This window comes from Miscanthus floridulus, chromosome 4 (genome assembly GCF_019320115.1).
Source record: "Miscanthus floridulus cultivar M001 chromosome 4, ASM1932011v1, whole genome shotgun sequence".
NCBI lineage: Eukaryota > Viridiplantae > Streptophyta > Magnoliopsida > Poales > Poaceae > Miscanthus > Miscanthus floridulus.
In genome coordinates, this window is record NC_089583.1 from 116,129,244 (window position 1) to 116,198,979 (window position 69,736).

At 44.3% G+C, this 69,736-nt stretch overlaps 7 protein-coding genes, 1 long non-coding RNA gene and 1 pseudogene across 10 annotated transcripts; 5 read left to right on the forward strand and 4 right to left on the reverse strand.

Annotated features, from left to right (window-relative positions):
• Positions 1-9,714: 9,714 nt before the first annotated feature.
• Positions 9,715-13,088, reverse strand: LOC136550447 (uncharacterized). 2 transcript variants are annotated; one of them, XM_066542024.1, is made up of 6 exons: positions 12,646-13,088; positions 12,238-12,392; positions 11,360-11,499; positions 10,720-10,857; positions 10,317-10,534; positions 9,715-9,920 (listed from the first exon to the last, which is right to left on the reverse strand). In XM_066542024.1, exons 1-6 carry the CDS (start codon positions 13,041-13,043, stop codon positions 9,917-9,919), a joined length of 1,053 nt encoding a protein of 350 aa, XP_066398121.1. In that variant the 5' UTR covers positions 13,044-13,088; the 3' UTR covers positions 9,715-9,916. The 2 variants fall into 2 exon arrangements, with proteins under 2 accessions (XP_066398121.1, XP_066398122.1); XM_066542025.1 differs by lacking the exon at positions 9,715-9,920 and having other exon boundaries at positions 9,945-10,534; positions 12,238-12,312; positions 12,646-13,027.
• Positions 13,089-13,175: 87 nt separating this feature from the next.
• LOC136550446 (uncharacterized) lies at positions 13,176-17,596 on the reverse strand. Of its 2 annotated transcripts, none has more exons than XM_066542022.1 (12): positions 17,359-17,594; positions 17,161-17,248; positions 16,805-16,904; positions 16,577-16,650; positions 16,426-16,494; positions 16,196-16,273; positions 15,291-15,415; positions 14,813-14,885; positions 14,416-14,474; positions 13,946-14,323; positions 13,755-13,857; positions 13,176-13,679 (listed from the first exon to the last, which is right to left on the reverse strand). In XM_066542022.1, exons 1-12 carry the CDS (start codon positions 17,442-17,444, stop codon positions 13,476-13,478), a joined length of 1,437 nt encoding a protein of 478 aa, XP_066398119.1. In that variant the 5' UTR covers positions 17,445-17,594; the 3' UTR covers positions 13,176-13,475. The 2 variants fall into 2 exon arrangements, with proteins under 2 accessions (XP_066398119.1, XP_066398120.1); XM_066542023.1 differs by having other exon boundaries at positions 13,472-13,674; positions 17,359-17,596.
• An 801-nt stretch (positions 17,597-18,397) lies between these two features.
• On the forward strand, positions 18,398-20,385 carry LOC136552782 (uncharacterized). Its single transcript, XR_010782879.1, has 3 exons — positions 18,398-18,893; positions 19,288-19,499; positions 19,595-20,385. It is a non-coding gene; the product is annotated as an uncharacterized lncRNA (long non-coding RNA).
• Positions 20,386-21,960: 1,575 nt separating this feature from the next.
• Positions 21,961-27,755, reverse strand: LOC136550448 (uncharacterized). Its single transcript, XM_066542026.1, has 6 exons — positions 27,414-27,755; positions 27,259-27,323; positions 24,664-26,490; positions 24,071-24,268; positions 23,847-23,998; positions 21,961-23,063 (listed from the first exon to the last, which is right to left on the reverse strand). The coding sequence occupies exons 3-6, from the start codon at positions 26,483-26,485 to the stop codon at positions 22,587-22,589; spliced, it is 2,649 nt and encodes an 882-aa protein (XP_066398123.1). The 5' UTR covers positions 26,486-26,490; positions 27,259-27,323; positions 27,414-27,755; the 3' UTR covers positions 21,961-22,586.
• A 182-nt stretch (positions 27,756-27,937) lies between these two features.
• LOC136550449 (uncharacterized) lies at positions 27,938-28,685 on the forward strand. The gene has a single exon (XM_066542027.1). The coding sequence runs from the start codon at positions 27,998-28,000 to the stop codon at positions 28,478-28,480; it is 483 nt and encodes a 160-aa protein (XP_066398124.1). The 5' UTR covers positions 27,938-27,997; the 3' UTR covers positions 28,481-28,685.
• Positions 28,686-46,379: 17,694 nt separating this feature from the next.
• Positions 46,380-52,562, forward strand: LOC136552783 (mitochondrial import inner membrane translocase subunit TIM44-2-like; annotated as a pseudogene).
• Positions 52,563-56,107: 3,545 nt separating this feature from the next.
• LOC136552784 (heavy metal-associated isoprenylated plant protein 23-like) lies at positions 56,108-57,848 on the forward strand. The gene is made up of 2 exons (XM_066544348.1): positions 56,108-56,538; positions 57,268-57,848. The coding sequence occupies exons 1-2, from the start codon at positions 56,364-56,366 to the stop codon at positions 57,591-57,593; spliced, it is 501 nt and encodes a 166-aa protein (XP_066400445.1). The 5' UTR covers positions 56,108-56,363; the 3' UTR covers positions 57,594-57,848.
• Positions 57,849-61,844: 3,996 nt separating this feature from the next.
• LOC136549161 (vicilin-like seed storage protein At2g18540) lies at positions 61,845-62,264 on the reverse strand. Its single transcript, XM_066540441.1, has one exon. It carries the CDS (start codon positions 62,262-62,264, stop codon positions 61,845-61,847), a length of 420 nt encoding a protein of 139 aa, XP_066396538.1.
• Positions 62,265-64,042: 1,778 nt separating this feature from the next.
• LOC136552785 (non-specific lipid transfer protein-like 1) lies at positions 64,043-67,276 on the forward strand. Its single transcript, XM_066544350.1, has 3 exons — positions 64,043-64,572; positions 64,696-64,722; positions 67,017-67,276. The coding sequence occupies exons 1-3, from the start codon at positions 64,212-64,214 to the stop codon at positions 67,151-67,153; spliced, it is 525 nt and encodes a 174-aa protein (XP_066400447.1). The 5' UTR covers positions 64,043-64,211; the 3' UTR covers positions 67,154-67,276.
• The last annotated feature ends 2,460 nt before the right edge of the window (positions 67,277-69,736 follow it).

Consider the following 69,736-nt stretch of genomic DNA (forward strand, 5'->3'; position numbering starts at 1 on the left):
CTATGACCGGTGAAATAAAATGTCCTAGGTTATACCTTTGCCTTGCGCGTTCCATTCCATCTCCTCCAATATTGATGCAACACATGTACCAACATGATCAATAATGATATGATCCACTTCATATCATCACGTGATCATATTGGTTCATCGATCTTGACTTTACTTACTCTTCACCATTGCCATCATCCATCGGCGCCAAGTCTTGCTCAAGCTTCACCGCCACACGGTCCATCACTCCAAAGCCTTCAACTTGCCCTTCACACTTGCAACCGGTCCATCAAGCCAAATCTTGTCTTGATCTTCTCCACCTTGATCATATGACTCAATGTCATGTCTCATGTGCATTTAAGCTCCTTCATCATCACATGTGTGAGTTTTGCAACATCTCCAAGCCATTTTCACCTTCATGGCATATGTTGCTCACACACATATACCTATGGACTAATCACCTATGTATCTCACATAAACACAATTAGTCCAACTAAGTTGTCACCCAATTACTAAAACCAAACAAGGACATTTCAATCTCCTCCTTTTTGGTAATTGATGACAACTCTACAAAGATATGGAAATTAAGCTCTTTTGGATTCATGTTGCTTGCCCAAGTAATTTTACCATGTGAAAATAATTTTGGACAAGTACCACAAACCCGAAATGGTAGTATTAGCTCCCCCTACATATGTGCTAGAGTGTTTGATTTGAAGCTTGCACATATGCATAGATTAAAAGTGTGGGAGAGTAAATACTACAAAATAATGCTAAGGTATATAGAATAAACCTTTGAACCGTGTACCAATTGGAGTTGCACTTTTAAGTTCATCCTTAGCACCATGGTTAGCTAGATATCACTTGAAAATAAAAGCACTAGATACCTTGTGAGATCAACATTAAAAGCAAGGTACTAGCATTGCTTGCAAAGCATACCAAGTGTCTAGCTATAATCCTATGCATGCTAGTTATCAAATCATCATTCAAGTTCTACAACTAGCATACATCACACAAGCATGCATATTGAATTTGAAAGTTTATGCAATGCAAGCAAGCACATGAATATGCACATATCAAATGCAATCAATCAAAGTTCATGAGCTTGCTCTCCCTACTTGTGTGCTCCTCTTGTCTAAGAATTTTGATCATTCTCTTTTCTCCAATGTTGCTCCCTCTTTGTCCATGTCCATGTCCAACCTCCTAAGCTTTCATATCTTATCTCTCCCCTTACACAATTTATCTCTCCCCCTTACAAAAGCTTTCATATCTTTGTACAATCTCTCCCCCTTTGTCATCAATTTTCATAAAAGGTGAGCTTCTTATTGATGCAAGGGTATGCATTTTGGGGTAGATGGTTGAGGCTTGAGTCTTGTATTTTGATGGACATCACTTGATTGTTGAAATGACACCATTTGTAGATACCACTTGTAACTTGTGTAGGGCTTCTTGAGATACCACACTTAGATTCTTTGATCTTGTTATCAATTTGTGTGACAACTCCCCTTTGTGATAGCATGGGTCATTCAATTGATACATTTGAGCTCTTATAGGTGAGGGATGCATTCTTCATTTGATGATCACTTAAAGTTGAGGATCACTTGTGGAACCATCGTCTTGCATTATTAATACTATGTATAGATACCACTTGTAGGAAGTGAATATCATTTGAGAGAATCTTCTAGTATGGAACCACTTGTTTGATTTATCAATAAAGACCATTTCTTGAACATTTGCTATCTTCATGAGTGTCACTTATAGGATATCACTTGTGAGTCGATCTAGACATCACTTGTAGATACTTGAGTCTAGATACTATTTGAAATAAACAAACTAGATATCCATTTGTATTGTTGTTTTATGCTTGTACTCTTATCACTATTATGAGCTTCTAATGTTGACTTGAACTAAATTGATTTGCCTAAGCTTTCAAGTCCGGTTTGAACCAATGACAAGCTTCTTCACACCTCTTGCAAGGGTTATCTTGCCAATGTTGTACTTGTCACTTGTTAGCAATTCAAATTAAGTCAAGTACTTGGGTTTACTAGCTCATGAACAAATTTATGTACTAACCACTAGATCAAGTAATCATTCAAACAATAGTGGTAGGCTATGAATTTAAACATTTCATTTGTTATGCATGATCCTATGAAGCATGTACTATATGCACCAACCGTATACTAGTAAGGTATGAAATGATAATGCACATTACAATGATACCTTTGCTATGTTGGAGTAGAGGATAGTCACATAGATTCTAATTCATTACTCCAATAGCAATGTGAAGTCTAATTATAAGCTTGGTGAAGACCAATAGATACCATATTGAATTTCATTCTTCACCCATATGAAATAAATACCACTTATGATCAAGTGCACTTTCTTGTTGTAGTTGACTTGCTTTATCTTTTGATCTTTGCTTGCATGAGAGCATCAATTTGAGAATACCATTTGAAATATCATGACTAGCTCTCTTTTGAGTGTTGCTTGCTTTTCTTGATCAACCCTTTTAATTACTTCAACTAAGCATCTCAAATGTTCCTCGGATCACCACTTCCATATTAGCCTTCCAAGTACTACACTTGGTTTACCTACACATAGGCGACAAGCTCCTACACTAGAGAGACATGACCTCTCTCTAAGAATTATTCTTGATACTCACTTGAAATGACTTGATTGATTGATCCTAGTGATGGACTTAACTTGGTGAGTAACCTTAATTCCTTCTTTAAGTCCTTTTCTTTCTTTTTGTTTAAGTTCTTTTCTTTCTACCAAATGATTTCCAATAGTCACTAGAACTTAACATTCAACTTCATCTTGAGTTTGATCTTGATCTTCCAAATTGAGTACCAAATATGTGCAAAATACACTTCCACAATCAAATGGCCTTGTACTCTTTTCTTGTCATGCTTCTAGATTATCTCAAAACCAAACTTAGGTACCTCAAACACTTGTAAACATGTTTTCAACTTGAGGACCTTTCAATCAAAGTGACTCTAAATCAATCCAACATTTGTCACTTTTTTCTGATAGATTTTGTACCCTTCAACGAAATAATCATATCTCCCAAAGTACAAATCCAAATACTACTAAATTTGGTGGAGATATTCTTTACTAAGTTATTTAATAGCTGTAAAAATTTGAGCTTCATTTGACTTCTAGATTGCTGCCATATTTCAATTCTTCCACCACTGCTACATGCTAAAAACTGCTGCACTATAGCTGACAAGATCCACTCCAAAACCGAAGCATTTCTTATCCAATTTTCATGAAATTTCTGCAGCATCTTATACCATAAGTCTAGAGCATGTACACCAATTTTCATATCAATCCAATAAGTTTTGATCACTCAAACATGGCTAAGATCACAGCTAGCTCAGATTTTATAATTATAGGATATATTTCAATAATTGAGCTTTACTTCATCAAATGTGAATCAAGCTTGATACTAACTTGTTTGAATACTTCCATAAGACATATATCCATTCAAATCACTTACTAAATGTCATCTCATGAATTTATCCAACACAAATCAATCCAAACTTGATTACTAAGCAATTATCCATTCAATCATCTTATAGCAAGCAACATTGCATATTTATCCAATTCAATCAACTCATATGCACCCAAATAAAATGATCAACAAGAGATATACCTTGGTTAGCTCATGATCATACAATTAGCAAGCTTCAACTCAAATATTTGCAAGTCATCAAATATATCCAATGAATCACCAACAACTTGAAATTTGCACTTGTATGTTGTAGCATATTTGGACTTCATTCAATTTGTCATGGCATTGGGATAATGATCATCACTTAGCAATACTTGGCTCAACTACATGATCAACACGATGAATATTATTTGAACCACGCCTCCAATGCCAATGGTACCTATAATTAATTATCCACTTTTTGATGGTACCCAAATAAGTTTGGGTCCTCTCAAGTTAGGAGCAACATACTTAGGCGATGCCTTAGTATGAGTAGCAGGATGTTTTATAATAGCAACCATAGAGGTACCATCACCATCCTTTCTAAGCATATCATGATCATCAATTGAAATAGGCTTAGAAATTTTACCTAGGGGATATGAATGTGCCATGTGTCCCCTTTCCCGGCATGAGTAGCACTTTTTCTTTGAATGAGCCTTTTCTTCCTTGCTCATGTGGTGCTTCTCATTGCCTTGCCTCTCATGAATTGCTTGAGCCTTCTTCTCAAGCTTGGTAGGACACTTAGAGGCAAAGTGTCCCGTACTTCCACACTTGAAGCATTTGATGTGAGCATAATCTTTCTTCTCATCTTCATTCTTGCTTATCATCTTGGCATCTTGAGTTTGTATTAGATGCCTTGCCTTCCCACCCCTTCTTATTTTCTTCTTCTTTATCATCAAAGCATCACCATCTTTATGGTTGATCTTGATTTGCTCTTAGGGTGTCTTCTCTTGCTCAACTTGTGACTTTGGTTGAGGCTCTTTTAGTTGCTTCACCAATTGCTTGGTTGGGCATATTGAGGTAAGGTGACCCCAAGTGCGGCACTTGAAGCACTTGACATGCTTTAGCCTCTCTTCTTCTTTCTTCAACTTGAGCTTTTCTTCATTGGGGCAACCATTTGCAAGATGTCCCACTTCATGACACTTGAAGCACATGAAATGAGAGAGCTTCTCTTATTCTTGCTTCTTCATCTCTCTTTCATATCTTCTCTTGCCCCATCTTTTGTCCTTGATCTTGCTCTTATTGAAGCCAATGCCACTTGTGTCATTGCGGCTTTCTTGATGATTGACTTTGCTAGTCTTGAAGCCGACTCCACTCTTATCACCAAAGTTTCTTTGAGTCTTCAACATATGCTTAAAGGTGACTTGAGAGTTGTAGCACCTCTCTAACTTGTTGCTCAATTTCTTCACTTCATTTTTGAGCTCATTGTTCTCCTTCAAAAGGTTAGTCTCATAAGACATAGAGGTAGAACAAGCATCTATATGTGAAGAGCATGGCATATCTAATAAATCATCACAAGAGATGGATACATGCTTCTTACCTATATCACAAGGGTTAGCAACAATTTGTGATTTATCATTTGACCCATGTGATGAGCTCTCATTATTTTTAAGTTTCTTTGTAAATACTTTAATGAGAGAGGCATGCTTTTCTAATAAATCATCATGAGATGCAAGTAGTGTCTCATGATTCTCATTTAGCTCATCAAGTGAAGATTTATAAGCATTAAGTAGTTTCTTATGTTCTTCACAAGAGTTCTTTAGAAATGAGTTTTCATTTTCTAATATCAATGTTTTAGCTTTCTTATTTTCTAAAGATATGGTCATGCTAACAAGTCTACTAACAAGCTCATCATATGAATCAACATGATCAATCACATCATCATTTGATATCTTGGTGTCACCTTGTGACATGAGACAATGTGGTGATGGAGAAGAGCTTGTAGTAGCATCATCATCGTGGCTTGAGCATGAACCATCATCTTCATCAAGTGTGCATGGGATAGCATCATTACTTGCAACACTTGTGGCATCATCATTAACCTTATTAAGTGAACTTGTAGTTGATCGATCATCATCTTCACTTGACAATGAGGTGGAGCAATCTTCCACAATCATCGAATTGTGGTCATACTCAACACACTCATGTGCCTCCTTCTTGGGCTCATCCTCCTTGAATTTTCCATCATCCCATGTGGAGGAATCACCGAAGGTGTGCTTGATGGACTCCCATATCTCATGAGCGATCCCCTTGTAGTTTACTTACTTCATCAAATCAAAATTTAAAGCATCCAATAGAAAACAACAAGCATGTACATCAAATTCATAGAGGACTCTTTGAGCTTTGGTGAGAGTTCTATGATCCAAGACATGGGTGAGACCACTAGTGACAACCCACCAAAATTTAGGTCCCTTTGCACGAAAATGATCAAGCATATGATTTTTTCAAAGTGCAAAGTTAGTGCCATAAAAAATGTGATTCTCACAAACATCTAGCCCATTAGACGCCATCCTCTCGGGTCGGAAAAGACCACAAATGAGAGACTGGGCTCTGATACCAATTGAAAGGGTCGAGATGATGACTAGAGGGGGGGTGAATAGTCCTTTTTAAAACTTAATCACGCTGGCTAACTAAAACAAGTACGGAATTAAAACTATCGGTCTAGCCAAGACTACACCCCTCTATCTATGTTTACTAGCACCTTGCAAAGATACTAATCAAGCAACAAGGGTGCCAAGCTAGTTAGAGCTCACCTAACTAATTCTAGGAGCAAGGTCACACAAACCTATACCACTAGTACTTTAAGCAACAAGAAAGCTCCTACACATGCTAGTAAGCAAAAGCACAAAGCCAACTAAGCTCACTAGCAATGCTCAATAACAAGGCAACCAATGCTAAATTAGAGAGTGCAATTACTTAGCTATACAAACTAAGCAATGTGATTAACAAGGTTACACAAACCAAATTAGCCACGTAAGGGAGCTACTTCTATGCTACACAAGCAAAAAGATAATTAGCAAGCTATGTAAGCTAACTAATTATTAAAGCAACAACACAAGCTCAATGTATATAAAAGTAATTGCAAGCTTGTGTAACAGGAATGCAAACTAACGGGAAGAACAAGGTTGACACGATGATTTTTCTCTCGAGGTTCACGTGTTTGCCAACACGCTAGTCCCCGTTGTGTCGACCGCTCACTTGGTGGTTCGGCGGCTAATTGGCATCACCCGCCAAGCCTACACGTCGGGCGCCGCAAGAACCTACCTCAGAAGTGAGGGTTAGCTCAATGACACGTTTTACTAAAGTTGCTCTTCGCGGCTCCCGCGGGGCGAGCACAATGCCCCTCACAAGCTCTTCTTCGGAGCGCCGCACAAGCTTCTTACGGGCTTCCACGGAGACCACCACCAAGCCGTCTAGGAGGTGGGAACCTCCAAGAGTAAAAAGCACCATCAGCTTGCAACTCGATCACCTAGTGCCACTCGATGCAACCTCATGATGCAATCGCACTAGAATCGCTCACTCACACAATCGGATGATCGCTATCAAGTATGTGTGAGATGGAGGGCTCCCAAGCACTCATAAGCATGGACACTAAGTCCCCTGAGGTGCTCAGCACAAGCCATGGCCGAAGGCCATTTCTATTTATAGCCCCAAGGGCTAAACTAGCCGTTACCCCTTCACTGGGCAACTGTCGGGTCGACCGAACGCTCTGGTCGTGTTTACCGGACGCTGGACCTCAGCGTCCGGTCGTCCGATGATAGCCACGTGCCACCTGCATTCAACTGCATTCTTTCAATCTCAACGGTCATCTTCTGACCGGACGCAGCAGCTTCAACTGACCGGACGCAACAACCCCAGCGTCCGGTCGTTTCTAGTAAGGTACCAGACATGACCGGACGCGTCCGATCGCACATAATCGGACACAGCCCAGCGTCCGGTCACACTCCAGCTTCTGCGTCATCGTACGTCAGCCTGACCGGACACACCCTGCCAGTGTTCGGTCACTTCTAGTGCCAACGTCCGGTCAAAGACCGACGCTACATGCTCTCGGCCATCACTAATCGGACGCAGGACCCCAGTGTCCGGTCACCATGTGACCAGCGTCCAGTGCACTATGTGAGACCTGGTCTTTTCTATCTAGGGTGCCGGTGGCACCGTCGGACTGTCCACACTCTACGGACGGACACTCCGTCAGTGGAGTTTCTTCACCAAGTTGATCCACATCAACTCCAACTATATCTCCTTTGAAAATGTGCCAACACCACCAAGTGTACACCACCATGTGTATGTGTGTTAGCTTTTCATAATCATTTCCCAAATGATGTTAGCCACTCAACTTGCCACGCCACTCGATCCTAGCGACGATGCAAAGTTTGATCACTCAAGTGACACTAGATGACCGATATGCAAACAAGTTTGCCCCTCTTGATAGTACGGCCATCTATCCTAAACCCGGTCATAAACTTCTCTACACACCTATGACCGGTGAAGTGAAATGCCCCAGGTTATACCTTTGCCTTGCGCGTTCCATTCTATCTCCTTCAATATTGATACAACACATGCACCAACATGATCAACAATGATATGATCCACTTCATATCATCATGTGATTATATTAGTTTATCGATCTTGACTTTACTTACTCTTCACCGTTGCCATCGTCCATCGGCACTAAGTCTTGCTCAAGCTTCACCGCCACACGGTCCATCACTCCAAAGCCTTCGACTTGCCCTTCACGCTTGCAACCGGTCCATCAAGCCAAGTCTTGTCTTGATCTTCTCCACCTTGATCACATGACTCAATGTCATGTCTCATATGCATTTAAGCTCCTTCATCATCACATGTGTGAGTTTTGCAACATCTCCAAGCTATTTTCACCTTCATGACATATGTTGCTCACACACATATACCTATGGACTAATCACCTATGTATCTCATATAAACACAATTAGTCCAACTAAGTTGTCACTCAATTACCAAAACCAAACAAGGACCTTTCAGGTGCCACCGCTTGTGTGCACCCACATCGCCTTCCGGTGGGAACAACTCACGAAGTGCCTGCATGTTACCGGCGCTGTAGATTTCTTCATACGCCTTTATGCTGATATGGACGGAGACGACATCCTACTGGTTAGTCCCAGGCGCTTCAAGACAATATGCTCACCTCGCTTGGACACTGAGATACGTGACAGGTTCTGCGCCGCTATCCGCTTGCTCCTCTTAGGGAGCATGAGCGGTGCACATCCACCATGGGCCATATCATCTTCGGGCAGCTCTAGGAGTGGTGGTTGCCGTGCCTTTGTGACTCGCTCGGTGAAGCGCTTGAGTCGTCTACCGGTAGAGGTCATCTAAGGGGCTGGAGTGCGGTTGACGGCGTCCGTGGTAGCCAAGGACTAGCCCGATTCCTGGGGTGGCAGCCCCGACCAGTGGTGGGTCAAGGCGCACCTCGGCATCCACGACGTAGGGCTATCCCTCACGTGGCATCATGACCTATGGTGGCCCCTGCAAATGCGACGATGAAGGCGAGTCCATCATCCACTGTGTAGTCTCCGCCAGAAAACGGGTGTCCACCAGCGATGCGTCCACTTCCTAAGAAGCGGCCTCTGGAGTAGTCATGCACCCAGACGCTGGTGCTCCTATTGGGGGCACGCGGCAAGCAAGGCAGCGATCTCCTCCAACATTGGGTTGACCAACGCGGAAGACCCCGAGCAGGCGCACAACTCAAACGCCAGCAGATCTGGCTCGATGGCTGTGACTCATCGTACAGAAGCCACAATGGCAACGGTGTTGTTGTCATAGTCGGCCGACTCGCCCAAGCTCTCCGGCTACTTGGTGTCACCACTGTCGTCGTCGGGATCCGTTGGTGCCCCCCTTGGCACCCTACATGACCCCATCCGAGCTCTGTGGAATGCCGCGGGGGGCGTACTAAAATATGATTTTTCTAAGATATATTAATCATATCAAATCATATTTTTTTATAAAATTAAATGAAGATAATTTTTATATGAAAATTATAGATCTCGACGAGATCTACAATTTTCTAGTTTTGAGTTTTTTTTATTTGAAGTCGTAAGATGCTCAAAAAAATTAATGACATATTTAGACTTAAGGGTATTTTTGACTTTTCACACCTGCAGTTTGACGGCATTAGAGCCCAAACTGACGGCAGTGGTATGGAGGGCAAAAAAAAAGTTAGAGGCATTGCGATCTTTTTTTAATGACACACGTGGAATTCAACACGGAGCCTTGCAGCTCGCGGCGGCAGCTGAAGCCCAAGAAATCCGCGGTGGGCGGGCGGCAGCTGAAGCCCACGAAATCGAACGGCCCATTTCGACTATTTGCTTTACTAATTGCTAGGCAGGTTCTCTCTCCGTGCCGCGTCGCGATGCCCCTCACCGTCGCCACACCGCGCCCAGGCAATCTAGGCTGAGTCCCCGCCTACCTGCATATAGGATACGAGCATACGTCGCAAATCTGTATATTTTTTATTCATTTACATTCAGAGCCCAAGCATCACTTGATCACTGTTACGTTCAAAAACAATAAAAGATAATATCTCAAGCGTATCTCTTGCTTGCAAGAAATTTTTCATTGAATCATATTACAACCCTACTACAGCCCTTACGCATCCATCATTTGCCTTTTCTTTCTGCTCTCCGGTAAAATGCTAAGCTCTGCCCCCGAGAGATTATATTTGAATCCTTGGCGCACATCTCTAGGCACCAGGGTTTCCGACGAGTTCAACTATTTCGCCTTGTGTACTCGTTGTCACTGGATCTTCAACTATTGCTGGAATGGAGGAGGAGAATAAATCAGGGGTAAGTATCAAAAGCATTACCCCAAAAAAGTCTTGTTTTCATCTTCATCTGTATCCAGCTCAAGCCCTTCCGCCGCTAGAAGTCTACTGATCTCATTATCCCTCTCCTCCTCTGCCTTCTTGCGCATAATATCCCTCTTCCGTAACACAAGGGTATGTCTCTTCAGAGTTGTGCTGTAGAATTCCATAGATGCCTTCTTTTCCTTGGCAAATAGCTTCCTTTCTTCCTCAGGATCAACCTGGATCCAGTATTTTGAAAGTCAGATTCAGATAAAAGTACAGAGCATGCAGATAACTGACATAGCAAGATGTTGGACGGCATTGAGGATCAGTGTAGTGCTTTTGTTTCTGAAAGGGAAGTGTCAGGGTCTCTGCCTTTCATTAGAGAAAGGAGAAGCGGAACAGTGTAATGCTTTGGCGTCACCTTTGAGCGTGAGAGACGCCGTGCCCGTAGTGTCATTTTGCGTTGCTGCTGCTCAGCCCAAGCAGCCACAGCCATGTCACCACGTTGGTCAAAAGCTTTCCGCTTCTTCATTACCCACTCCATCCATGCTTGAGAAGCCTAGTTCAAAGAAAATAAGATTTTCAGAACAGCAACAATACTGCTTTTAAGCAGACATTGCTCTGGAAGTCACCACTATAATCTCAACTAAAATTACCATAACTCTCTAACAATTTAAATGTTGCCTCACATTCTAGTAGCTGCAGTTGCAGATAATAAAGTCGAGTGCTCAACAATTTCAAGACATACGAATGGTTGGACCCATATGTAATTGTTATTACCAGTTCTTAGTTGCCTAGTCCAGTTTTGCAGCAAGATAAACAAAGCAAGACACACAACTGCTTTGTAAGTTAGTAGCACAAGGATGGAATGATGCTTCCCTTTTCTTGGTTTCAGAATCATAAAGCTAAATCAGGATTGAAAAACTAATATTGTGACTAAAATGGGTAATCCCAAAAAAGGTGGCAACAGAACAGTAATTAACAAACAAATACAAACATGGAGTGGAGCAGCATCCTGCACATAATGAAATGATAACCTAAGTGGCCAAGAAAATTCAGACCTTCATCGGATTCACATGATGCTCTCTATCATATGCCCTTCTCCTTTCATCATCAATCAACAGCTCGTACGCTGCTTGGATCTTGATGAAACGGGCTTCAGCAGTTTCCCCTTCCTCAAGGGTTCCCTTACCATCATAAACTGTGAGATGACACATAATCAGATGGAATAAAAGGAGAATGACAGCTGCACCTGTATTACTATGGCACCAATTTCTTCCTTGATTCATTTTTCTACCAGTAAATTACAGGTAGCCACAGGCTTTACTTGCTCGATTCATTGTGGTTAGTTTTGACTTTAGTTATTAGTGCATACTCCCCAGCCAAGAAGACTTAAGACAATACATAAGAGATAATTACCTAAATTCAATAATTATGAATGGAGGAACCCGCAAATTATTTCACCATAAAGTCTAGAACTCTAATACCCTAGCAGCACAGCTCCAGATACAGAAACATCAACTGCAACGACACATATCTATAGAAGGAGAAATAGCTTGATGCCGTGTAAAACATGCTACTGGACACAACTTCTCAATTAAAAGTTGATATTGATTTGTGGACCTGCCATTCTAAATGCATTTGATGTTTATCACTGAATCCACAGGAGGATGAGTAACATGAAAATGAGGGTCAAATAGTCACTGCACACTAGTTTGTACCATTGACACTGATGCATTGTCTTCAATTGTGTTGTGGGCTTGCGGCAAACCAAAAACTCAGTGATAAGAAAAACATGAAGTAACTAAGAGTTATTAATCTGTTCATAGGAGCGTGCGAACTGTATGTCTAGAAACACAAGAAAAATCAAATAGTGCCTCAAACACAGTAGGGAGAATTGCTGAATATTAGGAAAATTCAGAAAGGTGAATAAACCAACCATCAGGGTGATAGAACTTGGCCAATCTTCTGTAGGCAGTCTTTATGGTCTCCTCGTCTGCATCCCTACCCAGCTCTTTGAAGCGCATGAGATACAAAGAACACACATTAGCTTCACCTTCAATTCCAAGTCCGGAACACACAGTACATCTGAAACTACAAAGTAGGGGCGCAACAGATCGTTACTATTACTAAGGTAGCCCAATTTAGAACTGAATCGTTTTTTTAGACGATAGAACTGAATCATAGAAGCATGGCAACAGCAAATGATCAGAATCAGGCGAAGCCACAACGGATCAAAGACTTTTTGATACATAGTAAACTGATCAGCATCATACGAGTAAGTAGATCATCAGGATTGACAAACGAAAAAAACAGATGCTACCGACCCGTGAGCACAGGATCGTACCAAGCGTCTCGTACGGCGACTTCTCCGAGTCCCAACTCGCCGCGCGCGTGGACGCCCTCCTCCGAACCCCGCCGGCCGCCCTCGCGACCTCGTCGAGCACGAACGCGGGCGAACTGGAATTCGACGGTACCCTGAAGCTCCCGCCGAGGGCCGGCGTGAACCCCAGCCGCCCGGCGCCTCGTCTCACGGCGGCGGACGAGTAGTAGATATGGAGGAGGGAGGAGATGGCTCGAAGGCTGCTCATCGCCGGCAACGCGGGCAGGCTTTAGGGTTAGTGCGTGGTGGAGCCGTGGAGGAAGAGGCGGAGCCGCGGAGGCGAAGCTGGAGGTCCGCTGGTTTGTGGTGGAATGGAGGGAACGCCTCCTGATGGTGACACGTCGTTTGCACGTCGGTTGCATACGTGGACCGCTGCTCTTCTCAAATAAGGCCTCTTTTTCTGGCCGTCACAAGGTGTTACTGAATCACCTCTTTTCTGGTTAAGTGCTGGTTGCTTTCTTGCTGAATGTAAAAGAATTTCTTTTCAGTTGTACTCATAGGAAGGAATATCAGTATTCCAGGCATTTTACCTTCCTTTCTAAACGGTACAGGAGTTATATTTACAAATTTACAGGGCTGCACTCATGTACATGTACTGATGTACATATTGCAGCAAATCAACCCTACACTACAATTCTCCTCTCTGCATAATTGCAGTGTAGATGACTCACAGGTCACAGCCACAGGGTGAGGTTAGTTCTGTACTGTTACTGTACATGAACCAGAACCTGATGATACATATCTAAACTGAAGCTCTTGCGGTGTTCTAACAGTTGAGGGCATGTAAATAGATGTCATTTCTTTTTTGTGCCAGCATACATGGCTCTTTCCCACTGCGCGACATCTTCAACCTGTGAGGGCGGTGGTGGTAGGACCTCACGCTCTACCAGATCCCAGCCATCGAATATGCTATCTGGCACGCCACCATGCTTCACCAGCTTACCGGTGTACAAGAAGCTCTCGTTTGAGTTCAGGAGGAGGTTGTCCAGAGTGCTGGGCTGACAAGAACAGAGATTCCATCAAAATGGAAATTGAAGTTTTACATGCAATGTAAGAGCGAAATAGGAATTTACCATGATGGCTGTGTGCATGCTGTCCATAAAACTACTGTCCGATGATATGGCCGAACTTGCCTTCCAAATCGATCTGTTTAGCTGCTGCGCTTGCTTTTCTGACCTGGAAGCAGCAGACAGGATCAGTTTTTTTAAAACCCTTTCGATATTGGATCACAGATATGCATGTTATACTATGAAACAGCAGGTACCTTGAGGCAATGTTCGATTCAAATGCAGTTCGAAGGGCCTTTGATGACGATAGCATATGGAGCAACTTAGCAAACGCCTCAAAAGTAGAAAGATTGGATGGCACATCCAAGCCCAGTGAGTTATAATAGTAGGTAGTAATGGCTGTAACACTTGTCTTCAATAGTGATATTCCTCTCTGCAAATATTGATGCCTCTCCATGGAGTTGGAAGATGCACCAGAAAAGCTAAAGCTATTGCTTCTCTTGGAATCAAAAGACGGTTTCTTGACAGAATCCACAGAGTCAACTCCAAAGTTACTTGAACCACTTTCTGTCAGTGAAGTTTCTTCACCACCTGTGCAAACATTTTTCCTAGGTATAAAAAGTGGGTAAACCTTGCTGAAAAAGAAGAAAAATAGAGCACGTCAGTCTATGTCTTATATGTCCATCTTCATACGATAGAGAGCTCTTGTTTTTCTAATATACAGTACCTCTGGGACTGTCGTGTGCTCCAGTAGGAACTCCGCTGCCATATATTTGAGCATGAACCCTAATACATTTAAAATAAGTTAGCCAATGAATCAACCAGGCAGCCAATTGAAAGTTCATGCTGCTACTCATGCGCATCACAAATCCAAACGAGTATAACTTGCAGAATACCCTTGCACATCATTTGTGTATAAAGCATGTGGATGTGCCACAGACAGATCCCCATTAAACGAAGTGCTTAATGAGTCAAACAAATACCCTTGATCAATCAAAATAACTAAATTCACAAGACAGACTATTATAATTCCAGGACTAACCAATCAAAGCTGATAATGTGGCACTGCATTCATACTTCTTATTACTCCAATGCATGATTCGAACAGTAAATTTTTATCTTACCTTAAAGCCTGATACATGAAGAGAAGGCGCGGATAGGATACGGACTGCAATATTGATGAAATGTAGCATGTACCTGTAACAAGAACAAACTTAAGTTTCACCAATTCAGAACCAAATTGACAAAGTATTATTGCAATCTGTGCTAGAGAACAATTTACACAACCCAAGAACATAATAATATATAAACTTCTCAGGTGGTTGTAGATAACAAGGAATGCTACTGGTCTCCATATAACATTTCTCTATGGTCTAGACAGCGATTATTAATGTTTAGAAGCAAGCAACTCTATGAAATATTTTTATAAATAATTTGACAGTGTGCATTAGATTGATGTTCAGAAGATAGATAAGTCATAGACCATAGAGAAATGTTAAAAATATTGCAATTAAGACTATAGAATTCCAATTAAGCAAATAACTGAATGAGAGAATGTAACCATTAGAACAATAATTTGTAATAGTTAGAGGAAAGTATAACCCCAAAGATGCCGACAGTTCTTCTGATGGAATAGAATGTGGATCGAGACCACGAGGAAGACGAGCCCCGCATATCGAATCATACGGACCACTGTAGTCGTCTTTCTTTTCTCCCTCTTTAATAACCTACATATTAAGAAGTGTATGATATAAATCCTTATGTAAACATGAATGAACACTTGGATGATCCATATAATATTATTACAGAATACCAAAAAGTAATTAAAGACACCCTCATTTTAGGCACTCCCACTGTTTGTATTTAGTAGGTGTATTAGGATTTGAGAAAGTATTTAGAGGGATACTTTGACCACTAAAATATCCTCAACCCTAGCAGCCACATAACAGTGTGAAATACAAATCTATTCATATAACTTTTATACATTAAGCGCCCATAAGTTTTTTTTGGTGAACACGTAGGAAACCTGCATATCATTTCATTAAAGAAGAAGAAAAGGGGTGTTCGTATATATGCCCTAAGGCCTAACTGCCTCACAGTTACAATTCACACACCAGGAAAAACAATCAATCCCAAGAGAAAAAAAAGAACTCTCAGGAAGAAAGAGCATATGAAGATGATTCGCCCCTGCTGCACACCACAAAGAACCATTATTAAACACAGACTGCAGCACTAATCAGCAAAGAGTTAAGATCTTCATTAAGCGTCCCTATGATTTGACTAATTATTGGTCAAAGTTTGACCTTTTAAATCCTGTTAGGCCTGCTAAAAACGACGAGAGGTGGTTGTGATATAAGTATATAACACAATTAACTTATGATGTTAACATGGAAGATGTTGAGCAAACTATCCTAAACAACATTCTCCAAATATGATCAAAATCGAATCTTGACAGGTGAGGTTGCCAACCAAGGATCACAAGAGTATATATGCATGTAGAAACTTACTCGTCGCATTGGAAACAATCTGCAAAGTTGCTTTACAGATTTTGATTGCATTTTCATACAATCTGAGGTGGTTGCCATCTGCCAACAAAGAACAAATATTTTCAATTGCAAGAGAATAAGCACAAACACACAGCTGATGGATGATTCAGTTTACACTACTATTATGTGTACTAAACAAGTAATGAAGGGGGGGGGGGGGGGGGGGGGGGGGGGGTGATATTAAGACTTACGAGATTCATCTGCGCAATTTTCATGGCATTGGTGTGCATGGCCACTGCATCAGCTCGCCTCTTTTTCAGCTGACAACAACAAACAAAGCATATACAGGGTTAGCAAGATATCCAATGACTTTGTTCTAGATGAACACTGAGATACGCATACCGTGACAAAAGCCAAATTCAATGACGCAGTTTTTGCCTTAAGATCACTCGATGCCTGCTCGACCTTGGTCTTGTCTGCAAAAACAGCAATAAGCAGATATCAGCATCACTAACCCCACCAACAACAACCAACAAAATTTATCAGTGTGGAAGACGTTGACCTATGACATCACCATCACACTAACCCACCCGCAACCACAGACAATCAGTGTGAAACTGAGTGACCTACCTATGGCAGTTTTTCTCTTCAATTCAGTGAGCCGATCCCTCAACTCCATGATATCATGTGCTTTGCTCGCTCTCCAGATCCTCTGCTCATCTGTTTTGCTCTGTCAAAAAAATACACGAGGGACACAACTAAATCGTTTCAGCATGAATTCCCTAACGACAACCTAAATGTACAGCAATTCAAGGTTCGGCATAGTTATTCCCGCCACCATCATGCCTGGTTCTGGTATATTCATCTTGTATTTGCCCCCATGCTAAATTTTAACCCGGTAATTATAACCCATTAATATAGGCTCAGTTGGCTGTCGAATTGATAGAGGTGTGTCAGAGGGGGGAGAAGGGGCGAGGAAGATCAACCTTGGCTTCGTGGCGTGCGGCGATTCGGGAGTGGAGGGAGTCGCGGAGGCTCCTCATCATGCGCAGCCTCGTGTGGTACTCGATCAGCCTGCGGAAGACCCAACCCAAATCCAAACCGGCAGGCGCATGAGAAATTTCACCAGGAAGATTAAAACTTTCGCCGAATTTCGGGACGCGAGGGGTGGATGCTGCTCCTACCTCGCGTTGACGCACACGGCGCAACAGGACGGCAGGTTGGATCCCTCGCAGAGCGCGCAACTGCTGCTGCCCCGCCGGGACGCCATCCCTCTCCGCGCCGATTCGGCGGGAAGGGAGGGGCTGGGGATGATTATCTGATGCCCGGACTCGAAGAGGCAGCGAGCCGCGGTGGGGTCTTTGCTGTGCTAGTCGTTTGCGTGCGACTGCGAGACGAGAGATAACAGCGTGGGGAAGAAAACCCAGAGGCACAGAGGCAACGACGACTCTTCGTCTCATTACACGATTCGGATCGGGCCAAGGCAATAAACGAATACTTGGGCCGTGTATGAGCTCTTTTCAGGGCCCATAACAAGTCCGAGCAGAGTATTATTCAATTTTTTACCAGTAATTTTATTACAAAAGATATAAAGAATTATTCAATTTTTCCAAGGACCAGTAACGAATCACTAGGGCACTGGGAACGCAGAAGCTGCTGTGCATGAGCTAGATCAAATGGAAGCAGTGACGACGTAGACTCCAGAGTAACTACTAGCACTATTGAATCAAACAGGCCTTCAGTAGCATCCGCAGGTGTTGCAAGTTCAAATTCCAACATCCCAAATCCATGATCGAAAATATAACACTAAGGCCTGGTTTAGATTGGGGTTAGGAATCGGTATTTGGCACCGTAGCACTTTCGTTTGTATTTGACAATTATTGTCCAATCATGGCCTAACTAGGCTCAAAAGATTCATCTCGTAATTTACAATTAAACTGTGTAATTAGTTATTTTTTATCTATATTTAATACTCCATGCATATGTCCAAAGATTTAATATGACAAAGAGAGTGAAAAAACTTGCAATCTAAACCAGGCCTAACTGAACGCACCCATTGTAAAGCACAATCCAGAAGAAAGGGCTACATCTCTATAAGACGAAATGAGGGCCAAGCTCGGGCATCTCATTGGGCCACGTCGCCTGTTTTTCCTCCTCCGTCGGATGTTGATCGAACGTTGAGTGTGCCACTGCAGCTAGCATTCCAGGTCGCCCGTCCCCGAGCACCGGCCTCTCGGCCTTGTCCCCGGCACGAGCTGCCTCCGCTGCAAGATCTGGTCTGGCCGGTGGCCGGTGGCCGCATGCGCTAATCAGACGCGCGCTGAGGTCCCGCAGCACCACGATGGCGCCGCGTCCACCATGCTGCGAGGTCCCTTCCCCGCCTGCCCCTCCTCGTGCCGGTGTTCGCTGCTTCCTCCGTGGCCATGCTCCACTCCTCCGCCCCGTGCCCAAGCCAAAGGCACCGGCGTCCCTCTGCTCCTACCTCTTCTCGTCCCCGATGCCTGCCTGCCGCCACCCGTCGCCCGTGCAGAACCCCGGGTCCGCGCCAGCGCCGCGTAAGATGAACACGATGAAAAAAAGGCCAGCGAGCAGTGTCGTGCCGCTCACGCGCCCCTATGCGGCTTCCTGCGGCACAGAGCACGCCGGTAAGCGTCCTAGCATACAGAGTGGTCGACCACATGGACGACGGCCAACAGCTGCTCGAGGAAATGCCAGCAAGGTAAGGTACTCTCTGAATAGTTAATGTTTCAAGCAGTTGTAGCCGAGTAGCACTTTACAGAGATAATTTTGGATGAAACATAGAAATGCGACTTAGATTCAAGGGAGCATGATGCAAGCTTGCTGAAGATATTGATCATTGTACAAGCAAAGAAGTGTATTCATATTACCTGGCTATACAATTTAATTGACTTAAACTCATTGAATGCATAATTGCATATACAACCAACCATTCTTTTCTCTGAAGGTCGTAATCTTATTTTGGTGTGGCAAATTTTCTGAAACATGATCGTCCATGTGAATTAAGTGTTATGATCTTGTCACAAAGTTATTCCATGAGTAGCAAGATTACTGTCCAAAATTCGCAGAATTCTTACTTACTATTGATCATCCAGCGACGACGGGAATAGCTAAGAGGCTCCGCAATGTACGCGATGAGAGACAAGCTCAGGAGCCAAGGAAGCTGGATGGTACTTGCCCTGTCTCCTTCCTCTCCTCTGCCTACCTTTGCCTGCCCTACTCCCAGTTGTTTGAACGAATAAATGTCCATGTGCTATCTTCTGCAGATTCGTTTTTTTTGTGTGTAGGCTAACGTCAGCTACAATTGGTAAGTTTATCTAAATATGTTTTTTGTCAAAAAATCAAATCTAAAATGAAGGAACCTTATTTGATTGGACAATTCCTAATTTATGTAAATTGTAGATGCTATGAAGTTTTAGCTGATCCATAAGAGATACATTCGGCTACTCTTACATTTGATGCATTGTTACAATTTCTACAAGAAGGGGACAGGTTGGTGTTTAAGCAGTTTCTTCCAAAACTTCACACAGACTCTATTGGTACTGCCCATTGATTCATTCCTTACTTTTAGCTTAACTTACCATAACCAGATGCTAAATTGCTAATGAAAATTTCATTAACACTTTTTTTTTCTAATCTTATATAGTGCAAGAATCAGATTACTTGAATTTTTTTTGTGACACGTGCAGATTACTTGAATTTTTTTTGTGACACGTCCCCATCACTACATTGATATTTTGTGCATGTGTTGGAAGCAATTCTAGGCTATGATCCTTGAGATGTATAGTCAGATCTCATGGCTTAACAATATACACCAGAAGGAAAAGGTCATCACAACCAATTATTGACCTTAGACAGACTAAGGCACTAGTGGTGTGAATTCTCAGTAAGGATTTCTTTTGTTTTATCCTCTGGTTCTGTCCAAAAAAAGGTGTTCAGGGACAATTTTGACATTATCATCTACTTTGCCACATCATCTTAATGCTATTATCTTATGTTTTTTTACCTAGGCAGCTGAAGCCGTTACTGATGTATTGATCTTGTTTTGTAGATATTCCTAAGAGTAGTAATGTAGATCCTGAGATGGCGTAAAATATACTATTCTCTGTCCTGAGCTACCTGCCTACTACCATCCCTGCTCGCTTGATCGTTTCTATGGCTTATAAACCGACTGATGCTGTTTTATTGTGAGAGGAAAAACACTGTATCATGAACTGATAAGCATGACTGATACGATCAAGCGAACATGGATACGTTGTCTCTATTCCAAAGTTCTTAAGATGAATCATTTCTTTATTTTTTCTTTCTTTCTTTTTGCATATTTCATATTCTACTTCTACCATAAGACTGCAACACTTTATTGGAGTGAGTTTACAAGATTATATTTAAACTTGCAGCGACTCTTTGCGCGCCCCGGCGGACGCTAACCCGCACTCGCTTGCCGCAAAGTTTTTACGGTGACGTGGCAGCTTGTGCCACAAAGGCGCGGATTTACGGCAGTATGCGCGGCACACAACAAAATTTGTATGCGCACACCCACAAGACCGTCAGTATAGTCCCTTTGCAATCTGACAATGTCCCTTCAGCCACTGCGTATGAGAACATAATGATTGTGGCCAGCCGTTAAGAGGCCAAAATCAGCCCGCGCCGCCCCTTCTCCTTCCCACTGCGCCCTCTCCTAGCACAGCGACCCCCGGCCAAGGCAAGAGAGCCCGCCTCGCCGCGCGCCCCGCCCCAACCAGAAGCCAGAACCCATCCGCGCACGCGTCGACGAGGTACGCCTGCTGCTATACTCGTCTTCAAGATTGCTTTCCTCTTCCTGGCATGTGCTTGCTTGTACGCGGCTGCTTGCGCTGGAGCCTGCGTTCTCGGGTTAGTTCATAGCTAGGCGGCTAGGCCTAGGGATTTGATTGCTTCTGTCGCGGATTAGCGAGACTTGTGTAGTGTAGGCGATTGATTTGTTTTGCTCACATGTTTTTTTTTTGGTTGGGATGTAATGCGGCCTTCCTCTGGTGGAGCTATTGAGTTTGATTTCTGCATTCCAAGCTCTTTTCATTGAGGCGGCCTGTTTGTTCTGGAACGTTGGGGACGAATTCGTCGATGGGGATCATATTAATGGATTTGGGAAGGAACCAACTCTGTGCCATGGTGATTTTGCTGGTGTTGTTGCACTTAATGACAAAGAGCAGAGGAGGGTGTTGCAGGTCTTGCGGGTTGTTGCGAGGCTTCTCGCTCATCCAACGGGCTTGGAGGGTTGGAAGTCTTTGGGCCACGAAAAAATTGCAGCCGGTCCACGACAGCCACGAAGCTAAGTTTTGCGGGGCGAGGTCACGTTAACAACCCGCCCCGCCTACAACTTGAGTTAGCATTATAACTTTTCCTCCACTTTGAGCCGTGTTCATTTGCAACACAATGCAGGTGAGCTGCATCTATTTGTACTAAGAATATTGAAAACATTGTAGTTGTATATTTAGATTTCAAAGGAAGTTGTGTACTGTGTTCTCCTTTTGGTCTATTAAATTCAATTGCTAAACATTATTCTACTTTTGTGTTGCATTAAGAGGACAGTAGACACATTTCTAAGGACTAATTTTTAATATCATCAGGTGCATGGTTGAGATTTTCATGTGTTTTTCTCCCTATATATTCTATATTATGGATTTAGAGCGATGCGTGCATGATTAGTTGTTGATATTTAGTTATATGCTGTGCAATCCATTTATTTTTAGCATTTTTCTGCTTAGCAGTTGTAAACCATTACAAGAAAATTGACCAATAGCAAATACTGTACCCACAGGTTCTCCGATGGGAAAGCCCAAGTCGGCGCAACGCAGCCCCATGTTTTCTAGTAAAACTGCATTGCAGGGTAGATTCAAAATGCATCTACAATAAGTGCGATAAGATGCTTATGCTATTACAATAAAGCGCGATAGGAGCAGCAGCAAGACGAATGGAACGAGTCTTACTGCAAAACTGCTGACATGCTGTCAACTTGCTGCATGTACACCATCTCTTGGACCCAAATCCCTGATGTTTTGTCACCATCTTAGTTTTGGCAAACCATTGTACTCTATAGAATGCCAAAATTACACGTGCTTTGGAGATACCACGGTATTCTTAGCTCCAAAATACCACGTACCCAATGTCCCAATCAGGCCTTCCCTCACAGCAAACTACTAAAGCCTTTCAAGTTTCAACACACTACCAGCTAAATGTAGGGACAAGGACGGTGCAGTAGTTCTTCCTAGAGCTGCAGCTGCTGGTCTGGTAGAGTCAGGTGCGAGAATAGAACCTGTCGATTGACGTGCAGTGACAAGAGTACGGTTGCATCTGAAAACAGCTGTGACAAATACAAGATGCCAAAATACCAGCTTAAGCGACAAACTAGAGCCCACTATCCCCTCTTACCATTGTCGTGAGCTGCACGTTTAGCAGATACCTCCTCTTCTGACAGTGGCATGTAGTAAATCCTTGGGTACGCCTGTGTCTTCTTGAAGAGTTCATCCAGTGTCCGGGCAGGTTCCAGCTTCATTGGAGGAGGGGGAGGAAGGCTCTCCCTTGCTGGTCCAGGGTCAGAGGTGGGAGGCAGCTTGGCAAATGGTGCTGGAGTGGGCAACAAACCCCTTGAAGTAGCAGGAGCATGGGGAGCTACTAGGGTTTGGTTAGCCTCTGGCTGTTGGAAGGTTGCTGCCTGCGGTGCTGCAACTGTGCTCGGACTGATCGGCACTTGAGATGGCAGAGGAGTTTCAAGTTTGAGCTTTACCTCTTCTGGATCGACAAATTCAGCGATCAAATAGTTGTGGTTGTTTGGGGGCCACTGGAGGTTGTAGACAGCATTCCTCGTAGCCACAGCTTCCTCCACTGAAGAGTACTGTGAATCAGAGAGGTAGGAGAAGCAGGCACATCAATGCCATGCTACTAAAAGGAATAAACAACAAAAAGGCAACATATCACGAAATACTCTGAGCGTATCATGAACAACCAGACAACAAAGCTACCATTCGTCTAAAACCAAAGTTATCAACAGTGACTGAATCAAGCTCAATTGTAAGTTTGTAAACGATGTAGTCTGCAAGTTGTGCTTGTAAAACTGGCTACTATCAAGCATACAGAAAGCAAGTTTTATGCAGGGTGAAAAGGCTATAAATGGTCAAAAACAAGTTTACTAAGAAAATACACCAACATCAACATTACGTTAGTTTCATTAAATCCACCATGAAACACCTCAACAGATTATTTATTTGGAATTAGAGTTGGTAATATATTTTTTCTACAAATTTGGTCAAACTTAGAGAAATTTGACTAGGACAAAACTAAAACGACCTACATTTTGGTCTTTGGAACAGAGCAAGTACTTAAGATAATATTCCCTACATTTGTTGTATGGAAGTGTTAGCTTTACATGACACACCCTCCAGAAATTATAGGCTGTTTTGTCCATTCTAGATACACTTTTGCTATGCATCTAGATATAAGCTATGTCTAGATACATAGAAAACTATGTATCTAGAAAAGCCAAAACAACCTATAATTTGGAATTGAGGTAATACAATATGTGTATTGACAACAAAATAAACCATCAATTGGAGAAATGGCAAATCTGTTCAGGGGAAGAATTAGGAGGTAACATAGGGTAAGGAAGATCAGATCATACTGTGACGTAGCAGTGGGTCTTGATTTGATCCATCCAAAAGCTGCAGACAGATCCAGTTTTACCAAGAAGTTCTTGCACAGCTTTCAGAGTAAATGGGCGCACAAACCGATCAATTCTTAACGAAGTTGTTGCTGATGTTTTGGCAGGTGGTGCTGCAGTATGAGATAAGAATTAGATAGCAACAGTGAATTTCTTACTGTTTTGAACAGGTAGAAGAACCTCACCAATCCGCTCCTTTGGAGAATTTCTTCTTGCTATTGTATTGGGCCTGCCAAAAGAACGTTCCGGAGCAGGACAAATAACTTCCTTCTGAGTACCAGTACTAGTTATTTTGGATGCTTGTTGATCAGAAATATTGACAGCATCCTTGTTCCATAGGCGCTGGCGTTTGATTGGCTCAATATTTTCAATGACTTCTTGATCTGTTCATTTAACAGCGAGTTAAAACAAAGTCAAGAATTATACTTGGAATGAGTAGTGCCACAAAAGCCAAAAGTTTGACATGATGATCACTAGTCTTACTACAGAACTGCAATAAGTGTCATATACCTCTAGAAAGGAGTAGAGAACTAGGAAACATAAATGTACAATTGTTCTATGCAATATATACTAAAGGAAAAAAAAAGACGAAAGTGTAAGGATCAAGAAACAGAAATATGGACACTCATAGCACTGCACAATCACACAAATCCTTTTAACATGTTACAGAAGGCATAATAATAACGAGAGAATAGAACAGGAATATAAATATGTGATTATAAGTACAAGAACATAGTAAATGCCACTCTCAATATACTGTCAACAAATTATCACTAACCTTCAGGCTTCCTCTTTTCAGTTGGAGTTGGTGGCTTCTCTTCAGTGACAACTTCCTTTGAGTGTGCAGAGGAACCCTCAGCATGAGTATCAAGGAGAGAAACCTCTTTAAACACATGCTCTGAAGTAACCTCTGTCTTTCCTATAAGATCATCAGGTTTGATATAGGAATCGGCATGCTTACTTTCCATCACATCCTCATCCATTGATTCATCACCTGAACTCCTATCTAAGTTCAGTTTCTCACGAGAATTTCTGTCAGGACTCTCCTCTTTTCTGTCCAAGTCTATATCACTTGTGTAGCCTGACATCAGCGTCCTCCTTGGGAGCGCAAGGCCTTTTGCCACAGCCACAATATGTTCCTTAGGATAAGCATGCAATGCAGTAGCATCAGACAGTATTGATACTTCTTCCTGTTCAATTTTGCAGTCTACCTTGGCACCTAACTCAACATTAGTATGGGTAGGACCAGACGGGACATCAGCAATGATCATTTTTTTGCTTGTGTCATCTTCTGGCTCAGCAACCGCAACAGCATCAGAATCCTCATTATCACTACGCAACATATCATCAGAAGGTGTGGGTTCATCTTCCAGTTTTAGAATCTTGCTGTGCTCATCGAGGCCCAACTTGATGTCACCACCAATAAGATTAGAAGGTTCATCATCAACAGCCATTTTCTTATTGGTGTCATCTTCCGGGGTTTTCTCAATAGTATCGCCATGACCTTCAGAGTGTGGATTTGCTTCCTTCACTATAGTATTACCACTTGAAGTTGAATCCAGACCATTACCATTGGTTTCATAAGTTGCAGCTGTATTGACTAGAGAAGACTCAACTTCTGCAACAACATCCAAACTTCTCTGACTAGCTTCTGCAGTACCAACCACAAGGCCTTTTGCCGCAGCCACAATACGTTCCTTAGGATAAGCATGCAATGCAGTAGCATCAAACAGTGTTGATACTTCTTCCTGTTCAATTTTGCAGTCTACCTGGGCACCTAACTCCACATTAGTATGTGTAGGACCAGATGGTACATCATCAATGATCATTTTTTTCCTTGTGTCATCTTCTGGCTCAGCAACTGCAACGGCATCAGAATCCTCACGATGACTATGCAATTTCATATCAGGAGGTGAGGGTTCATCTTCCAGTTTTAGAATCTTGCTGTGCACATCGAGGCCCAACTTGATGTCACTGCCAGTAAGATCAGAAGGTTCATCATCAACAGCCATTTTCTTATTGGTGTCATCTTCTGGGGTCTTCTCGATAGTATCGTCATGACCTTCAAAGTGTGGATTTGCTTCCTTCACTATAGTATTACCACTTGAAGCTGAATCTAGACCATCACCATTGGTTTCATCAGTTGCAGCTGTATCGACTAGAGAAGACTCAACTTCTGCAACAGCATCCAAACTTTTCTGACTAGCTTCTGCAGTACCAACCACAGCCTCCTGAGTAACTTCTGAAGTAGCAAATGTACTTTCATCATAAGCTTCTGTAACAGAGATAACAAGATCTGCCCCCTGTTTCGCAACCTCAGAAGCACCTTTATCAACATGTTGCTCAATTGAAGCCTGGTTAACAGATGCAACAATGGAACCAGGAGTTTCACCTCCATCAGGTTCCTCAGGAGGGGAAGTTACAACAGTTGCTTTTCCCTCACCATCAAGTATCTCATCCTGCATGGCCTCAAAGAGCCTCTTCAAAAGATCATCCTTCAAACCACTGACAAGCAGATACCTTCGCTCAAGCTCATCCTTCAACTCCGTAACCGTCCACTGATCAATTGGTCGGTCGTTCAATACAGGATATGTCGACATTGTGACTGCAAAAGGTTTTCCCAGTAGAGCCAGTAAGAAGTAGCTTAAATTGTTGCAAAAGTTACACAAGATTTCCAAGAGCAAAATCAAGCAGGCTTATACAGTTCCAATGAGACAAAATCATCTATATCATATCATAGGATACCAATATATGAATCAAATTAAGCATTGTATATTCTTGAGTAGCAACAACAGGAGTATAAGGTTTAAAAGAGTACCATCCATCTTATTTACTTGCATTCTAGTTACTCCAGTGATGTACATTTTATACATTAAGAAAAGTAGTTCTTCAAAACCCCTAGCTCTTATATGTTGATGCACTTTTACAGTGATAATCTCTAAAGTTTATGCGATTTTTTACCGTGTGAATTTGACAAGAGCTGAATGCTAAATGTAGGTGGGGAAATACTCATAATTTTATCCATATATCGTCCATATTAATACCAAAATTCAGTTAATTTCTGCACATCAGCGAAATAGGAAACTACATATGAGAAAGTCTTCAATAAAACAAGCTGATCCTGAGGCAGAGGTTCACAACAAATAGCATTGCAAAAGACCAAACGATATCCCGGAATAGGAGGTAGCTGACGAGCAAACTACATAGATAATAGATCGCATTTCAATCCTGCCCACAAGCATTATATGCCCAAACCATCATTCACAGACATCCAAATAAAATCCGCTAATAGACCCAACTGCACAGTGAAAAAAAAACGCATCGGCAATCAGAAAAAATTCTAAAAATCTCAGTCGGATGGGATTTCACGTACCAACAACCGCGGAGACTGATGCCTAGCGCGCACCGTACTCCTCCAGCCCTTGAAGTTCCAAAAACCTACAAGCACACGCATCCATCAGATCAAACCCCTAGTAGCAAAACCCTAGTGAAAATCACAAAAACAAAACGAGGGGAGAATGCACGGACCACCCGCCGGGAAATCGCCGAGGCCACGCGATCCTGAAACGAAACAACAAAAAAAAAACACCGAAAAAAATCCGGGGGAAATCCCAAAAAAGAAAAACAGCAACGAAGAGCGGAAGAAGGGGATCGGAGACTGCGAAAGATCAAAAACAAGGAGAGCAGATCGAGCTGTCGCGCGCTCGTGAATCCCCGCCACCACTCGTGGCAGATTATGATTTCGGTTTCGATTTCTACGAGGAGACACAGGGGTTTATGCTTGGGGTTGGGGAGAGCGACAGCAAGAACAGATGGCGTCTGTTTGGGCTTGCGCCGCTTGTGGCGCCCAGTAGTCGGGAGCCAGTGGGGGGGGCCTGGAAATGGAGAACAGCCAAACGCCAGGGTGCTGCCGCCTGACAGATGGGGGCCACGCATGCGCATCAGTCTTCAGCACGCCTTCCCCTCGTCACGTGTACGAAAATACGTTTTAGCAATTGAGACACGTATTTTGTTGGTTTGCCGTCTCTTTTACTATAAGCGCCGTCTCGAACCCGAACGGGCTCGAGCCTCGAACCCTAACCCCCACCACGTAATTCCTTGCAATTACCAAAATGCCACTCTTCTTCTCCAAATTCGCACCATTGGTCCCCCGCGTCCGCCGCCTCTCCACCACCGCGGCGACAGCCGCCGGCGAGGATCCTAAGCTGTCGCGAATCGCGGATGAGCTCCTCGCCCTATCCCCCGCCGAGCTGGACGACTACGCGGCGCTCCTGCGCCTCAAGCTCCGCCTCTCGCTCACCTCCAGCGCAGCTGCTGGAGCCTCTCCGGCCGGGGCCGGGGACGCCGCACCTGGAGCCGAGGAGGCCGCTGCGGCGGTGAAGACGGCGTTCGACGTGAAGATCGAGAAGTACGAGGCCGCGGCGAAGATAAAGATCATCAAGGAGGTGCGCGCGGTAACGGACCTGGGTCTGAAGGAGGCAAAGGAGCTCGTGGAGAAGGCGCCCGTCGTGGTGCGCGCGGGGTTGCCCAAAGAGGAGGCCGAGGCGCTCGCCGCCAAGCTCAAGGCTGCCGGTGCTGCCGTAGCACTCGAGTGATCCCACGAAGGTTTCGCCTCTTTTTTGTTTCTAGTTTTCTTAGATGATGCAACGTACGTGTGCGCCTTAATTTGTTTGAAATGGAATTCAATGGGATTGGAGCGGTCGGGTAGGGGTATACAGGATGCAGGTTCTACTTGCGTTGTTGTAGCTTTGGATAAGCCTCGAGCCTAATCACTGATAAGAGTGACAGCCTTTTCCTGAATCGCACAATAAGGTGTTCCTGCACTATATTCTATATTACAGGCCTGGGTTGGTTTGAACAACCAGCCTTAAGTAGTTGAATTATTTGTTCATTTCAAGTGGTGTGAAATGTATCCATTATTTTTGTTCTGGTGCATGAAACTGTTTGTGATCATATTATTAAGGGTAAACCTTATGTTCTCTTAGGTATCCACCATAGGTTCCATCCATTTCATGTGGTGTTTGAAAGCGATTTTTCATGGTTAGCCTGACAATGAAAACGATTGTTTAAAAGTTAGCCTGAAATGAATGATGATTTCCGTACATTTAAAAAGTTATGTCCAAAGACAGCTTATATGAAGGTGGTGTATCATTGATAAAGGTGAAAATACAAGACATCAATCTTTATGTGTTGTGTAAATGATATAATGCGCAGCTGTGTGCTACTTCTTACCCTTAATGTTTTGCTTATGCTTAATCACACAATGTTTATTCCTTTTTTTTGGGGAATCACACAATGTTTATTCCTGAATGGTTTAAGGTAGTCATATAGTATTGCCTTAATTCAAAATTAATGAACTGGATTTTGTGCTTTGAAATGGCTAAACAAACATTTTTGCTTAGCTGTATAATATTCCCTTGAATATCGTCAGTCATCCCTACATACTAAATTGAGCTGCCAATTTTCAACGTGTAAGCCTGTAAAACTTCTTTAAGTGAACTCTTGGAAATTAGGGGAAATTGGCATGTTTTTGCATCTCTTTATAACTTCATTTGTAGTTATCTTCTGTAGTAGGTTGTGATAAGCACTCTATGTTTTCTCTTTGTTTGCTGCTTAGCATAAACTGCTCTAGGATCTTATGTGTCATTGTGCCATGTTTTGTCTCCTACTTAATGCAATGACAGAGGAATGCTTAGCACGATCTGAAGAAATGAAAGCGTTGCAGTGTCATCCATGAGACCATGATGCATGTCATCGTGAGTACCACGCAATGGTCTGTAAAGGTCTAAGACACTGAGTGTATTGGCTTTTGAAGTGTCTATCTACAAACTTGCCATTTCCTTGTTTTACCCATGTGTGAATGCAATAGTACTTCATAAACCTTAAGTTTGTTTATCAATTAAGTGCTTCTGAAGCTAGAGGAATGAAATGCTGCAAGCCAGTCTGTTGTTATATGTGCTCTCTTTTAACTGAACCTGTTAAAGCTAGTGTTGGTGTTTGATAATGCTGTGCTTTTACTGAGAGAATCCATCAGTTATTTATCTCCGTTAGCCTTCTTGTTGGTGCTTGACTGTCGCATACCAGACAGTTTATGGTTTCTTATTTGTGATATAATTGCTTTAGTGGGGGTGTAAGTGTGTCATGTCTTTGTACCGAATTGCTCCTCTTCTGCCTTTTCGTTAAAAAAAAGATATAATTGCTCATTATGTTGTTTCAACACTATCTCCATTTCAAAAAAAAAGTAGGTCGTTTTAGTTTTCTCTAAGGCAAACTTCTCCAACTCTGATCAATTTTAATGAGAAATACTCCAACATCACACTAGCAATTAGTTGGATTAAATCCACCATGAAATATATGTTGATAGTGCATTTATTTATTTGATATTTGTATATATTAATATATTTTTCTTTGAATTTGGTCATTTAGAAAAGTTTACTAACTTAGAACAAAGCTAAAGCTAGCTAGCTACATATTGGAACGGAGGGAATCCTTGAACTTTGGTGGTGTTGCTTTCATAGCTGCAATTGATGTTCAGCTGTTGATGTGAACTGTACAGTGGGCAGAGACATCTCCAAGACTCCAACTCATAGATGATCAGCATTAGACCAGTATTAGTGGTTTCATGACCAGCACATATTTTCGACTTCTGAGGTCAATGCTAGCTGTTTGATTTTACTTCGACCTACTTTTGTTGTAGCAGTTGTACACTTGTATTCGTATCGCTGCAATTTCAGCCAAGTTACTGATGCATTTACTATTTTTCTATTTCTATAAACAAAACTGGTGTTCTTAAAAGGACAAATCTGGTGTTTTCTTTTTTATTTCTGAACCAAGTCAGCCACCATCCAACAGAAAAGAGGCAGACATAGAATAGTAATAAAAACTCAGTCGCAAAAAAAAGTAATAAAAACTGATAAAGAAAGAAATTGCAGGACGCACGATCGCAAAAAGAAGTTGTGAAATCTGAATCAATCACTACTGCACAAACTTTACTGAAGGCGGACGTTTTCGGTTCCTGCGGTGGGCAAAGCCGTCTGCCGCGGCCTAGAGGCCATGGTAAATCGTGGCTTAACCGCGGCGGGCAAACCGATTTACCGCGGCGGGCGGTGTAACGTGCCTGCCGCGGGTAAATATACTTTTACCACGGCGGGCACGTTACACCGACCGCCGCGGTAAATTATTTTACCGCGGCGGACACCTTTTGTGGCCCGCCACGGTTTTGTTCATTAGTTGTGCCGGGCTTTATTATTTGCCCGCCTCGGTAAATTATTTCCTGAATTAAAAAAAAATACAGCAGGCATATAAATTCAAATTCAAATCACATCCAGATTTTACAGATTAAACTTAAAAAGTATGCAGGCATTACACATGAGATAATATACATATATATACATTCACTTAGTCGTTCTTGTCATCGTTAATTCATTACATTTACATATTAAAGTCGTTATACATGCGCTAAGGAGTAATCCTGCGGACGCATCATCGTGGGCTATTTCCTCAGCCTCTTGTACTCCGGTAAAATCGCTAGCGGGCTGTTCTCATTGAAGAACGTGTCCCCTTCAAGCACGCATTTATCTAAGACAAACTTACATATGTCCGCCTTTGTCTGCTTGGAGGAGTGTTGGGTGCTCTGCACGTCTTTCCACCAGTTCAATCCATTCTTGAGCATCATCCAACTGCTGCTGTACTGCTTGCACGCCCTTAGGAACTCACAGGCGTAGAAGCCACAAGTTTGTGATCCTACCGGTTGTTTGGCACACTGCATGATCGATACACAAGCATTACAACACAGGCATTAGAACGCATATGAACGGAAAGCACAATTAAACCTTTTAAATACTTACCGGAAAGTTGCGTCTGATTTTGATGCGGTTCTTATGCTTAGCCTTAAAATTCTCTGTTCTTCGATCATAGCATTCAGGATCTTTCACGTACTCCTTATAAGCGCTATACGAAATGTACTAGTATTAGGCAGGGCATTAGAACACATATGAGAAGACAGTTCAGTCACTTACACTCTGAGGTAATCTTTAAAGGCCTTGTACCCTTTTAAGTTTGGCACTATCAACGAATCAAATACGCAGGCCCTGCCATCCTGAGGGTATATGATAAATGCAACCTAGTGACCCTCGAGGCCTTGGCTGCGCCATTGAAACAAAATACAGGTTACGACGAGAAATAATAATACTAGCTAGCTACCCACTTATCTCTACAGGCATGTCTTCGACTTACCCAAAGTGGTAGGCAGCTAGGATACACCCATTTTCCTTGATCTTCTTCATTGCTCCTAGTATGTACCTTGAAATGTTCAACTTCTCATTGTCCATCAGTTTCTTCCTGTGCGTCTCTCTCTGTTGATTGGTCAAGTCTTTCATGGTTGGATGATTGTCATCTAGGTGGTAACCAATGATGATTCTTTGAGCAATATGCATTGGAGATAGATAGATAACATCAAGTTTTAGTTCCTTGGATATATAGGCCATCAACCTGCAAGGACAAGCCATCGTGGCATATATAAGTAATCTTGACCGATTCAAAGGCAGGTGATATGTGAAACTCGCAATTCATCACTTACATAAAGAACAAGGTGACTTGGGCGATGTCAAGGTCTTGTTCCCGCAGTAGTCTATACATGTCGTGGAAAACCACGGGGAGTTCTACATCATTGCTGGGCAAGTGGAAGTACTCCGCCACAACCTTGACTAGAAAACCATGCAGGCCAGCTTTTGCCGCTTTCATGTACCAGAGATGAAACCTCCTTGTCTCCCACCTTTCCTCGTCGACGAGCTGGGCCTTGGTTATCATGAACTTCCCATGCTCGTAATGGCCGGGGCAGTCATCAGATTCAGGAAATAGATGGAAAGGTGATCTCGGCCTGGGATAGAAATGTTAGTACCATATTATGGCAAAGAAAAGTTATTAGCAAATTATGCTCGCCGCTACCATACCTTTCGAACTCAAGTGAGTATGTGAGCTGCCCTTGGTCTCCTTTAGTCTTCGCCGGCGGTGGAGGACAGTGGCTTGTGCTCACAATGGCAGCAGGCGGTGTCTTTGCCCCCGGTTCCTTTGTGCCTTCCGGTCCTTTGCTCGTGCCCTTAGACGGACTGCCGGGAGGTGGAGGTGGACTTGTTGTTGGAGGAGAACGAGGGTGAGGGCTTGTGCCTCGGGGTGAGTTCCTTCCCTTGTCATCCCCACCATTGCCGTCATCATCGCCGTCGCCGTGATCCGAATCATTGGGGGAACAAGATCCGGCAACGGATGGTTGTGATGCTGGTGTCGCCGTCGGCGTAGAAGTCGGCGTCGAGAGAATGATCTCTATGTCGTCCTTGTTCCATAGGACTTCGGAACCCATGGTAGCTCCAAGGATCGTTACCCCTTCTGCAGTTGGATATTCCATTTCAAATTCTTCGTATTCGGTCGCATACCATGTAAGTATCATGGCAGCATAGTTGGCAGGGATCTGGTCTTGGTTGAAATCTTTGATATCTTCTTTGGGGTGCATGTAACCCTCACCCACGGTCAACTTTTTCACCCTACCGAACGGGATCGTGAGGTGGACGCGCATGGGTTCCCGGATGTCGTCGACGGGGTGCCTTGGGCGATCCTCGATCATCGGCAGTGGCTGCCCTTATGTCTGCCCTTGTGGAACTTGAGGCACGGCCACGCCAGTCTGGCGAAGCATCTGTGACCTCATCTACACCATATCTGGGTCATTGCTCGTGAAGGCTTCCTTTATGGACCGGCTGATCATTTCGGCCACGCCTTGATCATAGCCCTTCTAAAAGACGCCCTCCTTGTACCTCTACCTTGACCGGTATGTGGCAGCGTCGGATTACCATGACTCCACTGAGTTCCAGCTCATCTTCGACGACATGCCATGGACGCGGCCACGGTGCTTGGGGGTTCCCAGTGCTAGGGTCAGCAAGTCCTGGCCCTTGTGAACCTCGAAGCTGTCCTTGGATTTAGCGGCCTCGATGAGAGCCCTCTCCACCTCCTCAAACTTGGGCTCATTGAACTTGCTTGCGCCCTCCTTGAGCTTCTTCGGCTTGCGGGCATAGATGAAGTCCTTAGCCCTCAAGTCTACACCGTCGTACGGATCGGGAAGCCCGGTGGTAGCTCTAGCCCTTTCTTCCTCCCGCCACTGGGGCCTCTTACCAGCAAACCCAGTCATGCCCAAGTGGTGGGGGTGCAGGTTCTTCTTTGCGAGTGCGCTGAACTTGGCGCTCTTTGCCTTTGCTTCTTCTGTTGTTCTTTGTTTGTAGAACTCTTCCCAGTGATGTTCCTTCACCATAGTGTATTTGACATAGGGTGACTTGCCTAGCTTCAGGTAGTACCTGGTCAGCATGGACTTGAAGTTTCTAAAGGCTCTTCCTGCCATGTGCATGACCCACTCCCTGCACTTGTTCAGATCGGTGTTCTCGGGATAATGGAAGCTCCTCGTCACCTCACCCCAGATATGTGTCTTGTAGTCGACCGGGACATTGTTCCACTCCTCCCAAGTGATCTCCACCTTGTCCTTGACTATACATGCCACCTGGTTGCTGAACTTGGCAAGGACCATGGGTGGCGACAACGGGTTTCCCTCTGGTCCCACCTCATGGATCACATGGACTTCATTGTGGGTTTCCCTCCGATGCCTCCCGTGTTCCCCCCTTCTCAGCTTTGTCCTCTGACCCCTAGACTTGCTTGAAGTGGTTGGAGATGGAGCGGGGGTTCTTTGTCCCTGACTTGTTCCTCCTCGAAATTCAATTCTCGAGGCACCACCGGCATCTGTTCAGGGTTTGGAGACCACGCACTTTCAACTTTGTCGTCCCTCGGTTGGTAGGTCGGATCATCTTCCTCCTCTGTACGACGTTTCTTTGTTGGCCTCGGGGTCACGGACACTTGGCTCTCGAGGCTAGTTGATGATGATGCACTAGGGGTAGGGTTGCGCCATTCGCTTATCGGTTCCTCCACCATTGGAAAGCTACAATGAATACATATTTCAGTTGTATAGACACAGTTATAGAGTAGTAAAGTAGAGTAGTACTAGAGTAGTAAAGTAGAGTAGTACTAGAGTAGTAAAGTAGTAGTAGTTGGCTTAGATTTGCCCCATTGTCATCACATCGCTTTTAAACTGGTTGCTTGTATCTGGTATACAAGCCATCCTAGTTTAGCAGGGGCACTCGATCATCATCGCCGCTGCCTCAGCATAAAAGGGTTCACATCATTGCATATGCCACTGCCTCAGCTTAGAAGTGTGAAAAGAATCATCATTGCAAATACCAAACAAAAGCCATCAAGATAGTTTCAAAATTCGGCCCCAAAGGGCTAAGTCCTTCGGCCATCAAGATAGAGTAGAAGACTAGAGGAGGTGAGAGTAGAGTAGAGTAGAGTAGAGTAAGAGGAGTAGAGTAAGAGCTGTACAGCTCAAAAGTTTGTTTGGCATCATAGGCAGCAATAAACCCCCATCACAGCTCAATCAAATTTAGTCAGTAAGAGTAAGAGTAGTAGAGGAACTGCTCAATTTAGTCAGCAAGACAGTAGTAGTAGAGTTCAGTAGTAGCAGTGTTAGCAGAGTTTAGTAGAAGATTGAGTAGAGTTTAGTAGTAGATTGTATAGTAGTAGTAGTAGTAGTATTCTATAGTAGAAGGACACTGAGCACTCAAACTGAGCACACAGTGGTAGGGCTAAGTCTTCGGCCATCAAACTGAGCACTCACACTGTTGTAGAAGGAAGCAAGGGAATGCAAAATCGCATCATAGGCATCATAACCTATTAGAGGCATCATAGGCAGTGGCATTGCTCAGCATTGAAGTCTGGCATCACAGGCAGCAACAGAAATCCAAAAATTAACACTGCCAAAAATAGCATTGAAGTCTAGCATCACAGCTAGGCAGTGGCATTGCTCAGATTACTATTGAAGTTAGGCATCACAGGCTGTAAAGGGCATCACATATGCCATTCATCTCAAGTAGGCAGCAATAGTAGACAGCCATTTGCTCAGTTCAAATTAGGAAATAGAAGGCATCACATGCACTGCTCAGTTCAAATTAGGAAAAAGAGTAGGCACTGCTCAGTTCAAATTAGGAAATAGAAGGCATCATAGGCAACATGCATAAGAGGAGCAGTAGCTGAACATTGGCAGTGGCATCATTGGCAGTGGCATCTGCTCAGTTCTCAATTAATTGCATCACAGGCAACAGTTCGAATTCATCACAGGTCCATGTGTAGAAATAGGCATTGCTCAGAAATGGACACAGAAGGGAGAAATCACATACAGTTTCAAACCTCAGAGATAAAGCCAGGGAAGAAAGGAGTGAGCACGGTGCTAGGGTTCCGATGCGCGGATGGAGGCGGCAGCCCTTGGCGTCGGTGTGGTCGACCAAGGTCAGCGGGGGCAACGGCGGCGGCCCTCGGTATCGGCAGTTGGAGCTATGGCTCCGGGCTCTGAGGACGGGGGCGGGGCACGGGCACGGGGGAGGAGGACAGGGGCGGGGGTCACCACGGAGGAGCTCGGCGGCGGGGATGGCGGCGGCCCTCGGTGTCGGTGGCCGGAGCTATGGCTTCGGGCTCCAAGGACGAGGGCGGGGCACGGGCACGGGGGAGGAGGACGGGGGCAGGGGTCACCATGGAGGAGCTCGGCGGCGGGGATGGCGGCGGCGGCGCTAAGTTTTGGCAGCCCTTCGAGGTCGAATTCGAGGGCGCGAAAGACTTAGAAAATTTGGGCGAGCAGCGGCACATATATAGCCACGAATTAACCACGGCAGGCAATATAAGCCGCCCGCCGCGGTAAATGTTTACTGCAGCGGGCACCTTAGACTGCCCGCTGCGATTAATCGATTAACCGCGGTGGGCGCTGTTACGTGCCCACCACGGTTAATATTTTATAGTATTCTATAGTAGTAGTAGGTTGAGTAGTACTAGTAGAGTAGTATTGTATAGTAGTAGTAGTAGATTCAGTAGTACTAGTAGAGTAGTATGGTTCCATGATATTAATAATAAGTTACAAAACTTGTCTTCAATAGATCGAGCTATATTATTACATATATGTCTCTGGGATACATATATCATTTTGGTGCAGGTGCTTTCACCGTCCTCTTCTCACCATTGGGGCGGGCCCACGACATCATCCTGGACTTGTTGAATTGGTCCTCGACGGCCTTGATCTTCTTTGGATGATCGGTAAAAAGCTCGAGCTCTGCGTAGTTGTTGTATTGTTCGGAACTATGCACCCCATCAGCTCCCACAACCCGCTACTTTTCGGACACAACCACATGCCTTTTTGGGTCCTCTGCATATATATAGTAGGCCACTTGCGCGACATTGGTTGCTAGTACCCACGGGTCATCTTTGTAGCTGATACTTTTGAGGTCCACGGTGGTTAGCCCATAACTGTCCACTGCAACCGCATTCGGTTTGACCCACTGGCAACGGAAGACGGTTATGCGTAGGTTTTGGCCATAGTCAAGTTCCCATATTTCTTCGACTTGCCCATAATATTGCCTCCTCTGGCCCGTGGACTCTTCTTCACCCTCGTATCGAACACCGCAATTCTGTGCCGAGCTCTTCTTGTCCTTGTCTTTCGTGTGGAACCTGTAGCCCTGGACGTCATACCCTTGCCACGTGGTGATTTGGCTGGATGGGCCTAATAACACAAGCCTCTTAATGGTCTCCTTATCTTCATCAGGGCATCCTTCAAGGGGTATGTGTTGCTCTTTGAGCCACTCTATGAAATTGCTCTTGTGATGGTTTTGGACCCATGCCTCCGTGCGCTGTCCGTCATTAGCGGCGCGGATCTCTTCTAGGTGCTTTTCAATGTATTTCTCCATGCTCACTAACTGATGAAGGATGCTGTAATGAGCTTCTTGCACCGTTCGGTTTTCCACATCGATGCGTACTTTTCGGCCTGTGCACCCCATCCCTGAGGTTTTGCCTTCGTGGTGATGGACAGGCAACCCAATCACCCTCCCATCTCTTATGTACCTCATACACCAGTTCACGGCCTCCTCCATTGTGTATGCCTCGATCATAGAGCCCTTTGGGTAAGCGTGGTTATGGACGTATCTATTGAGGGTGGACATGAATCGCTCGTACGTCCACATCTGGTGTAGGTACACGGGGCCCAGTTGATGGATCTGATCGACCATATGCATCATTAGGTGTGTCATAATATCAAAGTAAGATGGTGGAAAGCACATCTCGAGCTAGCAAAGGGTCTCCGCGATGAACTCCTTTAGGGCAGGCAGCTCAGCCTTATCAATGACCTTCTGGGTGATGCGGTTAAAGAAGTATGACATCCGTGTGATGACCATCTTCACGTACTCTGGACGGATAGCCCTAATCGCAATTGGTAGGAACACCGTCAGCATGACATGGCAGTCGTGTGAGTTGTAGTCGGTCATTATGAGGTCTTTCATGGAGACCAGGCTCTTGATGTTGGAAGAGAAACCAGTCGGCACCTTGATACCCCTAAGCAACTTAAGAAAAGCCATCCTCTCGTCTTGCGTTAGGTTGCAGGCCACACCTAGGTTATCGACTTTACCGTTCTGAGGCGGTCTCGGGTGAAGGTTTGGCCTGATGCCCAGATTGACAAGATCCGTCCGTGACTTGATACCATCCTTTGTCTTGCCCTTGATGTCCAGCAGGACACCGATCGTGCTTTCGAAGACATTTTTCTCCAGGTGCATGCAGTCGATGGCATGGGGTGTATTCAGTGTTTTCCAATACGACATGTACTTGAAGAAAATTGACTTCTTCTTGAAAGGAACAGCGACGGGGACTTCCTCTGTCTGGTCCCGCTTTCGCTTCCTTGTCTGCTTGGTCCCCTCTTCAGGCGGCTTCTTCTTCTTTTCAAACTCCACCTGATCCATGTCCTTGACCATCTCATACACCTTTGTCCCCCAACTAGTCTGCGTCGGTTGATCACGCTGCGGCTCGTCCTAATTATCAAAGTATTTGTTCATAATACTTCTTCTATACCTATGATTTTTGGCGAGGAACCGTCTGTGCCTCATGTACACCATCTTATTGGATCCCTTAAGGTAAGTGTAGCAGGTCCCATCGATGCAAATTACGCAGCCGGTCTTCCCTTTGATCTGCCCCGATAGTGAGAAGAGACCGGGGTAATTGGTGATGGTGACAAAGATAACTGCTTTTAGTGTGAACTTCTCCTTGCGGGATGCATCCACCATTTGGGCCCCAACATCAAATAGTATCTTCATTTCCTCCATGAACGGCTCCAGGAACACATCTATATCGTTGTCGGGCTACTTCGGTCCGGAGATAAGCATGGTCAGCATAAGGTACCTACGCTTCTGACATAGATGGGGAGGTAGGTTGTACATGGTGAGCACGACGGGCCAAGTGCTGTGCGAGCTGCTAAGCTCACCGAACGGGTTCATCCCGTCGGTACTCAGTGCGAACCTAACATGCCTGGGCTCCTTGCCAAACTCCGGGTAGGCCTCATCGAAATCCTTCCACTGCTTGCCATCGGATGGGTGCCGTAGCTTGCCATCGTCTTTCAGGCGGTCAGCTGATGCATGCCAGGACATGAGCTTGGCATCGTCCGGGTTCCCAAATATTGCACATAGGCGATCGGTCACGGGTAGGTACCACACCGACAGTGCTGGACTTTTCCTGTGCGTGTAACCCTCTTCTTCATCGTCCTGCTAAGCCGAGATCTGTTTGGTCGCACTACTCTTCTTTACCCCCTTCTTGTTCTTCTTTCGACCACCCCACAAGCCTCCCTCGTCTTCTGCATCCACGCGACAACCAGCATTTTTCTTGTACCGACTAAAGCCGCAGTGCGGACAAGTCGTCAAATTCTCATACGCATTGCCCTGATACAGGATGCAGTGGTTAGGGCATGCATCAAACTTTCTAAGCTTCATCGCCACTGGCCGGATCAGCTTCTTGGCCCGATAAGTATTGGCGGGCACCTTGTTAGCTGTTGGGTACGTGGTGGCAAGGTAGCTTAACAACTCATTGAAGCTAGTGTCAGACCAACCATGACGAGCCTTCAACATCAACATATGGAGGTTAAAACGGAGCGCCGTGCACTCCTTCGGACAATCGCCGCCGTCCTTATAGAGAGGATCAACTGTCGCCTACTTCAACTCTCTGAAATTCTCCAACCACTTTGGGCAACCCAACACAACGTCGTCTTCATCGAAGTGTTTGACTAGATCTTCAATAAGCTGCACATCCTCGGGTTGGCTCATAGTATCCTGACCATCCCCACCGTCGCTGGCTTCGTTGGCCATGTCTTGCATTAGATCATCCACCGTGATGTAATCACGACAACTGTTGTCACTGTCGGCTGGCGCAGCTGCTGCTGAAGATGATGAGGAGCCGGGTGCTCCTAAAGGATCTTTATTCATCGGTGGTGCTGTCGTCGTCGGCGTTGAAGAGCTCACTCCAGATGCACCGCCACTCGCACCAACTCTTTCGCCGTGAAATGTCCAGACTGTGTAGCCCTCGACGAAACCATACATGATCAAATGAGTTTGCACCTCGCTGTCTCGGTGGGCTTTCAGGTTCTTGCAACGAGAACATGGACATATGGTTGTCATCCGCTTCAGTCTCTCACGGTGAGCTTTACCAGCAGCAATAAACTTCCTTAATTCAAAGAGGTACCGCGGATCATTCATTCTATTGATCCGGTACATCCATTCCGACCTATCCATCATACCTGCAAACATTATCCGTCACAATCAACAAATAAAGAAGAATTAGGAGAAATTGATGATTTTTACATCCAAAATCATGAAAAAGAGAGGAAATGACGATGTGAAAGATGAAGCATGCATCTATGATGAATCTAAAGTTAAAAAAATACATGACATCATTTTTTTCATTAAAATTGATCTAGATCTAGATCTAGATCTAGATCTAGAGAGAACTCTAGGTGATGGAAATAGAGAGAGAGAGGATGGAAGGAGAGAGGGAGAGCCTTTATGAACCTCTTATGATGTCCTCCTCCCTCAAATCCAAGCCCTTCAACTCAAATCAAAAGTTTCCTCAAATTTTAGGGCAAAAGCCTCCCCCTGAGTTTGAGAGAGGAAGACCCGTGGAGAAGATGAAGGGGTGGTGTTGTGTATTTGTACAGGCTTTACCGCGGCGGGCAAGATAAAGCGCCCGCCTCGGTAAATCAACTCTTTACCGCGCCGGGCAGTTTAAAGAGCCCACCACGGTAAATCGTATTAACCGCGATGGGCGATTCATACCGCCCGCCGCGGTAAATAACGATTTCCTGCGGCGGGCAAGTAAGGTGGCCCGCCGCGGTAAACCCTTTTCCCACAGCGGGTGCCTCGGTGGCCAGCCTCGCTGGCTGGCCACTGGTTAACCGTGGCGGGCAAAAGAGGTGCCTGCCACGGAGCCCATTTTGGCCACGCTGCGCAAATTGATTCCTATAGTAGTGAATGGGGCATGCTCGACTAATGAATCATCTATACGAAATAAATAAACATGAACAAAATCGTATGGTTACAATATCAATCAATCTTATCTACTTCCTACATTCCAAATTATAAAGCGTTATGGTTTTAAAATAGATACATAGCAAGATATACGTAGTCGTCGTCGTCATCATCGTCACACTATAAAAGAGCGAGTTTTATTTGTAGGGTGTTAGCCCTTTTTTATAACCGTTTGATCTTTACACCATGCCATATGAGCTTCCATCGCCAAGATCTTACTCTCCCTCGTAAATAACCGTTCGATCTGAACACCATGTCATATGAGCCTTCCGTAGTCTAAGACCTTGCATAATGTAATGTATACCATGCCTAAACCGATCCCACCCACGCCCTAAAAAAGATTCCCATAGCTCGACTCCCTCTCAGTCACGTATCACACTTAGCCCCTAACGTGTCCAACATGGATACGCACGTACTAGCCTACCCAGCCATCATGCATGCCCGAAGGGTGGATGAAGGTGCATGGTTGTTGATCTAGGTCGCGGCCCTTGTCCGTCGTCGTCGTCCCATATACAAATGGTCCAAGATTAGCTCAGACAGGATGGCGACGACGTCTTCCGACGTGGGTTGCATTGCAAGAATTCAGCACTAATGGGAGGTGAGTCCTGGTCATACGTACTTCCATCGTCACGCCTCGGTGCCAGCGTGCTCACCGTCAAGGCATTCAACGCTAGCAAAATCTATCTTGGACCTCCTATGATCCACTGCATGCAGGTACGTACCTTTTATCTCATGTCTATGTTTACGGTTCTATAATGTTTATATTTATTTTATTTTTATTTAGAGAAATTCTTTGGTTGCACACAACTCATAAGTTTTTCCTTACTCCGAAATCTGGTTGGTCTACTTTTGGCTGCACCAGCAAAAACAAAAGCATGCAGCATTGTATGCACCGGTTACGGTTCCTAGCCCAATAATTATCTTGGACCACGCACATATATGAGTTAATATATTGATATCGTATTAATACGGTGGACTAATTATCACCATACTATGACCAAGTTTGGGACTGTAGTCTATGGCCGCATGGTGTCATAGCCGAACGGCGACTCCATGACCGCGTTACCAGAAACTGACGGTGTAGACATCAGCCCCCACCAGACTGGTGTGACTCATTAATAAAATTTTGTAAACTTCTTTAACATTTTATAGATCAAATAAGTAATTAACTATAGTATTTTTATATTTAAAAAAACTGTTGATGATATATATACAAATTGACATATCGAGAATTCAATTAATATTCTCATTGCATTTGAATAGATTTTCATACACACGTGCAACATGCGTATTTGTTAGTAAAAAATTAATTTATTTAGAAAGGCCAAAACGCCTTAGATTTTGAAATGGAGAAAATATTTATCATCATCATCATCACCCATAAAAAAAGATCAAGTTTTTCTGTTAAGATTTTGACGCAACATACATGTGAGTATGTTGTAACTATATAAGTGTGCCTACTAGTTTGAAAACGCTTGCAAAATCATGAAGAATTTGCCTGGCCAACCCTTTGATCGGCCGGATCTAGGAGTTAACTTGATGAAGATTCCACCATCTTTCGCCCCAAGAAAATAAAAGTTCTGCGCATCCGTGTTAGATACCCGCGCCTTTTTCAATTATTACAACTACACCCTCACCGCTCACGTTCAGTTTGCAAAATCACCTGCAAGGTGGAAACTTTACTACAGAAGAAGTACGAGACTTTTCCTTACAAGTCATTATAAAAGTTTCTAATTTCTTCTCTGCCACAGAAATTTTGGTTGCCTCTCCTCAGTCCCTTGCGTAAAGTTTTCTAGTCCCGTGTGCCACTTCCGTGAGGTTAGAGCATGACGGCCGGTAACAGAGGGATACGATGACCGTTTTGCCTCTGTGTCCAGGTGTCAGGAGCAGAATTTTGCACTTGCCCTTGACGCTACAAATTTGACAAACCAGTTACACAAATTCAGAAAGAGAAACCAGAACAACAAATTTGACAAACCAGTTACGAAAATTTCACAAACCATAACAACATTTCACAAACCAGTAGACCAGACCATTGTTTTGGTCATGACATAGATCAGACCATTGTTTTGGTCATGCACAGACCACTGTTTTGGTCTTACAAAATGTAGGTTCTACATGAGTTACAAAATATCTGGAGTTTTGAGTCATCCCACAGACAACAACTAAATATCAAGCTTCCTTTTGCTTCTGGTACCCATAGCAGGACTATCTGGAGTTGTAGATACCTTGGCTCTTGTATTCATAGTAGGACTGTCAAGCTTCCTTTTCTTATTCACTATTGTCTTAGGTCTCCCTTTGTTCTCAGTTGTGTTGATATCGTCAGCAGTGTTGACATGCTCAGGTTCTGGCTCCAGGCTAGCAGGGAACACAATGCTCAAAGGCACAGGCTGCAGGTTTCTAGTTTCTGGCTGGTTGGAGTCTGTTCTAGATCTTCTAAAGCAAAAAAAGTATCGGGTTAGTTGACTTATAAACCTGTAGTACAAGGAAAATGTCAAGAACATGAGCCTCCGTATTGGTTTTATTCAGTGACATGGAAAGCTTAATGTAGTGTCTAACCCTATGGCATCATAAATTAGTTAGTGCCTTGGTTTGCTTAGGAGTAAAAGCAGTACCTGATAAAAGCTAAACTAGGTGGTGAGATGAAGCTTCTGTCAGATAAAGTGGACAAATTATCACATGTACTTATCAAGGAAACTTCTGTGATGAATAATCAAGAGGAAACCCTAAAGTCTGAGGAAAAGGGTGCTGAGAAGGTAACACTGCACTGATGTCAGTTACTAGACATGCTAACTTTTTTTGAATAGCTTACAAGGTTTGCATTATACATTTCACATGTAGATTCTCACAAACATCGAGGACATAAAAAGGTCTATACTCGAGAGAGATGCTGCTGTAAAAATTGTAGAGAATGAGGCATATGAAAAAAAGAGCAGAGGAGCTCACAAAGGAGTTGGATGAGAAGGAGAAAGAATACCAGGTATGTAAAGGGTGACATCTTTAAATGTAATGTACTAAATATTAACAATTTAACATATAGCCTCTTTGGTTCTGTGTACTCTAGGATATTAAATTTGTTTTGAAAAGGAGTTGAAGGAGAAGAAAGCTCTGTTAGTGTCCAAGCGTGATGAGGCTATTGCAGCTGAGAATGAGCTGAAAACAAGGACAAAGGACTTGGATGGTATCAAGGCAGGGGGAGCAGCAGCACAGGCATCAGGTACAATCATATGACATGACACCACATTGACATGACACCACATTGATCAGGTATATGTGATAGCTGTAGTACAAGGAAAATGTCAAGAACATGAGCCTACCTGATTGAAGCTGCTGAGGCAGAGGATGAGCTCTTTGATTTCTTAGAACCTACTGCTATTGTTTTCCTCTTATTTTAGCAGCTGCTTCAGTTGTGGCAGTTGTACCAGGGATTACTAAGTGGAACTTTATCTTTGACCATTTCATCTGCCTCATCCTCCTCATAGTCATCATCATCATCATTAGAATCAGATTCCCATTCAGAGTCAGAAATAGGTACATCCTCCTCAAATGCATCAGTACCCTTGGTCCGTGGCTCTAATTCTATGTACATGCCCTCCTCATCCACACCCACGTGCTCATTCTATGGCTCAGGATTGTTTAGGTATTTGTCATCATCAATGGTTGCTGTCATTTGAGAGGAAGCTTGTGTTTGAGTGGAAGCTTGTGTTTGGGTTGGTGCTGGTGTAGGCTCCACTAGGTTACAGGCTTGCATAGAGGAGTTAGGCATTTCAGCTAAATCATGCCATAGTGGAATGACTGGTGTATCAGTACCCATAGGATGGTAAGCAAAGGTCAACAAGCAGGTCTTGGCACTAGCATTTTTGGAAAACATAGCAACTAAATCATGATCACTGCTGACTTTGATGTTAGACTTGGTTTCACCACAGTAGTAGAACATGTCAACAATGTTACCATAACCACAAGGGCACTTATCCACAATGTCTTCGACCAAATCCTTGAAATTTGTTGTGTCAGCATCTACAACTGTGCTTATGCTAAACCAACGGCATCGAGAATTTGTCGCAACGATCCTTATTTCTAATCTGTAGCTCGTTTTGGGGTCCATCCTACATACGAACACCCATCGATTAAGGCAGATCTATGGCAACAAACTAAGCACATACAATTAGGCTAAGTGCATGACAATGGAGGACAACAAGAGAAGAAGAAGACAACATCTTACCCGTCTGAAAGCCACATCGGGCGCACCTCCGGCTCCACCATGGTGACTCCCTGGATCTCATGGTCACCCTCAACCAAGGCCCCTGCTACATGCGGCCTTGGATCTAGTGGGTCAACCTCTTGATCCCTACCCCATGAAACCCCCTCCTCACGTGTGCAGATCTGCTTGGTCACCGCCACCTCTTCTCGCCACCACCTTGGTTGGATCTCACGGTCACCCTCAACCAAGGCCCCTGCTGCACGCAACCTTGGATCCAGTGGGTCAACCTCTTGATCCCTACCCCATGAGACCCCATCCTCATGTGTGCTTGGTCACCGTCGCCTCTTCTCGTCGCCGCTTTGGTTCCTTCGGCTAGGGTTTTGAGAGAGAGGAGCTCGAGAGAGAGATGAGAAATGAGGAAGAGATGAGGAATGGCAGACTGTGGTTTTGTGGGACTTAAGTGAACACAGGGGCAAAATAGTCATCGTATCCCTTCGTTACCGCCCGTCATGCTCTAACCTCACGGAAGTGGCACACGGGACCAGAAAACTTTACGCGAGGGACTGAGGAGGGGCAGCCAAAATTGCTGTGGCAGAGAAGGAATTAGAAACTTTTATAATGGCTTGTAGGGAAAAGTTTCAAGAAGTATTGTCCTTCCTCTCCCTCTATGATTATTGTTCCCTTAAACCTCCATAGGTGGTCTTCCCCTCCCGCCGCCTCCTCTCCTCGCACGCGCGTCGTCGGCTCCGGTGAGCCACCGCCGCAACCGCTGACCGACAGATCCCGTGAGCCATACGTTCGCCTTTCGCCCCGCTCTCTTCTGCTTCCTCGATGGCGACCTCAGCGCTGCTCCAGGCTCTTCGACGGCCCTCATCCGAAGCCGCGCTGCGATTGGTGAGTGGAGTATGTTCTCTTTTAGCAAGTGTGTAACCCTACTATTTAAATTTTGAGTAGTAAGCTATATGTCAACAACAATGGCTGTTTTTTTTCTTCTGAAATAGCATATGGGCATTTGCTCTCATGTTATCTAAAATAGCTTGTGAGCAGTATCCTGTTGAGGAGTAGCCACCACCCAACCACCAGTACTGATTATTGTTAGGGAGGTAAAAGATGAAATAACTTCCATGAAAAAGATATGTTCACTTTTTTCCACAGCGGTATTTCATAAATTTCATTACCAAAGCAATGAAATTATAGAATGTTTAAAGTCTTTAGTGTATTAAATTATGTCAAGAATGAAGGAAGCCATTTATCTCCTACACATGCTTTGCTTTTAGTTGGAATTGGAATCGTAGATTTGTGTGAAATTAATTCATTTCTTAATGGAATCTCTTTATGGCTGCACAAACAAGGGGCAAACGACAGTTTAAACTTTGCTTGTACACCTTCGTTCTATGATTTGCTTGTTTGCAGTAACACAAACAATACAATTTCATAGGTTAGTTAGGCCTAGTGTATTGATTTTATCTTCTTAAAAACCAAAGTTCTCCGTGTCTTTTTCTTCGTTCAATTCACCCAAACCAAAGCGGGATGCCTCTGAAGTTTAGTTGTTGTTGTGTGCCTTATCTTTATCCTTTTTTGTTTCTTTTATTATGTATCTGCACGCATTCTACTGATTGCCATCCATTGCTGGTACATGGTGTAGGCAATGAGGGCAAATGTGCAAGCAACTACGTCATATAGACATTTGAATAATAGGAACCTAAGTGTTTTCAATGAGTTCTCGAAGCAACTAAAGGGTGAGGCGAGCAGGTATGTGTTACTTTTGAAGGTCTCCACCATCATGAAAGCTTAAACAACTGAAATAATGGTTACATACTGCTAGAACACCTTTTATATGTATGGCGATGAGCAAATTTTCTCTTTATTTATTATTATATTTTTGTTGCAGCAATCCTGAATTCCAGAAATCCATGAAGGAGTTCGGAGAGAAACTTGGTGTGGTAAAGGAAGATCTCAAAGTAAGGTAAGTTGCAAAATCATCGCACTCTTTCATTCTTTTTTATCTTCTACATATAGTGGCAAGTTATTATATACTCCGTGTGTCTTACTTGAAGATATCACAATATTTTTTTTCAGAACTAAGAAGACGACTGAGACAATATACAAGGGTGTTGATGATGTTTGGAGTGAAACTGAGGAGACATCTAAAAAGGTAAGCCATTGAAAGATGATTGTTAGCTATTGATAACTGTGCCCTATTCATTTGTTTGTTTTATGCTCAATTGCTCATAGATTTATAGGGGCATTCTTTTTCCACTTGTATGTTACTACAAATATCAAAGAAAACATGTTTGCTGCTAAAGAAGAGGTAAGGATAAATTTTAATATTATTTTGATATAGTGTAGGTCATGATTTTCTGTAAACTTGTATTCTTAGCCTTGATGAATTGTTTACAGGTAAAAGAAAGTTTTGGACTTGGAAAAGAAGAGAGCACAAGTTGTAGGGATGGTTCACCTGAAGCTTCAAAACATGAGAAAACTGAGGCATCCTCACATTTAGATGGCACGCCTGAAGATGCCACAGACAGCAATACATTGTTTACTAAATTGAAGTCAACAATCTCATCTGCTTCACCAATGGTATCCGGCGCATTTGCAAAGTTGAAGGACACAAAAGTTTCAACTTTAGCTAAGCAGGGATATGAAATCGTCAAGGATGAATTAAGCTCTAGCTCTAGCAGAAAGAGAAAACATCAAGCTAGGCATGCTTCTGCTAAAGTAGAAAAGAGTACAAGAACCGATTTAGTTCTTACGCCAACAAAAAAAGTCAGTATTGGGTGAAAAATGGGAAGCATTTAAGAATAAGGTATCTTTAAGGAGATTGTTCAACTCTGCTCCTATCTTTCTCATATTGATTTCCTATCTCAAATCCTTTTTCTTCTCTAAGGTCCGAGGGCACCCAGTATATAAAACAGTAGATGAATACACCAAGCCTGTTGTAACCAAGGGACAAGAGGTACCCTTACAATGTTGTACAGGTGTATTTGATGTATTTGGTCAAACCTGATTTTGTCTTGCAGTGACATCCATGTTGTGCATATGCAAATGCAGGTAGCTGAGGATGTCCGAGAAAGATGGGAGACAAGTGACAATCCTGTGGTTCAGAAAATTCAAGAGTATGATGTGCTCCATCATTCTTTGTTCTATCTAATTTTGGAATTTGATGGATTAAATCTGAACTATGCTATTCTATTATTTTCTGTTAGCACTTAGCACATTACATTTTGATCTTGGAAGCACCAAGTATGCAGCTGCCAGGTGCATTACAACAACAACAACAACAACAACAACATAGCCTTTCAGTCCTAAGCAAGTTGGGGTAGGCTAAAGTTAAAACCCACCAAGAGCCCTAAGTCACGGTTCAGGCACTTCAATAGCTGCTTTCCAAGTACTCCTATTCAAACATAGATCTCTAGGTATATTCCAAGCTTTTAAATATCTTTTTATTGTCTCCCCCCCATATTAATTTCGGTCTTCCTCTGCCTCTCCTCATATTATTAGCTTGGCTTAGGACTCCACAATACACTGGTGCCTCTGGAGGTCTTCTTTGGATATGGCAAACCACATCAACCGATGTTGGACAAGCTTTTCTTTAATTGGTGCTACCTCTAGGCGATCACGTATATCATCGTTCCGAACTCGGTCATTCTTGTGTGACCGTAAATCTATCGCAACATATGCATTCTGCAACACTCAGTTGTTGAACATGACGAATTTTTGTAGGCCAACATTCTGCTCCATACAACATAGCTGGTCTAATCGCCGTTCTATAAAACTTGCCTTTTAGCTTTTGTGTTACTCTCTTGTCACAGAGAATGCCAGAAGCTTGTCGCCACTTGATCCACCCTGCTTTGATTCTATGGCTAACGTCCGCATCAATATCTCCATCCCTCTATAGCATCGATCCCAGATATCTAAAGGTATCCTTCTTAGGCACTACTTGACCTTCCAAACTCATATCTCCCTCCACCTGTACAACTCCGCCAAAGTCACATCTCATGTATTCGGTTTTAGTTCTGCTCAATCTAAAACCTTTAGACTCAAGGGTCTACCGTCATAACTCTAGTTTTCTATTTACTCTCGCCTGGCTTTCGTCCACTAACACTACATCATCAGCGAACAACATACACCAAGGGATATCCCCTTGTATGTTCCTGGTAACCTCATCCATTATGAAGGCAAAGAGATACGGGCTTAAGGCTGACCCTTGATGAAGTCTAATTTTAATCGGGAAGTAATCTATGTTACCATCGTTTGTTCGAACACTAGTCACAACATTGTTATACATGTCCTTAATGAGGGTCACGTACTTTGATGGGACTTTATGTTTGTTCAAAGACCACCACATAACATTTCTTGATATCTTGTCATAAACCTTCTCCAAGTCAATGAAAACCAAGTGGAGGTCCTTCTTCTGCCCTCTAAACCGCTCCATAACCTGTCTTATTAAGAATATTGCATCTGTGGTTGACCTTCCGGGCATGAAACCAAATTGGTTTGTTGATATATGCGTCGTTCCTCGTAGGCACTACTCGATGACTCTCTCCCATAACTTCATAGGGTGGCTCATCTTAATTCCCCGATAATTAGTACAACTTTGGATATCTCCCTTGTTCTTGTAGATTAGTACCAATATGCTTCTTCTCACTTCTCAGGCATCTTATTCGATCGAAAGATATTGTTGAACATCTTGGTTAGCCATACTATAGCTATATCCCCGAGATATCTGCACACATTGATTGGGATACCATCAGGGCCCATCGCTTTGCCCTCTTTTATTCTTTTCAAGGCTTCTCTGACCTTCGATTCTTGAATCATCCGCATAAAACGCCTGTTAGTGTTATCAAACGAGTCGTCCAGCTGAACGGTGGTGTTCTCATTCTCACCATTGAACAATTTATCAAAATACTCTTGCCATCTATGTCTGATTTCATCCTCCTTCACCAAGAGTTACTCCCTTTCATCCTTTATGCACTTGACTTGGTTAAAGTCCCTTGTCTTCCTATTGCGAGCCCTGGCCATCCTATAAATGTCCTTCTCTCCTTTCATCGTACTCAAACGTTGATAAAGGTCCTCATAGGCGCGCCCCTTTGCCTCACTCACCGCTCGTTTTGCAGTCTTCTTTGTCACCTTGTACTTCTCTATATTGTTTGCACACCTGTCATGATACAAGCACTTATAGCACTCCTTTTTCTTAATAGCCTTTTGCACATTTTCATTCCACCATCAAGTGTCTTTCGAGTCGCATCCACTCCCTTTGGTCACTCCAAACACCTCTGAAGCAACCTTCCGAACGCATGTTGCCATCTTCTCCCACATGTTGTTTGCATCGCCTTCATCATTCCAAGGGCCCTCTTCAATGACCTTTTCCTTAAAGACCTTTGATGCCTCCCCTTCTAATTTCCACCACTTCGTTCATTGGTGATTCCTCTTCATTAGTAACACAAATTAAATAAATTAATGCAATAATCACATTCTTGCATGTGCAAATCAATTGAATTTTTCCTTTCTTTCATCATATTTCAATATTTTTGTTATGAACGACACGACATTGATTTTCCTTTGTTCATTCCATGTAGTTTGAATGAATCTTTGCTTGAAGAAACCTCAGCTGCGGTGACATTCAGGGAAATTCGGCAACGAGACCTGTAAGGCGTGTGCAACTTAACTTCGGGAGACTCAGGAAGTAGTTGAGCTATGTTTCACCATTTTTTGCACAGGTCCTTTTCTCAGTCTGATTTTGTTGCTGATGTTCAAGAAACGATCAAACCAGTTCTAACTGCGTATTCAAAGGTGACCCTTGTCTTAATAAGAAGAAACCCTTTCTTTGGTTGAACTAGTATGATTTATGACTGTCCTAATGAGATGGTCTGATTATCAGCCTGTTCGTTTGTTGGTTTCAGCCAGGGCTTATCAGCCAGCCAACACACCAGCCGAGCTTATCAGCCCAAAAACCAACCAGCGAACAGACTCTATATATTACTTCTTTGTATATTTTCTGGTGAAAGTTTAAAAATTTGGTGCATTTATTTTGACACTGCTGAGTTTCAGATAAGTTTATAATGTGAAGTTCAAAGCGATCAATTGAGAATCTGTCTAATTGACATTAAAAAGTCATACGCCCACTCATATACACACCTTTAGAACTTTTGGTCACCTCACAGTTGCATATTTTGCTTTCAGGGTGATGTGAAGACTCTAAAAAAAATATTGCACCAAGGAAGTGATTGAGCGCTGCAAAGGAGAGAGACAAGCTTATGCATCACAAGGCATATTTTTTTATCACAAAGTAGGCCATTGCTGAACATGTCTTGAATAGTTCCTTCCCCATGGCTTATTTGAATACAATATTGAAACATTTGCCCTCTTCTCAAACTCAGTCACACTAGATTGCCATGTTCTGTAGCTTTTTTCTTCATTATCGACAGTAGCTTGTTGTTCTTAAGCTGGATGAACCACATAAGATCCTGCTGGTCTTTTTGTTAAAAAAAAGACCAATAATTTTTCTTATATTCCATTTCCTTTACAGATCCTGCACATTTCAGAAGCTGGTGTATTGGGAAAAAAAATGTTTGGATCTTCACCCGTAATTATCTTGTGCGTAAGTGAATTAGTGGTATGCTGATTTTAAGTTCACCGTTATTAGTTTGTTCTACTTACAACAATGTATGCTTGTTTCCGATATATATTTCAGTTCCACACGCAGCAGATATACTGTGTTCGAGATAGAGAAGGGCAAGTCGCAGAAGGAGGACAGGTAGGCTTTATTTTTTCAGGTTATATGTAAACCATCTTTCCTATGTTTTATGTTTGGCCTGCGTGGATGACTCATTACAAGGTAGCTCAATCATTATCTTTGTGGTTGGAATGTGGCAGGATACCATCCAAACCGTCTTCTACTCGTGGGCTATGCAACTCATGGACAGCGACGAGGTGGCAGAAGAAGAATCATATTATCCAGTCTGGCGGCTGCGTGAGATGCAGCAAGCTGGCATCAAAGCGCTCATATAGCTGTTTCTGTTTTCTTGCTCTCCCTTTCACTGAATCCGCTATAGTTACCTTCACTGCTGGTCGACAAGCTACGTGGGAACGTTGCCCTCTCGGTGCAAGCAATTTTGTGCAGATTGTTTATTTATTTATTTATGAATTGATGGTAGCTCCTATTCCTTTCGCTGATGTATCTAACGTGTGTTACTCGCAGAGTTGTAACTCTTAGCTGTTATTCTCATGTCGGATGAGAAAGGATTGTAAAACAAGCAGCATACTGGTAACTTCTTTTTGTACCGAAAATGGAAATAAAACACGCCGGTGGCCAAAAATCTGTGTTGCCCGGGGCGTTCTGAGCTGACGCAACTGTGCCCATGGTCTCGAATGCTGCCACGGCGGGCGCTGTGGTAATGGCCCGGCACCGTGGGCGGCCGAATGGACGCGCCCCTGCACACCCAGCGCGCCACCACCTGTGCCTGTCGCCGCACGAGACGGCGGACGCCCAGTGCTGCGTGATGTAGCTGCTCGACGGGGCACGATGCGCGGCTACCGTGTGACGGCACAACAGTGAAGCTTAGTCGAGCCGAAAGAGAGAGATTAGATATAGATATAGGGTCGAGCCACCATCCATTGTTGGTTCGTCCAATTGGCCATTGCGACGCAATGTAAGAGCGCGATGTGATGTTCCGGCATTCCGGGACCCCTGCCAGCTGCATCTCTTCTCTTCGTGGGGCACGATGATCTTACTACCTTGTGTTGTGTCACCATCATGCATGCATGTTTGGTTGGTGTTGTGTCAATTCTGCAATCTACACCCCCTCTACCTGGCTATGATATACTCCACTGTCCATGCCACTCACATGCCGCAGAAGACCACAGAGTTGATCACAATGCAACGCGCATCATTAGCTAGTCCGCACTCAGAGCAGACAACGTCAATCTCGACAGACCCACAGACCACGGTTTGTTGCTGGGATGATTGCATGCTCTCCCTCCACAGTCCACACCACACCTGAGCGGTGCTGCAACTGCAATGCAATCGCTCTCGATCGCGACAGCAGAGACCACCCCCTGATGGCTAAACCAGCGGCGGCGGCGTTTAAGTGGCAAGAAAATTACATTTTTATCGTTATAACAATCGTCACTCGTCCGATTCTCATCTCTAGGATGACAATTACATATTTACCAAAGGGGAGAAATGAAATCTTACAAGTTTACTAAAAACGATCGTTTTTATGTACGTGGCGTGCCAGGTGAAGTTGCCAGCATGGCAGCGCGTTGAGAAAAGACGAAGTTGCCCTGCTCCTCTCTCTCTTCCTCTCGGGTCCTGCAGCTCCTCTCACCGTCATGTGGGCTCCACTCGTCAGCTTCATCTCCTGCCTCTAGCGCCTGAAGCATGGGACGTCGGGACTTCGGTTCCACCGGCCAGCGGCCTCGCCGGCGGCGAGTGTGGCTCGCGGAGCACACCTGTGCCCGTGCCTCACCCGTAGGTGGTGCCTACGCAGCCAGGAGTGGGCGAGGAAGCGCCGGCCATGGGCGCGAGTGACCCGAAGCCGAGCGGCTCGACGGCGAGCGGGCTCTGGCGGCGGAGGGAGAAGGAGCGGCGTGCTCGCACCTGGGCCGTGCTGCTACAGAGCTGCTGCCTCATAAAAGCTCCCTGCGCTTGCTCCTGTTTGCAGCTTCCACGGAGGCGGGGTAGAAGACTGGAGTTTGCACGAAGCTGCAGCCATGACTGGAGCTCCATCGTCACCATGGATCTCCCCCATCCAGCCGTCTCTGCTACTCCCAACCGGCTCTGTGAGTTCGCAGTGGCATGACGACTTCACCCCGCTACTCGTCGTTCGGCAACTCCTGTCCCATCGCCGTGAACCACTGCCGTGGCCGCCATTGTCGTCCTGAGGTCGAGCTCACCGATCTCCGCATACACAGCAACTCTCGCCTCCCCGTCTCCTTCGTTGGCGCCGCAAGGACCCGCCGCGGCCGCCTATCCACATCTCAGCACCGATTCATGGCCGCAATGGCGTCTTCCACCTCAATCGAAGCACTCCGCCGGAGAGCCTCGCTTCTACCCGTGGCTGGCTGCCACCAGCCCCTCTTTGCCGCAAGAACTCCTCCATCGACTTCCCGCGCGGTGCCTTGCTCGTCGTCGACTGCTCGGCAGCCATGGAGGGATGACGAAGCTGGAGGTGCCTGGCTCTCATCCAGGCGCTAGAGGTGTGAGATGAAGCTAACGAGTGGGGTCCACACGATGGTGAGAGGAGCTACAGGTCCCAGCTGTCAGAGAGGGAGAGAGAAGAGCCGGGCAGGGGCAGCTTCGTCTTTTCATAATGCGCGGTCACGTTGGCACCGTGACCTGACACACCACGTACGCAAAAACGCTTGTTTTTGACAAACTTGTAAGTTTTCATCTTTCTCCTCTGAAAATATGTAATTATCATCCTAAGCATGAGAATCAGACGAGTGGTGAACGTTATAATGGTAAAATTGTAAATTTTCCAACCGAAAGCCAAGCCGGAAAAGGCTCTAGTGGGCAGGCCACGGGAGGAATTGCACTTCCTGCGCGCAGCGGCCACGTTCGGACTTCGGACGTTCCAGTTCCGCGACGGGATCGGTGTGCCGCCAGCGACTCCGACGCGATGCCGCCGGCGTTGGGGCGGCGCTCGGCTGTCGAGCTGTCGTCCAAGATGAAATAGGAGGCCAGCGCAGGAAGCAGCTGGGTGAACACGTCTAGCCTTGTGGTTGTGGAACCGGAACGAAACGAATACGGCAGCTCCTGGCAAACGAACACGCCCTGCACTCTCTTGATCTCTTCTCTTGCAACAAATATCTAGTCCTACATCGAGAGTCCACAGACTGTACAGGGTACAGCGTACAGTGTCACAGCCCTTTTTTAGGTTTGTCTTGTTGCCCCCGTTTTTCTTGGCGAGACCTTTTCTGCTCCTGCAAGCTGCAGCTGTCTTTCTGGTGTTTTAGCTTTCTGCTGCTCACAGCTTTGGCCCTGGGCCCTGACCATCTGCTTGCTTTTTCTAAGGCCATGTTTGGTTTCCATAAGTCAGCTGACTTATTAAGTCAGCTGACTGAAAATCAGTGACTTATAAGTCATGCCAGTTTGGTTGTAGATGACTTATAAGCTCATTAAAGGTGTGGGCCCCACGTGAAAAAGGGTGACTTATAAGTTTTAAGCAGGGATGAACCAACTTAAAACTTATAAACAGGGATGACTTATAAGTTGATGGTGTTTAACAAAAATAAGTCACTTTTTTTACTTTTTAACTTATAAATAGGAACCAAACATGCCCTAAAGCCCCGTCCATGGACAGCAGAGGGCGCATGCACACAACTACTACTACAGCAGGGTCACAAGCATACTATGCAGCCATGCAGGCCATGGACACTGTTTAGCTTTCCAAAGGCTCTCCGCTCTCCCTTTCAACGAGACACTACTGATTTCCCCTTTCCTCTCGCATCATTGATCTCATCTTGTCTTCATCACATCAACACAAAACTGCTGTTAGGAAAACAGAGAGGCTCAGAAGTCTTTCCATTGCCATGCATAGTCCTTTTTCCAAAGCTCTGTCCTCCTGTCACTGCCCAAGGCTTTGCTCGTTTATAAAAAAGAAATGAAAACTGCCCAAGGCCAAGGCTCTGTTGCTGGCTTGACCGCTTGAGGCCTCAGAGCATATAAATGGCAAGCTAGCTTGGCCTTTTCTTCCTCAAGCAAGCATCTCTGTGTTCTGTATAGTTCTTGAGAGCTGCTTGCCGGTGGTGGTGTTGGGTTCCTTGTAGTGTGAGTGAGTGAGTCGTACATCGTCCTTGCGAGCTGCCATGGGGGGTACCTTGGAGTACCTGTCGGGGCTGCTGGGAGGGAGTGGAAGCCATGGCCACGACCACGAGAGCAAGAAGAAGAAGAGGAAGCAGCTGCAGACGGTGGAGCTCAAGGTCAGGATGGACTGTGAGGGGTGCGAGCTCAAGGTCAGGAGCAGCCTCTCCTCCATGAAAGGTTCCCTCTCTGTTTCTCTATATTAATGGATTTGATACATTTTTTCGCATAGGGTCTGTTGAAATCCTGTCTGCTTGCTTTGATTAGTTTCATTCTCATCTGACGTTAGTCCACTGGAATGTAAAAAAACTATGAGCCTGAAAACATCCCAAACTTGTTTCTATCCCGTTTCTATAGTACTGGAACAGCACTAGTAGATCAGTGTATACCGTTCAACTGCCCAATGAACCAACAAAAAAAGCTCTAAAACGTATGGGTAAGATACCTGGCTCTGTATTCGTAAATCCGTAGTTTCTCATCCAAGAGCTGCGTCAATTTCTAAGCCGAAAATAGCGTACTTAAAATTCAGCTAGCAGGGGGTTTCGCCTGCAAACTGCAGCTTTGTCTTTTTTTTTTTGTAAGTAAAAAGAATTTAAACACAATACACAGCCCCTGCGCTGCAACTTCGTCACCTCACCGGATTTTTACAGTAGAAATACAAGCAGAACATTACCGTCCCTTTTGAGCAGAGCAGAGAACTTTGCAACAAAAGCAGTGATTTCGGCGTTCTGAAAGAAACACTGTAGCCTCGCTCAAACACCTCCAGAAAACGCATGTCCATCTAAAACAATTAAAATGTATAGAAGGAAGAAACGCCGACATTCACGTTTGATGATGATTGATGAGCACCCACCAATCCATTGCGCATCGTTTACACAGTACTAGCTGCTAACTATGACTATCTTTCAGGGGTCGAGTCAGTGGACATAAACAGGAAGCAGCAGAAGGTGACGGTGGTCGGGTACGTGGAGGCGAGCAAGGTGCTGAAGAAGGCGCAGTCCACGGGGAAGAAGGCGGAGCTGTGGCCGTACGTGCCCTACAACCTGGTGGCGCAGCCCTACGTGGCCTGTACCTACGACAAGCGCGCCCCGCCCGGGTACGTCCGGAGCGCGGAGCCTGCTGCAGGCTACGTGGCCGCCAGCAGCCAACTGCAGGCCGGCGGCGGCAGGCCGCCGGGCGACCACCTCACCGACATGTTCAACGACGAGAACCCCAACTCCTGCTCGGTCATGTGAGGATCGGAGAGAGACCCAGAGAAAAGTGAGTGGATATTCGTTCCTGGTTTGCATTGTCCCCTGTGAGTCGGACGATGGTTGTGTGATGACATTTGGAAGTTCTTCCTGCTCAGTGTTAGACGTCTGCACCGATCTAGGCGTTTAGCTAGCTATCATGTCGTTGCTTGTATTGTATCTCACTGCCCTGCTTTATAGTTCATCCCGCGTGATATGTACTGGCCGGTAGGAGAATTTGCAAACGATCGTAAATTTTTAGTTGGAACGGTATTTTTCTCTCACACAAACCAGCCAGCAGCACTTCTTCACGAATCAGCAACGATACGAACCAGCCAACCGAACATGTTGGAAAGCCGTGGGAATTGGAAACGTACTCCTATCTCATGTGATGTACAATTAGTGTCACTGACATGTGGAGGTTGCCAGCGCCACCTCAAGATCGATGGGACTGGAGATCTTCAGAGATTGGTCGGGAGCCAGCGACGTACTTTGTCCGTTCAAAAAGCCTTGGAAATTCTTGTTTCTTGATGAATCCTGATTAGTCAATCAATAGAATTTTTTGAGAAACGTCAATCAATAGATTTTTTTTGAGAAAAGTCAATCAATAGATGAACGGCTAGTCGTGTCCTTTTGTGATGGGCCGCACCTCTCACAAACGGTTTTTTTTTTCCCTCGGCATCAAGGCCCTCATCACGTCGAACCTGATGACAACCCACGAATATCACGAACGCGATCGCTTCTGCCGTAGCGGCCCAAGGCGCGACTACCCCGGTTGCCCGAGGGAACTCGGACTCCCGTTGCTACGCGCTGGCGATCGCGCTCCCGGGCCTCCGGCGACCCGGCCGAGTCGGTCGCGATGGCGGACGTCCACGACGGCTCCCCGCAGCGGCGCAGCCCCGCGATGGCGTCCATACCAGCGTGCGTGGTCTGTGGTCTCTTCCTAGCGGACTAAGCACAAGTCTCTGGCTAGGCAGCTTCTCGCTCGTATACGATCGTGAATTATAAGCTAGAACAATATTTTTGTCTCTCACCAAATCAATCAACAGTAAATAATCTACGATCGTTTGCTGCAAATCCTCAGCTCTCCTGTAATTCTTCACCAGGTAAGGCGAGGCAAGTGACATCCTTTGCCAGGAGAAATTGCATAATTGACATCCTTTGCGACGCTCATCCTCCAAAAAGCATCACAAATTTGTCAACTGGTCTCCGCGATTCCTTCTAAAATTGACGTCCTTCATTTTTTACATCCTCCAGAAAAAAAACATCACAAAAAACACAGCAGTGTCGTCGATGCGGCGCAAGAATGATCTGGTCCTTACTATTGCGGGCTTGCGGGCTTGCGGTGTTGCGTCATGCAAAATGTGACACAGAATTGGACTTTTTGTTTTAGTCTGCTTCAACCATGCCCTGCCTCCGAGATGTCATCGGAGATCGCACCAGCGAGCAACTCCAATTCTTCACAAACAATTGTCGGGTCCGTATGTACGGTTGCACCACTCGTACGTTTAGGAGTGTGAGGTGCGTCGTGCGTGCCTCCAACAAGTCCTTTTTGGGTCAGTGCCGGTTCTTAGATTCTGAGGACCACAAGACGAATTCGTCGCGCCGGCTTCTCTAAAATCTTATAATATATAGACGCTATTTTTACTTGCAAAACAAAAATAATATAATAATATTTTTTTAATCTAACACCTAAATTAGAAGGAAAACATGACTACGAGTACAAAATACTAGAAGTCTGAAATACTATATAAATAATTAATTTGGATTAAAAAATGAACAAAAAAAAAAACCTAGCACATGAACATGAACTGAAACAATTGATCGGCGATTGCAATTCGCAAGAAGGCAAGAACCAAGATGTCGTCGTCGTGGAGCCCTGCACGGCCGCCGTCGTCGTGCACCGTTCTCTGGCAGTCTAGCTCTCCGCGGTGGCGTGGCTCGCCGGCTCCACGTGCGTACGTCGGTGTGTCGCGAACTCGCGAGTCGCGATCAGAGTGTGCGGCGTGGCTCCTCGCATCGTCTCTGCCTGGGAAAGAAAGGCCGACGTTGTCTTCTTGGACCGCCTGCCCAGTTCTCTACCTATCTTCTGTCTTCTCATTAGTTTGTTGATGATACCTAATGGACTATAGGGCCTAGGGGTTTGTATACATGGGCTTGGGCCTCTCCTCGCCCTGGGCCCTCGGCCGTCGCACCTCGTGCTCTCCCCCTAGGGGCCGGCACTGTTTTGGGCTCTGTTGCTCCTTCCCCAAAGCAACGTGGTCAGAGAGCTTGTCTGGCCACCAAGACTATTACTTGTCCTACACCGTTATCAGAGGCGGAACCAGCAACTTTGATTAGGGGGGCCGGACAAACATAATAACACATCGTATGTGTGACAAATATGTACATAAGTGTATATTTCAACATATTTTTTTATGCTTCTACATATATAGTCAGTGTTCATAAAAAAATCAAAACATTATGATAAAATAGAGTTAAAATGGGATAAATATGCTTTGTATTGTATAATTAATAAGGGTATTAAAAATCACTGTTTGGGGGGGGGGCATGGCCCCCACTGGCCCCCCTGGTTCTGCCTCGGACCGTTGTTCCGGTCACACTTTCGTGCATGCCCCTATCTCTCTCTCTCTCTCTCCTTTATTAATATACTCTCTTCGTCCCTAAACATATGACGTTTTTTACTTATAGATATGTCGTTTGACTGTTCGACTTATTCAAAATATTTTAATACAAATATTGTTTATTTTGTTATGATTTATTTTTATCATTAGAGACACTTTAATAATGACTTATTTATTTTATTATCCACAGAGAAAACTGAATAAGATAAATTATCAAACATGATATCTGAAAGTCAAAACAGAAATGCTGGGGTTAGACAGTCCGATCGTCCGGATGCTCCACCCACCCTCTGCGTCACCGCTGCCGCGCCCGCCCGCCTCTGCACAACCGCCACCCGTGTCGCCGTCCCACCCCGCCCTCTGTGCGCTACCGCCCATCTCCACGTTCTCAGCGAACTCCACACCACCAGTGAGCACACCGGTGACCTCCATGCGCCACCCGCCCGCCCTCTGCGCCATCGCCGCTAGTGCCGCCCCACCCTGCTCTCTATGCGCCGCTGCCTACCTCCATGTTGCCGACGAGCTTCGTGCCGTCGGCAAGCACACCAGTGACCTCCATGCACCGACGAGCCTCCATCCGTAAAGCAGCAAGGAGATGTTTGCGCTGAAAGAGCATGTTGCAAACGTATGTTTTAGGTGTTTCAGAGAGGTATGTTGCAAGTGTTTTATATCGATGTTGCCGGGATGTTGCAAAGTAGATCGAGATGTTGCACATGTTACAAGGCTATACACGTATGTTTCAAGTGTATGTTCTGTATCAGACGTATGTTGCAACAGTTTCACTTGGATGTTGCAAAGTAGATTTAGATGTTGCATATACATGCATGTTGCAAGCGTATGTTTTAAGTGTTTCAACGCATGTTGCAAGTGTTTCATCTAAATGGTGCATATGTTTGCAATGACTTTCAAGTGTTTTCCAGGTGTTTTTGCACGTGTTTCAAATATATGTTGCAAGTGTTTCAACTGTTTTCGGACATATGTGGCAAGTGTTTCATCTGGGTGTTGTAAAAGTAGATCTGATGTTACATATGTTGCAACAGACCCACCTGCAGCAGCTGCTGGGTGACGTTCGGGTGGCAGGGGCTCGCTGCTAGGGCACAGACGGGCATGTGAGAAACCGAGCACAGGCGTGCGGACCCACGGGTGGGGTGCACAAAAAACAGGCGCCGCATGTAGGCTCCATTTCTCTTACGCGCACAGCAGCATCCGACGCTAGCGCTCCGAATCGGACGTCCGAACGCTAGCAAGTCTGAAGTCAAAAATGTCATCTGTTTTGGAATAGAGGGAGTACACAATATACACTTGAATTATTTTGGGCACGGTTTCAATCAATCCGAGAGTTCGGGTGGGCTTAGTGTCTCCTTTCGACATCGGACGGAACTCAGCTCAACATAGGAGCAATTTTGTTTTTTCTCAACATAGAAGCAATTTGACGATTTTTCATTGTTATAAAATAAGAAAAAAACAAATACCTAAATTTGAGTTGAAGAGCACTCGAGTCTCGGTAGATATTATACAAGAGTGCTTGACTATTCATACATAATTAGTATTATGAAATGATTAAAGGAACGAATAATACATGCATCTAAACTATTCAATACGGATTACAATCATACTTAGCTTCACTTTCTCTTCACCATCTTCTTTTCTTGAGCTCTTCTTTCCTCTTCTTCTTCTTCTCTTTCTCATCCTTTTCACGTCTCTTTTTGGCTTCCTCCTCGCGTTTCTTCTTCTCCTTCTCCTTAAGCATCCTTTTCTCAGCCTGCAGCCTCTTCACCGCTTCTTCTTTTCGCATCTTCTCCCGCTCCTTTCTCACCTCCTCTTCCAACCTCTGCTTCTTCTCCTTCCTCTTATCTGCCGCCTTGGCATCTCTCGTAGCCCTCTCATGTTGAGCAACTCTTGCCCTCCTTCCCTCCTCCATCTCATAGGTGGCCATGTTCCTTCGAATACGGAAGCAATTCGTCTTCTTCTCTGCATCTTTCTTTCTGTTGAGCTCCTCCTCCTGACGACGCTCCTCAAGCCGCCGTTGCCGTGTAACCATAAAGCACATCATGGTGTAGGGACCCTTGGGAATTTGCTACGATGAACTAACGACGATCAAGCTCTCGTATATGTGCTTAATCTAACATCTAGGAACGTACGCGCTACGATGTTGTTTAAATACCAGGCGTTCGGAGTTCAGGGCCATTGTGATTGTCGCGTTACTTGGTGTTTTCAGCTGTACCATAGTGCATGGCAGATAGCTGATTAGCCGGCCGGCTGTTGACTAGGTTGCACGGACAATATAATCTACTCATTGTTTCATCGCATGATTATTGAACGACACACGCTTAACTAATTGATTTATATTTGTGATTTGAGTTTCATGCAGTAGAAGGAATGGACAACAAGCTTAGGAAAGTTGGTCACCATTTATTGTTTCGATGTATATACACCCAATATAATATACGTTTTCGCTTTTCTTCATATTCAAGCTTGAATGCATGATGTTGTTTTTCCAATGCAAAAATCATCTCACTCATGAGCCTCTCTGCCTTGCTCATGCATTCTACATTTCACCAGTACTACAAAAGTGACTAGTATATCCAGCCAAAAAAGGTTAGTAGTACTTCTTATTTCTTTTTTTCTTTCACTTTTTATCGGGTACCTTTTCTGATGATTATTTTTCTGTTTTGCTTTACTTCCAGGCCAGCTGCTGGCACCGCTGTGGACAGAGCCTTACAGCATCAGAATTCAGACCAGGCTTGTTTTTGTATAGATATAAAACAAAAGTGGTACATGTTCCTTCAATCAACCTGTTCATTTGTTGGTTTCAGGTATGGTTTATCAGTCAACCAATAGTATTTTTTTCTCACAACAAACCAGCACTAGTCGGATTTATCAGTCTAGAAATCAACCAGCGAACCGGCTCAATGTATCCGTGTCGTTGCTCGCTAGTCGCTCGCTACATATATATTTTGTATTTATTTAAGCGTTTATTGGTGGTACTGATCTTTGTTCCGTTGGCGACGAGACCAGCTGAAACACAACTGTTTTTTGAATGAACAGCTGAAACACAACTGTTACACAGCTCAAGCAAGCTTCCGGTAGTATAAAATACGTGCATGGGTTGCATTGCATATAGTTTACCGCTGGACGAGATCTGACTGACACCCTCGATCCTACTGGATATATAAGGAACCAATGTACCAGATGGCAGCAACAGCAAGCAGAATTAATTAGGAATGAACCGCGCAATAATTGAACTTGTTCTCGCCTCCAGCCAGATGCTCAAGCATGCATGTCCAGCCAGGGAAGGTGGAAACTGACGGACGCATGGATCACATGCCTGGCTCATGGTCATGGCTGCATCATGCCGTTGCACGCGATCGCACCAGTTCTTGGCTTTCCATCGGTGGCTACACTCGAGCCTTGGGCGTGGCAGTTGCAAATGCCTAGGTAGCGAAAAATGGCTCCGCCGTTCACATGCGTGATGCAACAACCACCGGCAGCATACACGTTACAGGCCTACGGCAGCGCACCGCGCGCGCGGGGCGTACCGTACGTGGCTCCTCGTCCCCTTGGCGACCTTGCTTGCCTTGCCGAGTTGCCCGTGTGGGACGGACGAGGTCGGGTCGCCCAAGAGGAGGAGTAGAGACGTGGCGGCGCCGCGCGGATCCGGCGGCAGAAAGACGTGACGTCTCGCGGATTTCTCTCGTCTCTTCAGTTACCCGTTCGATCGAGCCCGGAAACGAAACGACGCGCAGTTTCGCGGCGGCGCGCGCACAACTGAACTAGCGGATACCGATCGATGGCGCGCCTAGGCAGGCAGACCGCAGCCCCGATCGCAACCGCACAACACCCTAGACGATCTCGTCGTCCGCGCTGGGCACGGGACGACTTCGCCGCCTTTAAAAACACACGCGCCGCCACCGCCCCGCGCCCTCCCTCCACCCGCGCCAAGTGAGACACATCTCCACGCACGTGCCTAGGCCTCCGAGTCGAAGCCCTCCGTCCAGCCATGTCGCGCCTCAGCCTCACCGTGCCGTGCCTCGCCGCCGCCGTCGCCGTCGCGGTGGCCGTCCTCGCGCTAGCGTCCGGCGCGGCGTCGCAGGCGCCGGGGCCGTCGCCGCCGGTCGACTGCTCGTCGGCGGTGACCGGGCTCATCGGCTGCCTGCCGTACGTGCAGCAGGGGAGCACGCAGGGCAAGCCCGCCGGGGAGTGCTGCAACGGCGTCAAGGCCGCCCTTAAGAGCCCGGCCACCGTCGCCTGCCTCTGTGCCGCCTTCGGCCAGAACTACGGCATTCAGGTCAACCTCACCCGCGCCGCCGGGCTGCCCGCTGCGTGCGGCGAAGACCCCGCCGCCTTGAACAAATGCAACAGTCAGTACTACCGCCCTCATCTCTGGTTTAATGCTTCTTGTTCGTTTCTTTCTTGTGTTGATTTGTGATTACAATATACAGTAAAAGCCTCTTGGATTAATTTATTATTTTCCTTTCTTGCAGTCAAAGTGCCCGGCGCCCCTGCTTCAGGTAACACAAAATATCCTCTGTCCTTTTTGTTCACAATAATTTGCAACGACGATGCATCCATACGAAATTGGCTCTCTTTGAGTCAACGTCATAAAATAGATCACAAACTTTTATATAGAGCTCTAATAAGTCCAACTATTTTTATTTTCATTAATTTTATAGAAAAGGAATTAAACATTAATAACACCAATATATTTTATGGTGTATCTAATAAGGATAATTTTTATTATTATCATATAAATACTGATATTTTTATATGAATTCGGTCAAATTTTAACTTAAGACAACTTTAGAGGTTGATTTCTTTTTGGAACGGGTGAAGTATTAGTTAGTATTATTAGCTAATAAAAAATAGAGATAGATTTAAACATGGTCGGTTTGCTACTACCTTTTAACCTATGAGCAAAGCCATGTTTGGATCTATATTGCTAATAGGTATATATAGAAACTAAACACCCGTAAACCTGGATCCAAACAAACCCTACTAGGTGTGTTAGCTACTTAGAGATTGATGTTGCCATCAAGTGCTAAGACTAAGAGTTAGCATGCTAATTTCAGTAGTATCAAACAGGGCCTAACAAGTTGAAGGGTGGGCCTGTTAGTCTACTAATTTTAGCAGGCTAATTCTTAGCACTTGCTCGCAACCCCCACCTTGCTAATTTTTACAAGTAGCTTAGCATTAGTCTTACTAATTCTTGCCTTTACAAGCTAGATTAAAACAACATAGTTGACTTTGACATAAACATGATGATGGATGATACAATTTTCTCTGGATCCAGGACCGGGATGTTATGTACTCCTCTATTCCAAATTATAAGTCGTTTTGACTTTTTTTGTTCATCCATTTTGCTATGTATCTAGACATAATATTATATCGAGATGCATTGTAAAATAGATGTACCAAAAAAAAGTCAAAGCGACTTGGCCGTGTCTAGATCCAGGGGCTAAAGTTTAGCCGTGTCACATCGGACGTTCGGATGTTAACTAGGAAGACTAAACATGAGCTAATTATAAAACTAATTGCACAATAGTAGACTAATTAGCGAGACGAATCTATTAAGCCTAATTAATCCATAATTAGCAAGTGTTTACTGTAGCACCACATTGTCAAATCATGAACTAATTATTCGGCTTGCAAATTAGTCTCAATCTATATAATTAGTTTTGTAATTAGCATATGTTTAATACCCCTAATTGGTATAAAAAATTCAATGTGATAGGGCTAAACTTTTGCATAAGGGAAACAAACACATCCATATAATTTGGATCAGAGCGAGTATATTGTCATAGCGAGATGTCCAAGCTAAAATTTTAATTATATATTATCATACGACAGTGACAAGTAATCTGAATTACTAACAGAAGCACTTCCTCCTTTGACCTTTGTGGTTGTGGGTTGGACTCTAAATTTTATTAGTGCGCAAGTCGGTGCAGTATTAGTTTTGTTAACAGATTAACAGTTTATTACATTCGCAACTAAATGATGTAAACTGCCAATTAATTGCAGCTATGAAAGTAGTAGGTGCGTACGGAGACGTACTAGTTATCCACTTTGCCAACAGCCCATTTGATCAGTACATTATTTTAGTGTATCTAGAACACGCAAAACCATTGTGAAAGCTTTCTTTCCTGTGTTCCATTTGATCAGTACATTATTTTAGTGTATCTAGAACACGCAAAACCATTGTGAAAGCGAGCTTCTTTCTTTCCTGTTTTTTTTTTTTTTTTTGCACTAAAAAGGGTGAAGTTGGACCTAACAGTAAAAACCATCTCTGCTCATTCACTGAAAGCCCCATCTTCATTTTCTAAAGAGCTATGCATCTGAATAGGTTCTGAAACTATGGGGGTGATTGGTTGCCCGAACCAAGGCGTCTGAAGGGGCATCCTGCATTCCCCCGTACACTTACGTCGTGTTAGGTTGCCCTGTTCGTACCTTTTGCCTGCATCTTTTCATTCGTTTGCCTTCCTCCATCCCGCACGCCTCCGTCTTCTGGATTTCTCCTTCCCTCATGGGCAGGATGACTTGATTCACTTAGGATGCAGGGACCCATGCGTTAGACACCCAAAAAACTAATACATGCATGCAACCAAACACAATCTCATCTCGTACTAGACCAACGGCAAAGACAACCAAATACGACCACTTGCACAAGCTCAACCCAGCTTCTTTGGTCCTGTATAGCTGGGCCATCCTGGCTCATGGCTTGTTTACAACCAATCACGCCCTATGAGAACGTCTGTGTATCATTAACTCACTCGCAATGCTGTTCGCAATGCCGTTTCCATGTTTGCAGCACCTACAGCTTTCGGAACGGCTCCGGCAGCCCCAAGCCCAGGCTTGTCCAAGTCAGCGGCGGCGACCGGATCGTCAATCTCGGCGTTTGTCGTTCTCGCCACAGTGGCCGCAACTCTGCTCTCGCACAACCTCTGAAGATTCCTGGTGTTTCGGTGATTGGTGGTTTTAGTTCATGATGAGTTGTGCTGTGAATGAACCTATGATATGTATCCACACTATGACATAATTCATTAAGTTTAATTGATTGTTTGTAAGACATTTGGTGCCTATGTCTGACATTCTTTATTTTTCCATGTTTTCAATCAGCCATGTTGTCATATTGTGTGTTGGCTGTCGCTGGGCCACAGCTATTCGATTCCGCATTATTGTCGATTGTCGTGTCGTGCAGCACCGACATGTTTTACATACTATCCTCCCTGTCTAAATACCTCTACTCCCTTTTCACATCCAGCAATCACCCGTACGACCTCTTTATCTCAGTTTGAGAACAACCTCTCTTCCTCCATACAACCTCTCTATCTCCGTTCGAGAACAACCTCTCTTCCTCCGTTCGCCAGCAGCACATCTGATCTTTGTTCATCCGTGTTCATCCGTTCGAGAACATCTTCTCTTGCTTCTCTTCCTCCGTTCGTCAGCACCACATCTGCCTCTCTTCCTCCGTTCGCCAGCACCACATCTGATCTTTTTTCACATCTGATCTTTGTTCTTCCGTACACCCAGCAATACATCTAATCTTTGTTCTTTCCTCGCTCAGTACATTGGAGAAGAAAGACACACGAATCTACCTTCAGATATTAAGGTACATACAACAAATTAACAGATTATAACTTTATTATAATAAAATAAATCTATCGGCTGTCATTTCTTTTGCATTTTTCTTGATGTACCCAACTTTGCTCGGCTTCGTCCTTGTCGTACAATTGGCCATGCTTGATCTAATCATCCGAATACCCTTCATGGAGACTAATCGAAATTAACGTATTTGGACACGTATTAGGGCTTTTGTTGCCTCAATAGCTTTCTGGTTCATTACAACATTGTTGACTTACACTAGCATAGCAAGGTATGCATATACTAATTTGCGGGTTGGCTCGGTTTTGGTTACATAAGATCAATAGTCGTCTGGGTTGCATGAATTATGTTTTGGTTGGTTACCGCAACATTTTACATTACCTATGTCAGTATGGCGAGGTAATACTTGTTCTTGTAAATAAAATTTAATTTATTTATCGCAAAGTAAAGGTACTTATATGTGTTTGTTTTCATTCTCATGCTCTAGAGTGTTATACCATTGTAGTGGTATCTATAATTATATTTAGAGCCACTCTTATTATGTTATTGATAAACTATAACTTTTGTTATCTTTTTATTTGCATGACTAATATTAATTAATCCAATGTTGAGTTATTTTACTTGCAGTGGAGGAGGTTGCGGCTGCGAGTAGCTAAAATTTACAGGACAATTTAAAAGGTACATGACAACTCAGTTGAATTCACATAGGATTAATGTTGTGATATGCAAACACCAATTAGCTCTACTGATATTAACTCCCCATTGTCTGATTAGGTTATAAAATTTTAGTTGATATAGAATACTGAGGTGCAGTAAATCAATAGTGTTATTTATAGTTGTGTTGGGACTTCCCGAACAGGAGAGAGATGGGAGGGAATAAGAGAAGCGTTTTTGGTGTAAGTGGAGGAACCACTTACCCCTTGGTTCTATTTATATGGGAGATGAGAGGAGACAATCTTCCTCTCTACCCCTTTAGAATATAAAATGAGGTCTATAACCCTCTTGGGCCTTTCTACAAGGAGGTAGGCATAGCCGCCCACACCCCCTAACAAGTTGTTTTATTATAATCAGTGGCATTTCATACCCATATGCATCTATCCGATTTTGTCATTCCCACTATTAATTTTCATTCATGAATTTGATCGATAAAAATCATTAATCAGATCTAATAAATATGCTGATGCGGAACTTGGTACAGTCAAATATATGTTTGGGTTAAGATGTTCCAATTAATATTATGATGTCTTGTTGATAGTCACTTAGCTAGCCAATATCCAGTCAAGTCTGCCTTAGTGTTTGCCGGTGCAAAACAGATTTTGTTTTTGGGTTTGCATTTGTTTGTGCTACGTAGCATTGTTTGTAGTACGTGGCCAATTAATATATTAAACAAATTTGGTTTGTGACGCATTTCTTGCTTCTTTTGTAGGAGTGTAAACAAATGGAGAGAAAAACACATTTTTTTATTTCTGCTTCAAAACAATTACTCTTGCCAAGCCAACAATAGTTCACTTTTTAGGTACATATCTTTTCCAATGATCCCAACTGTTTTGCCAAAAAGGAAAACATGCTATCAACTAAGCGAGTAAGTCCTAATGCGTAGGTAAATTAATATGCACGGGCGTACCGGTATACATAAATATACAAAATAAGTAAAAGGAACAACAACAATTCATGGAACTCGTATCTTTATTAATTCATTTGAGAATTACAAAGTACACGTTCCCACTGAGATTACATTGAGTTGCGTCTAATGCATTTGACTAAACTCCCAGGGCCTCGTGAAGCCGCCGGTTAATTACATCCTCGTTGGTCTATATTGGATACGTTTCCGACCTCGTTGGTCAAGGAGAAAAATGTGTCCTGCCTCGTCGGTCAGAACATATGTACCCCCGTCTCGTTGGTCACAGGATGATGGTGATCATTGCT

Coding starts and splice junctions, on each gene's coding strand:
- LOC136550447 (XM_066542024.1), bottom strand. CDS start 13,043: ATGCAACCGACGTGCAAACGACGTGTCACCATCAGGAGGCGTTCCCTC. Junction 12,393..12,645: donor GTCGCCGTACGAGACGCTTG/GTACGATCCTGT, acceptor CCTACTTTGTAG/TTTCAGATGTACTGTGTGTT. Junction 10,535..10,719: donor GGCGTCTCTCACGCTCAAAG/GTGACGCCAAAG, acceptor TACTGGATCCAG/GTTGATCCTGAGGAAGAAAG.
- LOC136550446 (XM_066542022.1), bottom strand. CDS start 17,444: ATGGCGTCCCGGCGGGGCAGCAGCAGTTGCGCGCTCTGCGAGGGATCC. Junction 16,495..16,576: donor TGAATTTGGCTTTTGTCACG/GTATGCGTATCT, acceptor TGTTGTTGTCAG/CTGAAAAAGAGGCGAGCTGA. Junction 15,416..16,195: donor GATTGTTTCCAATGCGACGA/GTAAGTTTCTAC, acceptor CTTAATATGTAG/GTTATTAAAGAGGGAGAAAA.
- LOC136550448 (XM_066542026.1), bottom strand. CDS start 26,485: ATGTCGACATATCCTGTATTGAACGACCGACCAATTGATCAGTGGACG. Junction 24,269..24,663: donor TGAAAAGAGGAAGCCTGAAG/GTTAGTGATAAT, acceptor TTAAATGAACAG/ATCAAGAAGTCATTGAAAAT. Junction 23,064..23,846: donor AGACCCACTGCTACGTCACA/GTATGATCTGAT, acceptor TCTGATTCACAG/TACTCTTCAGTGGAGGAAGC.
- LOC136550449 (XM_066542027.1), top strand. CDS start 27,998: ATGCCACTCTTCTTCTCCAAATTCGCACCATTGGTCCCCCGCGTCCGC.
- LOC136552784 (XM_066544348.1), top strand. CDS start 56,364: ATGGGGGGTACCTTGGAGTACCTGTCGGGGCTGCTGGGAGGGAGTGGA. Junction 56,539..57,267: donor CAGCCTCTCCTCCATGAAAG/GTTCCCTCTCTG, acceptor ACTATCTTTCAG/GGGTCGAGTCAGTGGACATA.
- LOC136549161 (XM_066540441.1), bottom strand. CDS start 62,264: ATGATGTGCTTTATGGTTACACGGCAACGGCGGCTTGAGGAGCGTCGT.
- LOC136552785 (XM_066544350.1), top strand. CDS start 64,212: ATGTCGCGCCTCAGCCTCACCGTGCCGTGCCTCGCCGCCGCCGTCGCC. Junction 64,573..64,695: donor CGCCTTGAACAAATGCAACA/GTCAGTACTACC, acceptor CCTTTCTTGCAG/TCAAAGTGCCCGGCGCCCCT. Junction 64,723..67,016: donor GCCCGGCGCCCCTGCTTCAG/GTAACACAAAAT, acceptor CCATGTTTGCAG/CACCTACAGCTTTCGGAACG.